This window comes from Hippocampus comes, unplaced genomic scaffold (genome assembly GCF_001891065.2).
Source record: "Hippocampus comes isolate QL1 unplaced genomic scaffold, H_comes_QL1_v1.1 scaffold427, whole genome shotgun sequence".
Taxonomy (NCBI): domain Eukaryota; kingdom Metazoa; phylum Chordata; class Actinopteri; order Syngnathiformes; family Syngnathidae; genus Hippocampus; species Hippocampus comes.
In genome coordinates this window covers 346,806-417,717 of record NW_017805871.1, presented here as the reverse complement: position 1 = coordinate 417,717, position 70,912 = coordinate 346,806, and the positions used below count along the sequence as shown (strand labels likewise).

Below are 70,912 nucleotides of genomic sequence, written 5' to 3'. Positions count from 1 at the left end.
GAATTTATATTTAACCCTTTCAGGCACCTTGAACCTGATAAGCTGTCCACTGTAGTAAGCACTGTCCCTCGAAGGGTTAAATATAGGCCGTTCATCCACGTTCATTCGCACCCAGTCAAGCTCAAATTGAAAATTTTCTTTGGCTAATTCATTTTTGGATGTCTTGGATTTAAAGACAATGAAATGACAGAAAATATGAGCCGTTCGTGTGCAATCACTTTTAAAATGACAAGACTGAAATTATTTATGACTCGTGGTACTGTTGAGGTTAATCGTAAGAGCACAAACAGACATTTGAAGGAATCTCAAAGCAATGCGTTTTATTTAATCTCTAAAGCTGATCAACGAAGACAAGATTACAAAAAAAAAAACAAACAAACACTTGTTGGGTGCACTGGAGTCTGTTTTATTGTTGTTGTTTTTGCCTTCCTATACCGTCCCCACTCCTCAAATGTGGCAAGCGAGTCAAAACGAGTCACATTCACTCAACAAAGAGCAGTATTTTATTGAAAGGCAATTCTATGGAGGAAGGTCTTCCGCAAGAAGAGAGCAATGGGAGGAGGTCTTCGCCACCATGCAGGCGCACAAATGGGTAATAGAATGTGGAATTCAGACTTGATGATCTCACGCTGACCCTGTTAGATTTTTTTTTTTTTTGAGGAGAGGCAACGATGCGTTCGAGTGCACATATAAGCTCAGTCCAGCCGGCTGACGCTGCTTTAAATGAATAAAAAGCAGCCCAGCTTGAAAGCCCGAAAGAAGCTTTTACTGTGTTTTTTTTTTTCCTTGGAGACGGATATTAATTAGACCTGACGGGAAGTGATTTCATCTCCCATCCGTTTGTTGACTTTTTATTGAACTATCTATTAAGGGCGGATAGTTTAATGCATTCCAGTCAAATGCAAATCTTTTTTTTTTTTTTTGCTGCATTGCTCTGAAGTTGGATCTCGAAGTTCAGGCAAATGGCTTGACTGATTTCTTGGCCACTTGTCACACTTGACAGTGAAAACACTTCCCACGCGTCCCTCCTAATTTGCCAAGCGCTTCGTGGCTGGGAAGAAAACAAATGGTTGAATTGAACAGGCTTCTTTCGTATTCCGGGTGCCATATGGACGGATAATTTACAGTACGCGAATGTCAGACATTATCAACGCCTCAAATGTGTTTCTACTGTTCAACTTACAGCGATAGTTTTCGGAGCAGAAGAGCATTTAAATTCCACGCAGGCCCAATTTAAGTAAGATTGATCATAGAACTGCCCCATGCCAAATGTTTTTTTTGTTTTTTTTCGGTATTTAAAAAGAGACTGGTTTACTCTTTCATAAAGATATCCATGTACAGTATTTGTATTTCGGGTTTGGTTTCCGAAGAAGGACACAAGGACTTAAAGGAGCTGTGAAATATGTTAATTTTACACACACACACACACACACACACACACACACACACACACAACACACTCACTCGCACACAAGAAGAAAAAAAAAAATACTTCTATGGATGTTTTATACTCAGCCTGAGCTCTGGATATGTTGGTGTGTTTCTTTTTTAATTCATTTTAAAAAATGTATTTCTGATCTGCAATTATTTGGTTTTATTTTTGTTTTTTTTGGGGGGGGGGCGGGATTTAAATGCCGTGATATATGTTATAAGAGATTAAGAGCAGAGAAAGCTTGTTAAAGTATGCTACATAAAAGAAAGTTGTACATTTGCATGATTCTCTGTACTTTTGGGAGACAAAAAAAAAAAAAATTCTCGATGTTGTGTACAATGAGTGGACGTACAATGAAACAAAAACAACAAGGGGCTGTACGTATAAGATTTTTTTTTCCAGCTTTTTACATTTACAAAAAAAATCTCTGTAATTGTTGATATTTCCATTGCTACTATGTTTTTATCTTGCGCAAAAAAAAAAAATGTCTGAACCTGACGGCGGTTAAGAAATGAACCCTCGCAAAGTCAAATTTGCCACACTTGTTCTTTGGCTGCGGTTGATTGAAATTGCATTGCTTCAAAAGTCGTGTTTCAAAAGATAAATACATGAGCTGATTCGAATTTGTCCATCAAAGAATTTTTTTTTTTTTTCTGGATCAAACACGGATTGTTCCGAGAGTCTTAAAGGAATCCTGAAACCTTTTGCCGCGCATTGGCCTGCTCCTGTGTGCACCCACAAAAGTCTCCTTTCCTTCACAGCTACTCTTAAGTTGAAAGGCCACTTGATGGAAATCACCCACAGTATTATTCATTCTTGTTAATATTCTTATTGAACCCAGTCCAACATGTCGCCTTCAATCTATATACAAACAAACTCACAGACTAATAAAGCAAGAGATTTTTTGGGGGGGTTAGGGGGCCAATGCCCAACAACATGTGATGGTCAATGACATTAGCACGTTTGATGACAGGGGGTTAGCGACCTTTTTAAAATGAATGTGAAAGTCGACGCTTGCACATAAGTTGCTCAAATGATTTTGGGGGTGATGGGGGGGGCAGGCAAATCACCTCAGTGTTGTGTTGCCTGCTATCTTGTCGTCATGAGCGATATGTTTGAGTCATGTACTGACTCATATTGTAACCTCCACTGCTCTTATTGTTTATTTATCCCAATGCAAATATGATTTACAACAAAATAGGTTCTTTGTCTTTTAGAATAGCGGCGCACGAAAATAGAAACAACTCATCGGCGCCATTTTTAGAACAGGCCCGCAGGCTCTGTTGTCCTTTGGGGCGACCTGTTGCCTGCAGGCACCATGAGGGCGACCGCTGCCGCTTTATGACAATAGTTGACAAGACAGGAAAAACAAACTATTGCTGTAGAATTTTTTTTTCTCAACCTTTTTTGATACTTTATTTTTTTTTTAATACCTGTACAGATGGCGTTATAATCCGAGCTTTGCTCTTCCAGTCATGTTATCGTTTGAGTGAAGCTTTGCTATTCTGTCCTTAATCTCGCCTTTGAGACTCTCATGTTTTTGTTGTGAAGTACAAAGTGAATATTTATTTATGCGCAATGCATCAACGCAACAATGGCAAGTCTGCCTCGGTTGACATTAACCACGGAGCGTTTTGTGACAAATTCCATAGCCTTGACGTATTCATTATCGAATGGGCGGCTCCTTCAAATGCCACTGCCAGTTTTATCCAATACAATTGGCCTTTTTTTTTTTCTCCGCCCCCTCCCATTGTTTGAGACGCGGGATCTGCCACGCGCGGCTACTCAACTTGTCAATCCGGCCATTTGGCATCTGGCATACAGTTTAGAGAGTCATGTTTTAATTGGATGAGATTGCGCTGTAATCACGCGAGCCAGACGTTTATTAGTGCTGTGGGGCCCCATATTGGAAGTCAGAATTGACATTTCTTTCACCTCCAGGGAAGTGCAACTTATTAAAAGATCCCGCTGGACTGAGAACAGGCATCGCTATTCAACTATTCGGATTCATTCTGTTGGTTATGCTCCTTGGTTTCAGGGGACCGATCCTGAACTCACAATCCGAAGGTCGCCGACAATCACCATCATTCGCATACAGGCTTTAAAATGTCACTTGTCATTCAGCCATAAATGCCTTCTGAACTAGGGACAGGCTGTAATTTGGCTTCCTGCACACACATAGCAGCTGTTGAGCCCCCAACCCCCATAAATAAAGAAATAAATCAAGCATTGCGACTCCTAAAAGATTATATTTTAGCAAAATGCTCCTTGTTACGATCGAGACCTTTTGACTGAAGGTGAGGCTGTTTATCAGATGGAATTGGTTGCATCTATTGACGAGTAATAGTGAGTGTGTAGCGAGTGAAGTATTCTCACCATCCATGTGATCCGTCAAGTGGCCCGACTGATTTTGTAGCGTCCCGTTGGACAAGGCTCTCTCACCGATCTTTTCTGTTTATATTATTTTATTTTATTTTTTGCTCTAAGTGGCTACTACTCATGTAAAAATAAATATTTTTTACTTACCGGTAAATGTATTATGAATGAGGTTCACACACACAAAAGACAAAAAAAAAAAAAAAAAAATCCGCTTTTTGCTTAGACGTATTATTTGTTGCTGGTATTGACGTTCCCTTTGCAATTTATGTACAAAAGAAACAATTTCTATATTTGCAATAAATTTGTAATTAAAATCAGTCTTTGGAGTCTTTGCCTCTTCTTAATTGCCAAGCTTTGCTAAAAAGCGAGATGATACAAGCAGCTTCACGTTGGGCCTCATTCACGAATAAACGTCGATTGATATCTGGGGCCTTTATCAGAAGCTGTCAACGCCGCGCCACCTCAGGGTCACGCCGTGTCTCGGGTGAAGAAAAAGTCGTTTGATATGAAGGTGGATGCAAAGAAAAGGACAGCAGACTTCAAGTATGTTTTACTTTTTCTTCTCGTGTCCACCCGAGTGGCCGAAGAAGATCAATGCCTATAAAAGGGATTCAATTTATTGCAAAGCCATGATGAAACCTGAACGTCTTTGTCATTGCAGCTCAGCACTATGCGACAGACATCACGAAAAATAGAAGTGCAGAATTTTTTTTTTTTTTTTTTTTTTAAAAAAGCTGCATTTCTCGTCTTTTCATGAATGGATTTACCACTGGCGTGTACAGTAATCGTCCTCTGCAGGCTGCTATGGGTGAGTATTTATTGTTAAATGTTATCCATATTGTACTTACCTTTTTTTTTTTCCACGCTTATGTGACAGTTATGATGGATGATGACTCGCCTTCCACGGTTCCCTGCATTTCCCTACTCAACGCACCATCAAAGGATAAGTACACAATTTATTGGTTGGCGGTTCGCGTACTGTTTGGCTTTTATGAGCATGTCAAAATGTTACCTTGCTTCAGCAATTTATATGCGGAAAGGTTTTGTTTAGTCAATAGTTTGCCCCTTGGAACGGATTAAAACAATTGGCATTGTTTTCAGTGGGCTCATGTGTTCCAGTGTCTGAACCAAAAAACAAAGTTGCCAAATTGATTTTGAGACTCGAAACTAAATAACAGTTTGCATTGATTGAAAGAGTGCAGGCTTCTGGCGTATTGAGAGATTCATGGAAAAATATCCCTTTCAAACAAAATCCGACTAAATTCTTGTGAGAGCAGGCTTCCCGATGCTATGAAATTCAATTATTCATGCGCCAAGAGCTTCAGCTACTTGTAAAGTGACAGATTGGTGGTGATTTGCTTCACCAACACACACTCGCGCATACACACACAGCCGGCTATTTTGGCTCTCGCTAAAAACTTTTCCATGTTCTCGACACCATTTCTCCAGCACATTTGGGTATTCAAGGACTAAATATGACGAGTGGTTAAAGCGACAGGTCCACCTCGGTAACCGTTCCGTCGAGAGTCGGTGGTTTGAGTTTGACGCTGGAAAACGCTTTGCTCAACGTGCAATTTTAATGAGTAAATTGACAGAACAAGCGGACGCGTGAGGCGATGACAGCCGGCAACTCGCTTTGTGACCTTTTATGTACTGCTCGGACATAGACTCATAAAAGATGGCGTAAAGGGTGAGGACCTGCGATGATGGGCCGTCGGTGCATGTTAAAGATACTGTATAACGCACCTGAAGGGATCTCTCATGTTTTCATGAGGCATTTAATATCCAGCTGCGCTGCGTTTAGTCACTGCATTCAAATGATTGATTATCAAGGCTGCCGTATTAGTGGGAGGCCAGTGCACACACATACTGGAAATGTTTCGAAGGAATACCGAATTATGAATGATTAAAAGTGATGTTTTGCATATCTTGTATGTAATTCACAACTGTGCTACTACTACGACGTCCTAAGTACATATTTATGAAAACATTTTGGAGTACCCCATATGGTAAAGAGCGATGTATTCAAATGGCCCATCTTGGTCGCTCACGCTGTCTTTTCCGTGAGTGTCCACTGGAAATTACGGATCTGGGAATTGAAATGCCAGGATGTGGCAGCCATTTTGCAAAATAAATGTTAGAATGTTATCTCGGAGATATGTTTGAATTTGAGGCGTCTGAATTATTGCATGTGTTTAGTACGAGAAAAATATGACTTATATATATACAGTAGTACAAACACACACACACACACACACACACACACACACCCTCAAATTTAATACAGATATTTTTTTTGTTTCCATTGTTGCTCCACCTTTCGCAAATGATGGATGGTATCTCATTCTATGAGCTCATAGGATGTTCATCTTGCAAAAAAAAACCAAAAAAACAAAAAACAAAAAAAAAAAACCCATCATTTTCAGAAGCAAGTGCTGTTTCTTTAATGCCTTCCAGGGCCAGAAGGGTGATGCTGTCTGCATGCCCCACTTTCGCAACCTGACAGAGTAGGAGTGATTAAAGATGAATGCATCATCATGACAGCAGGTTCCCAACATTGCCGTCCAATTACAGCGAGCCGTGCGCGTCGCTGATCCAAATGTTATCCCGTCAGTTTGCATGCGACTCTTTAAATGCAACTTTGACCTCTTATCGGCATTCTCCCTCTTTCTTTTTCACACCATCTCTCCTCATCCGTCACTCACCGCCCCACCATTTTTCTGACCCCCCCCCCCGGCCCCCTTTTCACTGTCTCAAACTCCCTGTTGAGAGTTATATAAGCCAAAGCACTGCAGAAATAACCCATATTTCGAAAAATATTCATAACAGTGCAGCATCCACGTTAAGATCTTTATCGCTTGAGGATTAGTGGGGCGGATTAACCCTTCGCTGTCCCTTATTCATTTAAACTAACGGTTAATCCCGACTTCTATCGCTTTGAATCCTTCCAGGCCGGCGTGTCTTTTTGTATCACTCACAATAGGGGAAGCCAACACCAAAATGTTCTTTCCAATAAGATGTTTTATGTCACCTCATTAGTCTCAACACTGCATTCTGATTAATATTGGGAATATAAGTGATGTAGCAAAGTCCGCCTGTTTTGAGCCATCTCAGCGGGCGTCCATTTTGCCACTTTCCGTCAAGTGAAAATGGCACCACAGTTGCTCAGGTAACAACCAATCACGGCTCACCTGATTTCTGAAGCTCATATTCCATTCCTCCATTTATCTATTTTCTAATTCGCTTGTCCTCGCAAGGGCACGCTGGAGCCTATCCCAGCCGTCCTCAGGTGGTAGGCGGGGTACACCCTGAACTGGTTGCCAGCCAATTGCGGGACACACATGGACGAACAACCATTCACGCTCACAATCACTCCTCGGGACAATTTAGAGTGTTGCATTGACCTGCCATGCATGTTTTTGGAATGTGGAAGGAACCCCCCCCGAGTACCCGCAGAAAACCCACACAGGCACGGAGGAGAGCATGCAAACTCCACACAGGAAGGCCAGAGTCGGAATCGTACCCTGCACCTCTGCACTGTGAGCTAACCAGTCGGCCACCCCGGGGAAGCAACCATATGTTGCGGTAATAGTTTTCCTCTTGCTCACAAAAAAGAACAATGGACTGAATGAAAAGGCAACCACGCTGGTATGAGGATTTAAAAGCTTTCCGCGGCACGTGCAATTACTCTGAATATTATGCGTCATCTTTGCTCCGGCATTAAAAGCATGTCACCCGGTGCGGCTTTAAAACGATTAACTCTCATTTGGATGTCCTTTTATGCTTCCACCCCACCCTCCCCTCAGCGTTGCAACGTCCCTTATGCCTTAATCCTCATGTTAGTGCATCACACCTTCCATGAGCCCGTCCCGCTACTCGGTTGTCAAAGGTGGAGATTGTCAGATTGTCCGCTTTCTTAATCCATACAAAACGGTATCAGCAAGCCCGCGTTTGTGATTTCATTTCTATTCGCCAGATGCGAGACCTTGAGTCAGAAAGTGGCCCCGTGATGACGAATTGCCTTTATTCCCTTTTCAATGCGACATTACAATGATACACAGGCTTGTAATGCAGGGGCATGCTTTCTTTGCTGTTGCCAAGGAAACCCCAAATCACCTCTTGTAGGGTTAGCGTTAGCATCAGTAGGCCAAACTGCTGCCACGTATATCATTATGCGACACTTCAGCCTATTATGTGAGACGTCAGCTGAGGGGGGATTTAAAGCAGCAGTGATTTACCCTTTTTTGTGCCGCGCAGCGGCTTCACGTGACGCTAACGTTTGACGGACAAAGAAATGAAATTCCACGGTCTTGAGCCAACTTGCAGACTTCAGCTGCGATGAAACACTTCTGAGTCTTACCTGAAGTTGACAATGTGACACGTGACACAAATCACTTTCTTTTTTTTTTTCCTGCAACCTTTCAGGCTCATTAAAACCTATTGGAAGCATGTTCTTCATTTTTAATGTCGATTGAGCATTCAGGATTCTGTCAGATGTTTTATTCATCGCTCGATGATGAATTTTGAATGTGTTTTTAGACACGTTTGTTTCATAGCCTCACTCACTGCAGTCAGAACGTGTCTCTCGCTTACTGCTGCTTAGGTGTGTGTGTGTGTGTGTGTGTGTGTTTTATTGCATCATCTTTCCAGTAAAATTGGCTTCATCTAATTTGTGACCTTACTGGCAGCACTACACACCCAGCCTCACACTGCTGCGGGAAATAACCACAGTGATCTTGTGACGGTGCCAATGCAGTCAGTGTATTCGAGAAACATCCGGCACATTTCGAAGCATGTGTCTGGGATGAAAGGGCGGTTCACTCAAGCGTAGTGATGTCAAAGCCTTCAAACAAGCCCCATGCATATATGAGCATGAGCATCGTCCAGGAGCTTTGCTCAAAGCTCTCCGCATGTTTAGCCAGTAGCAAGTGTTCTTGTCACCACCGCGGCGGAATCTTAACATTGATCGTCGGAGACCAATCAAGCCGCTGATCCATACGTAACACATCTATCGACGGTAAAATACCAACCAGGCTCAAGCCTAATTCTCTCGACGCAAATCACAGGCGTCATTTGCGCAAATATTCACCGGGTTGCTTTTCAGATCAGCCCCCTGGAAACCTGTCCGTCATAATAACCACACATCACAACTCATTTCAGCCGTGAGACTCAAGCAATTATATGTTCATTAGTCACTTTGCCGGCGGTGGATCAGCGAGCGATTAAAAATAGTCATCGGCAAACCTTGAAATTTGAGACCGCAAAGGATGGGTTGCTTCAATTGCCTCGGACTGGTTTTTGGTTTTGTTTAGAAATGCTAAACGTTGTTTTTTTTTTTTTTTTTTTTTTAAACGTAGGTTAGACATTAAAACTCATTCAGTACCAACCAATTCTGGACCAAGTCTGAAAAGACGTTTAAAAACGTCTTTGGGAGTGAATGAGTTAACTTAAAAAAATGTATCTGGATACAGATGATTCTATTTTGTTATTTTGTGCAATCACTTCACAAAATAAAATGGAGTAGATTCCACCATTTTTTTTCCAGTGTAACTTGAATGAAAAAGTGTATCCGGTCACATAATTTGGACTCACACACGTATCCACACATATACCGATCGTCAGTATGTAACGTAGACCCTCATACTGTCAAGAAACACTCTGATACTGAAACTGAAAGTGCGTAGTTAGCCGGTTATAGGCAAGAAACAAGACGGAACTGCACAATTGTGAGCAAATTACAAAGTAGTGACTAACTGTCACACACGGATCATCAATCCCTTACTCTGTGTACCATAAAAATGCCACCCCGGCATTCTAATCAGGAGAGTATGTTTTAAAGCCTCAGGTATGACATTTTCAAATCGTAAATAACAAGGCAAGCCGTATCATCAAGGAGAAAGCCGAATGCCCCAATAGCTGTAGCTGCATTTTTCCGCCGTGCGGAGAATTCAAAGAGGAACTGTGGATAAAGCCCTTCATATGCATTCACGTTGGTCAGGGAGCATTTTTCAATGTTGTCACCAAGTTTTCGAGACGATGTTCACGCATCGTTGGCATCTTTCTCCATTTTCTTCCATTTTCATTTTCTTGGGTGCATCCTGGAAGCGGCAGAACGACTCTCCACAACACTATTTTACCTTTGATCATATAGTCAAGTATAGACAAACGTCTATACTTGACTAGTGCCTACGCTTCTGCAGTTCAAATTTCGTAAAACCTGTTGCCGAGCGTCGGCCACGAATGAAAACTAGTTACGGAACCTCTCGTAATGCGCCACACTTGAGTCGCATTCCAGTGGCGGAATGCCTTTTATCTCGACCTAATCGCATCCTAGCTTTGCAGTACCAAGTGTGGTTGTGTGCTGTGTATTGTATACGACGCACTATGGAACCCAATTCCCTCCAGAGCGAGCGCTCTGATAATTCAAGTGTGACAAGCATTGAGAATGGGGGCTGCGGGCCGTTGATTTCACTTCTCTGAGCTTTAGCGATGCATCCAGGGAATATGAATGCACAACACAAAGCATTGTGATGCGGTCGCGCGGTGCACGACTTGCGATGAATGTTTCATTTTGTTTTGGATGGTATTTGCTTGCGTGTGTGGATGAATAATTTTATTTCGCAACAGCCAATTTATTACATTCCTTCCCTGCAGCGTGCTATCTCGCCATCCCAATCATCTCTTGTGCCCGCGTGGCTGAGTCACGCTGCCCGAGCGGGCGCTAGGCGACAATAGCATAGTATCTGGGAAATCATTACCCGAAACCGACGCCTCTCACATTTACGTTTTTTGCACAAGATTCGGTGCAAAAAACGAATGAACCAAGAAACGAATTTTGCTGTGCATTTGCACGTGTATATTCTCATGATAAGCTTCTCACCCCCATCTTCAGGAAGGTACCGAGTCCCCAGTTGCTCCTGTTGCTGTGTCAGCAATGTGCAAATAAGTCATTCACTTTGCCTCCATGGCAACAATTTTCGCACAATCATCAATCCGGATGTACTTTTTGAGGGCTAAAAAGGAAAACGGAAATCATTTATGACCTCCATCTGCACTGTTAAATTCATTGACAGAAAGGCAAGCGAACTTGAATTTCACCCCATGTTGTCGATCAAACAATGCCATCTTTTGTCTGTTTTAAATAAAATTAGATGGTCACGTCAGGTGTCAGGCCGTCATTTTCAAACAGGCCGTGATGGAGGAAGGGATGTTTACAAAGTGGATAAATTGCTACAGATAATGGCAACGTCATACAGACTTTCACTGAGATGATTGTTTGTCATTCGGCTGCTGATACTCTGCTTCGTTTAATCAACTTTGTGGAGGGGAAAAAAAACAAATTGTATCTGTTAGTCACATTTTTTTTTTTTCACCGTGAATGCACTGTCGTTCTCTAAACAATCATTTTACGCTTGATGTTTCTTATAATTGAGTTCTCAGATGATAGCTCAAATAATGACTCACTCAATTATATTGTGATGTGGGACCCGGATAGTTCCCGGGGGGAAATGACTCGAACCTTTTCTCTTCTTCTTATTTTCCCAAGGAAAGATCGGATTTCATATTGTTTTGCTTTCACGCTGTCTTCTCGCTAACTGGAAAGGCACCGTTATTTGGAGCACGTCAACAGGGACTAACGGGTTCAAAGAACAATTGATTCGCTCAAGTGAAGTCAGCAGCAAGATTTTGACAGCATGGGGGTAGAAAACGCCCTCCCCCGCCATAGTTGGCACTTTTGGAGGTGAAATCAGCCAACCTTTTATTCCCACTATTTTCACCCTCATCCGATATGCAATTTCTAACATAGACTGAAGTGAATAAGACCGAGGGCTCTCTTTTTTTGTTCCCAGTGGAAGTCAAGTGCGATGTACATCCGCGCAGAGGCGGGTTAGACTTTGTTTTGGTATTTTCCCCAGACACACGCAAGCTGTTTAAAATGGGTGCTTTGCGCCATGGTGGGAATGAACAAAGCCAACTTGATCCGCCACTCTTAGAAGCGGTCTAACCATAATACTTGCAATCCACGGCGAAAACAAACAAATTGGTCTCACCGCTCACATAGGGGGGTGAGTGCATGTTATGTGTGTCATTTGCTCATTCATCAAAACAGAGCAAAAACCTCATTGAAATCCATCCTTTACGTTCAACCAACTTCAAATCCCAACTTTATTGCACACTTTGCGTTTGAATCACATCACCTAGAATCATTTTGCAGAAAATCGTTTGCTGCATGTTCCATCGTGACTAACCTTTACCTCCCCCCCGCCCCGAGCCCAGAGATACGACCTCCCCAGGAGGCCTGTCCAACGCTAGGCATGTCATGCTCCACTCGGAGCTCATCACGCTATGAACCCCCAGCTGACAGCTTCGCCACAGCCCGTGACCTTGTTGACTACTTTAGTGCAGCATGAAGGTATTTGGACAAACAACTGCTAAAATGCCCCCCCCCCCGCCCCGCCCCTTATACTGCTGTTGTCTGAGACCTTTTTGCAAACACACGACATATCAACTATTCACAGTGAGTGTCACCCTACTTTAAAACCCATTATGTTGCTAAATCGTACATGATGTATGTCCATAGGTTATCGCAGCAAAGATACGGAACATAAACATTTCAGGGAGGTCTAACCTCTCTGAATACCCCGATAAATTTGTGATGCTCCAGTCCTCCATGAGGGCCTCTCGTGTGTGTGTGTGTGTGTGTGTGTGTGTGTGTGTGTGTGTGTGTGTGTGTGTGTGTGTGTGTGTGAGTGTAAGCGTACGATAATTAACTCACTTGTGCAAAAACACCAAATGGGAAGAAAGGGGGCGAGAAAGCAAGGAAAAAAAAAAGTGAGGTGACTCAGAAAAACCTGATTATGATCATTCATCCTATTGAAAGGGTGTTGTCGTTTTCTGCTCCTTTGCACACTGATTAAAAGGAAGCATGTAAAGCGAGTGAACACGCGCACTCCCCTCGTATTATTAAGTGGATGCGCTTCCTATCGTAAAGTCTGACATTCCATTTTTTTTTTTTTTGTTGTTACACAAAAGCTCACACTGGGTAAACAAATGGATTTTTTTTTTTCCTAACTCAGCGCTAAATAAAATGGCCACCACCAGGATGGACGTCTGCGGAGCAATGAATGACGGGATGAATGAAGAATGGATTGTGGATGGAGGAATGAATGGTTGATTGTGGAAGAGAGGGATGATGGAGGACTAGATTGAGAGATGGAAAAAATGGTTGATCGAGGAATGGTTTGAAGTGCTTGGATTGAGGGTTGAATGCGGGAATGGCGCATTTGGCATCAGATGGGTGCTGGCGGTTGATAGATGGATGAATCAATGAAGGAATGGACGGATGGCTGAAGCTTTGATGAGGGAGGGATTGAAGAACATATGGCTCGGGTATGGATGACCACTTTTTCCATTGACATGGCCCACTAAATCTGCCCACTTGGATCAATAATGTGCTGTAAAGGGACACGAGCAAGGTATGCAATGGAAGGAAAGGAGACATGAATGGAACACGCTGCTTCTGGAGGAATATGAACTCCTTTGCAAAAATCTCCCTCTGCATCTTGAACATTTCTTGAGAGGCAATTTGGTGCATGAGTGGTTCACAATAAGAGGCGGTCAAAGGCTGGTGAGAATTTGAGAGCTTCACAGCCGTATTTGGTTGGGGTAAAATGTTCCAAGATGGAAAGCATATCTATCCATAGTTTTTGATTCATTAAGATCAAAATGTATTTGCAAAACATCCGATTTTTTTTTGATACAGCGTCTAGTTTTATGGCATTCATAGACTCAGCCAGCCTAGCAGAACAGAAACGCACACTCACACATGCACACTGGGCACAGAGGTTCCGCTCTAGACTCCCTGGAGCATGTCTGTATTGTAACAAATGCATTGCGACAGAAAACCTGATTCACAACAGCACCCGCGGGTGCTTGGCATCTGCATTGAGCGCATACGGACGACTTTTCAGAATGGGGGGGGGGACGGCACCCGAGCGCAGTCATGCTGTCGCTGTCAGCGTTTGACTTGGTTCAAATCATCTTTACGCTTCGATTCATCGTCACCGTGGGTTACGCTCTGAGAGGTCCGAGCGCAAGTGCTCCACGATCGGATATAATATTCGGCCAGTGGTTCTTGGAGAACACTGAACGGTCCAAGTCCTGAAGTAACATTACTTCCATGTTATGTCTGTGTTGGAGTGTCCCCTCGGGAGTGTCAGATTACACTATTAGTTGTTGTAGTAGTCGTTGAGCCAATCCTATTAGTGATGTGTGTCACTCATGTCAAACGTAATAGGATCAACTCCACAGATGCTCTCCTTGTCCTACTTCTGACCCATGGCAGTTTTTTTTTCTTTTTTCATACAACTGGGATGCCATATTTCAAAATCTTTGTTACGGTGTGTGACACGGACTCACACCTTGTCCACCCGAGACAAATATTGTCTTGCAAAAGCATCCCAGGGGCAGTTCTTCGTTATGCTCCACTTCGAAAAGCGCGCAAGAGTCCATTTGTGGTGAAAGCCACATCAATCCGTTTAAGCACAATCAGGCGGGCCACTGACATGAAATCGAGGTCTTCAAAATAAAACGCCCTGCAGACTCCTGATCATATAACGCATTGCTACATTACAGTGACAAGCGCAGACGCCAGGCCAAAAATCAATGAATGAATGTGAGGATTTTCATCAGACTGCGGCAGGCCACATTTATTGACTACACTTAGCGCGACTATCAGGCCAAAAAAGTCACATCAAATCTTCACCTCGAAAATGCCTTCATGTTATTACAGTTAAAAAAAAAAAAATGATATATGCGGACGTGAATTTGCTCTGAGCGCTGCAGAGTACATGAATTTGCATCAGAGCGCAGCTAGTTGGATTATTTGGAGATGTGTGCACCTCTGGGCAATGTATGCTAGTGTGCTTGACTGCTGCTTCAAGTTCAAGTCTCGGCTTTGATTTCCCCGCAGTAAATAGATCTGGAGAATGTGGAAATACGCTTTAGTATTGCGCTACAACAACTGAACTATTTATTCCGTTTCAGGCCCACCTCATACGATTGAACTGAACAGTTGCGAATCAGTTACAGTCTGCTACTCTGCCGTACGCCTGCTGATACACTGCAACTGAAAAACTGTGACCCCATTCTGAAGCAGTGTTTGAGGCTCCGCACTAACAGTGCTGTTCTTTTTTTTTTTTTTTTTTTTTTTTGGAAAAGAAGAAGCAGATTGCGCTGGCAGGTGTAGCGACAGTAAATATGTGTGTAGAAAGTTGACACCCCATTCTTTGACTGGATCACAAAAACAGAGACTCTCCACGCTTGGCTTTTTAGCCACATGCACATACATAATCAGAAATATAGTTCAGTATTGCTTTAAACAGCAGAAATGTGATTTCAAAACACATTTCCCGACGGGAAATAATGTACATTAAAATATTATCTCTAACATCCCCTAACTCACATACAAATCTAAAGCGAATTTAAGCACGTAAATAAAACTGAAAGTAAAACTACTCGCCTTGAACTCCGGGTTTTGTTTGACTCATTTATGAGGCATATTTTTTTTCTCAGAATATGTTTAACTGTAGTCACTAACCCGTATGACTTGACAAATTCCACGGGATATATTTACGGGATCAGCTTTACGAGCTCCAAAGGAAAACGGGCGCGCAACGAATGCTTTATCATCATTAAACCTTTACAAAGGAATGCGCAGAGCTTTACGGAATTCTTCTTCTGCTATGCTTGTAAGATAACATCATTTACTCCTCCAACAGTGTTACTTTTTCACCTTTAGTCATGATGATATTTTCCCATGGCTTCATTTGCATATCCCCATTTTGTGGCGGCGGACTTGGAGACAATTTCACAAAGGTGAACGTGGTAGCAGCATGACATAATTGTGCACGCTGTTTGAGGTGAGGAAAAAGCACCGCAAGCTATTTCCCCCGACATACACATACGCAGTATTATAATTTGGCAAACAGATTCTGCGGGGTGGAATAATATTAATGCGCATGCTGGTTTTTTAAAATGTGATTTTAATGCTGGTCTTTCTGAATGAGTTGTATTCTATTTCAATCTGGCAGCGGAGTCGGAAATTCATTTTTTCAAACAGTCATTCCAAAAAAAAAAAAGAAGAGGCATATGACAATAAAAAACGGAAACATATTGCTCACTTTTGCCTGAATGTGCCGACACACCTTTATTTGAATACTGAAACCAATCACACGTGATCTATATGCAAACCATTTCATGGGAACCACATTAAAATAATGCTCTGGGCATGAATTGTGGCATATTTCATATTGTTATCTTGCTGCTTCAGCACTTCTAATAAAAGTAAAGCTAGCTGGTAAAAGTCAGCTTTAAATTTTATTACGCTGAGTGTTCACCTCTCCTTGGTCTCACGGTGAAAATGGATAAATCATGAACAGTGTGTGCGTGCGTGTGCGTGTGTATAATGGAGGGCATTAATCTAGTGCAGAGTCAACGTCGGGATTTACCTCCTTGCCACTGCGGATTATTAAACTACATGCTGAAGAAGGTTTATATTTTTCAAAAATTTTTTTTTTCAACAGGACTGAATCTGTGGATTGGCTGTTTTCCTTCATTTGCTAAGGTACAGTCTGCTGCAAGCACAATTAAACATTAATGTTCTGATTTTTTTTTTTTTTTTTTTGACAGACACGCAAAAAAAAAAAAATGTTCTTATACTTGCTGATTCCGCTTTTAAATAGTAATGATCAAAGGTGAGTACGTCCTGGCTTTTAAGGAGAATGGAAGATGATGACAGATGAAACCTAAAACACGCTTGTGATCACTCCAAGGCAAATTTGGGATTTTATTTGCATTCAACTGATGTACTAGTACGACGATTCATTTTGCGTTCTGGACCTCGGTCATGGCGGCTCACGTGATCAAAAGCTCCTCTACTGCACATTTGAGAGTCCTCTCGCCAAATTGCTTGCACCAGCAATGAAACTGTTCCTCCGCTTCCAGAATTCGACTTGGGCTGCCCTTCTCTGCATGCAATTCACATTCGAGGTGTGTAGCGGGAGCCACTGGAGCATCGTCTTGGCCGGCTGCTTATCAAAAGCAGAGCGAGCAAGGTGAGCAGATAGAATGGTGAAAACATAAACGGAAGTGCAAGAGCGCTGAGGCAGTGAAGACCTCCACCAAGGCGAAAACATTTTTCCCCGTTAAAGTTAACAGCGTCCATTTTGGGTCATAAGAACTCCATTTCCAGATTTGAAATCAGGGAATTTTGACGTGTATGTGACATTTTGTCCCCACTGACAGGTGTCATGGTCATTTATTTATTTGTCTATTTTAGATGATAAATTTGATTAACTGGCAAACGTCAAAGAAATGTGCTGATTTGGCCCCTCTTCGACACGAGCGGTCAAGTCACATGTGCTCAGCGAATGACGCATATGGCCTATACGTAATACGCGCGCGCATGAACCGAAGAAGAAGAAGAATTCTCACGGGAACCTTATTTATAAAATGCATGGATGCACAGAGAATCACTGATGTTGTATGCAGAGCCACAAATTAGAACTCAAAATGTTCCGGTCTGGCCTTTTGCTGGAGAAAAATGGTATTTTTGTGTAAGACATTACGATGTAGATCTGCGGTTGTACATGCATGACTGCATATGAGCACAGAAGCACCGCTTCTCTTGATTGCAAGGATGTGCGGCACGCCGTTATTTATTCAAATATAGAGTTTCAATATTTGATTTCTCATGCTGAGGCTTTGTGGAAAAGTGGGGTGAAGGGAAGTGCCTTAAATATTTGATCAAATGCAGGTAACTCATACGAGCTTGAAGATCGCGTCGGGTGACGGATCGCTGCCCAAATATTTCATCGGGAGATCAAACTTCAAACCCTATTTTTCAGCATTCCGCGCTGAAGGCTTGGATCTTCAAGTTAAAAGGAATTCAGCCAAACAAATATCGTTTCGGAATTCATCTCAGGCAAGCTGAATGTGACAAATGCATACAACGGATGTAAAGCAGGGACATGCTAATTTTCACTGCTAGCAAGATTAGAAATTAGCCTCTTTTCATTAATCATACCACAACCCTCAAGTCTCGGCCCAAAGCCACGCCCCTCACGTATGTGAACGACCGCAATTCTCATACATGGCCATTTACAACCACGTGCGATTATGAAAGTACGTAGTGGTGATAAATAATGACTGAGAGCGCAAATAGAGCTTGACCAAAATGGCAGCGCGAGCAATACTAAGCTAACGGTAACGCGGTAAATATTGGTAACACGGCTTCTTCATAATGGAGGAGTGTCACTATTTGAAATGTTATTGCTTTGAAGTTTCAATTTTTTGGGAATGCAGAATCATTTTAAAATCGATAAGAGGTGAAACCTGTTCCCGTTGAGCTGAATTGTTGCTAATTAAATGTCAGTTCTGGATCCTCTCAGATGCAAGAAGTGCCTTCACGCAGCTAGTTTTGTGTCCAGTTGTTCGAAAACAAGGGATATTCCTCCATAGTTTTAGCAAAGCTCCTGAAGCCCAAGGTGAACAGATCAGCGCAAGGCTACCAAAGATATCGCTTATCAAAGTTCAGGTACAGGTTCTAAAAAAAGCACTTTTAATTATTTAGCATCGTCACCTTCACATTACAGTCCTGTTATTGAGTGATAATTAATTTTCGATTGAATTGTTTGTACGTCCATTATTGCCTTTGGATGGAATCCAACATTTTAAAAACTACTGGTCCTGAAACGGATTTTATTCAACTTTTCACCTTTAGAGATTCAATTGAGTATTTTTTTTAATTTTTTTAGCGGGGTTAATTATTATTTAATTATTGAAGACACTGTCGCCTTTTATGTCAGATAAACATGAGACGTGTTTATTCAGAGCAGATTTTAATGAAGCTGCGGAGGCAACGTTGAGGGCAGTTTTTGCATTCAAATCGCACCCCAAATACTTCATTTAATTTAGTTCATTTTGTGAAAATGTTTTTCGTTTCTGTAGCCAGGATTTGCCAGCTGCGGCTCTCTGGTTTATGGAACATGTCCGTAATTTCCTTCTGATCTTTACGCCCGAGGGGAATTCATCGAGGGTCGATCTGGAAGGCTTTTCTCAAGGTTATGAACCTTGCTAGTTTCCATGTAGTCATACCCACTCAACCATATCAGAGAACACTCTGGAGTCTCAACACCCCCCCCAACAACACACGAGGCCCGGCTGCATTTATCAGCTGAGAGAGTGTTGACAGAAGGTGCACTGCAGTGTCTCTATCAGTGCCACACCACTGATTAAGACTTCTTCCTCCTGATTCTTATCTGTGGAGCAGACATAAGATCTCCATCTGGCTTTCCAAGTCGCTTCTGACTTCAAGTGGGGCATACACTTCAAACTTATAATTCACTCATATGGCTGGGGTGAGTTTAGACTTAAGTGGATGGTGCTTAGGAGTCCCAAATACAAGGCAAACCCCCCAAAAAAAACATTTTAACCAAACCCCATGGACCGTGGAACGTTTCAGATTCATGGCAATTTGCGCTTCAGTCTGGCTCTGGCTGTGAATCTTACACCAAACGAGAAGATTGAGTTATGTCAGCTTTGTTGCCTCCTTTGCACAAACACCCATTTAGTAATCTAACCTGAATTGAATTTCATTCCCTCGGTCTCATTTTCATAATCGGCATGCTCTTTATCCATTATGTCCTCATCACTACCTCGCTTTGCAAACAGGTACAAATGACAACACAGGACGTATTTGCTACAAATAAATATGTGGAGTAAGGACAGGCTTACCCTTTTATCCTTTTAGCTTGCAATCAGTTATAGATACAGGTATGACCCCCCACGCCGCAAAGACACATACATCATGTTCGCGACTCCACTCTATTTATTTTTTTCCCCCGGAGGGCTTTATTGTCCCCTCAGCCCTTTGCGTCCTTTCTTTGACGCTGTATATGAAGACTAATGAGTTGGACGATGACAATCTACCATGGCCACCAGCTAAATCCTCTCAGTAGATGAATGCAATGTAGCGCGACCACCTTTGCTAAAAACACCTCCTGTTAGGTCATTATCATCACGAGGTCCAAGCATTGCCAGCGCAGTACAAAAATTAGGCGAGGCTAGGAGTGATGAGAAAAAAAAAAAAAAACCCTTATGCCTTCCTCCAGTTAGCACCGACCTAAAGGCAAATTTACATTCCAGTAAACTAATGTCCACCTCGTATAGAGCACAAGGCCATCGACGTGCAGCTATGCAGCAGGTAATTATGAAGTTAGGCAGAACTAACTCGACTTTAATTGGAGCAGACAAACTGCTCGTATGAAGTGCTGGATGACATCAGTGCGTGGATACGGAATGAAAGGCGACTCGTGTGGCTGATTGAGACAGTAGCGCTCAACAATTCCTCCAAGGAGACGATTGAAGGAAGCGCATAAAACCCATCAAGTCAAGAGTCATCATCCCAGGTAAGCATCATTCACAGTGTGCATATAAACACCGTGAGGTGGATTACAATGAACCATCTCACGGAATAATAAGTGTACAACAACAGTGTGTGAAAAGAGAATTGTAGCTTTTTATCCCTCCTTTTTTGCCGCGTGCACCATCGCACCGTCTTTGCACTCTGTCCTACTTCTACTGCCAGATGCACGATTGACTGACCGGTGAATGACCTACCGAATATTGAAATGTGTGTGTGTGTGTGTGTGTGTGTGTGTGTGTGTGTGTGTGTGTGTGTGTGTGTGTGTGTACTATTTGATGATGTCCAACATTATTTTTAGATTTTTCGAGAATAATCCAAAACATACAACAGCAAAAAAAAAAAAAAAAGACAAATGTCAGTGTCGACCACATCGCTCCGGGGTTTAAAGTGCTTACACACGGAGTCACATTAATACAAGACAGGAGGAAGGAGGTTTGGGGGATTTATGTTTTTTATTTTTTTATTTTTTTTAAACAGCATTCATTCATCTCTGTCTTTCACTTTGACAACTCACAAGTGAAGTTGTCACATTGATTCTCTATATGTCACTTCCCCTCCGCCAATTACCTTCCCACTAAATTATTCTGTTCAGTCTTTGTGAAAATTGCAAGATGACAACGTCAACCTTTTGAGAGTGTCCCCCAAGTATGCCAACCATGAATCGTGTTGCAGTTACATACCATTAACATGCATGCCCAATTTTGTCAAACACAGTGCAGATAAGCCTGGAAATCAGGTTGGGGGGATAGAGAGAGCGAAAGAGAGGAATGCAAAGAACGTCTTCTCTCCCCACTGCCATTTTCAAAGTCTTCTTTGAGTGCTGCCCTTTATCTTCAACTCCCCTCAGCACAGGAGAGCTCCACTGAGACCAGAGCAACATCTGCGTGAAAGCCGTATGATCCAACCCAGGAGAGCGAGCCCGGCTTGGCCTATCTTGACTTTCTAACCATAAAAGATGCAAGCGATGGAGATGGAAGAGCGGGCATCATTGAGGTTACATGAACCTGTGTGTTTCCCGCTTACGTGCATCTGTAATATGACAGGACACGTGTGATGCGATGGATTGGTCATTTTGATGTAAATGAGGCCTTCGCTTGATCCAATTAGGCGCTAAATATGGACACGAGATTCATTGCTTATGCTGGTTTCTATGCGCACGCATGAATATACAGAGGCTAATTTATGCTTGCGAGTATCAACTGATTCATATGGGTACAGAACCTCCTGGTGTAACACAACAGCACTATCTTCTGTCTCCCCCCCAAAACTGCACGAGTGAAGCACATTGAATCCCAATGACTGAATGTTTCCCTTCTTAACTGATGACAACTTGCTGTTTCACGGCGATCCATAATCATTTGTTTCCTCCAATAAATGTGCGTATAGAACTCCAAATGCGGTCTCTCTGCTTTGCTCTTTCATTTGTTCATCACTACAACAAATGAAAGAGCCTCACGAGCAAATAATGGTCTTGCTCATCCCCTTATCTTTTTCCTTCACGCTCCTCTTATCTCAGGATGTTTTCTCTCCATTACCTCGTCTGCCGTCTCCGACTGCCTCCCTTCTCAATTCTATTCCTCCTCTCTTTTGCTTGTCTCTGACATCATAGCAACCGCAGTGTATGAGCCATTTTTTTTTCTCCCCCTCCATCAGTCTACGTCACCGTATCAAAAATGACAGAGGCAGTCAGACAGATGAGGATTGCAGAGGCACACCCACACCATATGACACGGAGGGTGCATGCAGGGGTTCTGCAGGCCGTGGGCAAGGTCGGCTTTGGGCTGCAGCATTTTTATTGATGTGACTCACAGTGGCATGGTGCAGCGAGATGAGTGTTTCCAGCAAAGCGAGGGGGTTAAAATAGCAGAAGCGCCATTGTGAAAGAATCAAGAGTGCTGAGGTGGGAGGAGGAGAGGGAGAGAGGTATTTAAGAAATACACTCACCAGTTTGTACATTATTATTCATACAATGGGTTCATTTGCTCGATCCCCACTAATGAGAGTCGATACATGAGCTGCATAAACAAGTCTGCCTTCCCGACGACAGGAGCAGTCAACGTGTTTCTTAAACAAAGCTTATTATTATAGTTGTTTGCAGAGGGGTTGAACTTCAATGCAACAAGAGTGTCGCACGTGCACAAAAAGGCAGAAAAAATAAGAGTGTCCGCTCATGACTTAATGGAAAAAATGTGTCGATGGAATTCTATTAATTCTATTTACTATTCTACTGCGAAAAAAGGCACTTCTGTATTTCACGTATGATGGTGGTGGACTGAAGATATGCGTAAGTATATGGTATCTTATGATGCTGAGTATTCTTTTTTTTTTTTATCTCAATGGCTCAACTGTAAACAACGAGTTCAGAGAGCGAACACACTAGAGACACCTTGTGGCACAATAGAGTATGGTTCAACATTAATCAGCAGTGAAGTTCATGAAAGTCATGATTTGAGTCATGGTTTGATCGATTTTTTTTTCACCGAACTCAAGTTGGTATTTTAGCATCACGATCGTCAAAAGTACCTCTTGTATTTATGGAATATTACTGTTAAAAATGACTCTTAGAAGTCCTGTTTTTAACTCCTTTAGTAAAGTACAAACGAAATGACTTTTAGCATTTTAAGGTGTTTTTTTTCTTCTCTGCCAACTTTATAAAATGCCCTTTTTGACAATTTTGATAGAAAAAAAACACGAAATAGTTTTCCCCCTTAATCAACTTAAATAGGCCTATCGCTAGTGAGAAGAAAAATAAAATAGCTCATGTCATGTAGGGGCAGGCTTTAATGTTATCAAAATGACGTGTCCCATTGCTTTGCACAACCTTGTGAAGTGACAAACAAAAAAAATGATGACGGCAGAAACTGAATACTCATTCTTGTTAATTATTCGTCGAGTCAATTTTTACTTGAGTAGTCGAAGTAACAGTGGGCCAATTTCACTATTTTTTTCCAGGAAACCTCTGGTTATGGTCACAATTTCAGTCGTTATATCGTTATTTTTTTCACTTGTGAGTAGACAACATTGTACGTTGAGATGGCATGAATGAGGGAGGAAATGAATGAACGAAAGATTTGTGCTACGTCACCTCTTGCTGCGCGGAAGGATACTCAGATGACGATTTCACCGGGACGTTTAGTTCCGGGATGTGGGACTATTTCTCCCGAATGGCCGCTCGGGAGCAAGCGTTGAAAGGTGCAAGGATACATCGGAGCTCCACGTCGCTAGCAGGTGCACAGTCGTTTCGTGAATTTTCAAATCCCTTGAGACGCACGTCATGGCGCCGCTTTCGGCGTTTTCATCTTTCCCTTCACGGTGAACAACGCGTCTGCCGCTAGCCACACGCCTTTGTTAACACTTGACGAATGTCACGGTAAGTTTGGCTAGCTGGCAATAATGTGCATCCTGAAACGTAATTGCTAGCCATATGCTCATGCTAGCTAACAGCTGACACCTGCATGAACACATTGCAATGGTTTCTGACGCGCATGCGACCAACAGCACCGTTTAGTTGTCTTGTGGGTTCTACGGTCTTACGTACGGTCTAAATGTGACGTCCATGTGTTTGTGTAGGGTTTGGAAAACCGGATTGGCATGAATTAAAAAGTAACGCTATATTTAGAAAGAGTCGGACTGTTTTGACGTCATTCGGGGGACCTGGGGTCGTTTTACGTCATCTAATGATGCTCTTGGTCGTGACACGACTTGTAACTCATGTGGTGGTTTCTTCAAAACAAAGTGACGGTAGAAAAGCTTGTGAAGCAGCGTGTAACAATATTCCTGATCTGCATCCTGTTTCGACGTCACGGAGCAATCCTTTTGAAATTGCAGTGAGTGTCATTTCCACTATTTCCCCGTGCACCGTGATGAGGAAATGCCATACGCATTGAGAGTGCGCGTGTGTCTTTAAGAGGAGAGACAAAATAAAAAGAATCTGGCCCCATTATTGGCCATCCATCTCCAGATAAACATCTTGCTTTTGTCATTGTGTGGGTGGACGTATCCACTTGACGAGATGAAAGCATGAGTCACCAGTGTTAGGCTTACCCTGCTTGCGTGCTTAAATGGAGAAGCACAAAGTCACATCCAATGCACACGCGCTCGGCAGAACCTTCTTTCAATTCAGCACGTTGATTTTTTCCAGGGTCAACAAAGGCGAGCACAGTCACAATGATACATAGTTGGACAAGACTTTCCTCAAGTCAGCTCTCTATTCTACAGAACTTGACTTCTCTGAAGATAATTATTTTGCAGGTGACTCTTTTGGATGGACTGCTGTATTTGTGCCACGTGTGCAACCGTTGGTAGGAGAGGTTCCGTCACATTGGATTTCTTGGCACGTGATTAAAGTGTATGTCAGGGCCTGGCTCTCAAATCCCAATTCTCCTCTGAGTTACACATCCCCTGAAGCTGCTTGGCTCTGCTCCCATCCCCAAATTGATTTCTCATCTCTCTTAAGTCCTAAATCCTCCTTTGGATGCTGCTGAGTGAGTCATTTCTGCCGCTACGCTGGTTTGAGTGTGGTTGCATGTGTGAATGAGTCCACTTCTGACGGTCCTTTCCAATTCTTCTTGTACTTACACACACCTTTGTTGCCATGCATCATTCTCAAAAGTATTTGCGTCTAAAAGTGACTCCGGGTAAGGCAGGAGTAATTTTTTGTATTATTTTGTAATAGTTTCGCTTTATTCTTGTGATTATATTATTGTCCCATATAATTGTTTTCAGAGTGGCTCCAGAAATGAGCTTTTTTTTATTTTTTATTGTTTTTAAAAGTTCAAGACAGCTTTAGACATGTTTTTCCCCCTTTTACGGATTCACAAAATGAACATTCTAAATCTGGAGAGCCAGTGGGGAGAAATGTTGCCTAAGTCAATGTTACCGCCTGTCACAGATTCTTTGAGCGCTGAAGAGAACCACAACTTTGTCCTTTTGTTGGTGGAAGATCTGCTTGCTGATTCCGCCAAAGGGCGAATAATATGCAAGAAACCGACTGTGAAGAAAAATTGAGCTTATTAATGAGCCTCTTGTGAGCGCAGCAGTCATGTGGTCACGAGAGGCGGGGTCCTTCCTTTTTCTTCTCCCTGCCCTTTCATTCTTTTCATCAGTCCGCTTCTTTACTGTGCCGCGAGACCTTCATGTTCCGATGAGCAGCCAATAGAACCACCTTTTGTGCTGTTTTGTGTTCAGCAGATCCCGGAGCTCCTGCCGCACCTGACGTCAGAGTGACTGTAGTCTTGGAATAGAGAAGGCATCGCTCTAGAATCCAAGTACCATGTCAGGTATTGTTTAGTCCATCTTCAAAGCGCACCTGTCTGTTTAATTACGGTATTTAATATGAGTACACGGTTCTTCGGCAAGCTTGATTGCTTTGATGTCTTTATTTCAGGGACATACACTCCGGCTCCCGGCGGGCCCTTCTCGGCTCTCACCCCAAGCATGTGGCCCCAGGACATTTTGGCAAAGTACCATCAAGTAAGCGCGTGACTTCCCGTGCACATTTTTTTTTTTTTTTTTTTTTAAATCGGTGATGACCAAATACTGTGCTGTGGTCTTTGAGTGATCATCAGGTGTGCCGTGGAGAATTAGACAATTTCATTTAATTGGTCTGAAAAGATGACAGAAGGTACATCCTGTAATTAACCTTTTGCGGCCACTTTGTCTGACGTTTTGATTTGCTGTGGCGTGAGATTTTAATTTTTTTTCCCCTAAAGTACATGTGCCTTGGTTGCATAACTGTTTTGATCATGTCAGCATGCCGTCTCGTTTGTTTTCCTTCAAACTAAAGCAAACTGTTGTTTTGCCCTCTACAGAGAGAAAACTCGGAACAGACTGAAGTCAAGTATGATGAGTTTGGCTTCAGAGTGGACTTAGACGGTAAAGCTTAACCCGCATGGACATGCTCATTTCTTTGCGAGTGAAGTTCCTCTCATCCTCCCTGGGAAATATTTAATGGCAAATCAATTTGGCTTAGAATTAGTTGCATTGAAGTACATGTGATCTCGGCGTTATGACTGTAACTGGTCAGTATTTCTTTGTACTTTATCCTCACCCCATTGACCTTCTTTGGATGTTTTGATGTTAGTCATATTTTCCGACCCTCATCTGATTATCACGTGATCATTTCAGGAGGCTCAAAACATTTCCAAGCATCCTCTTCTTATTGTTCATGTCTTCTCATGCAGCGACTGATGATCCCGATCCTTGGCTGGGCACCGAAGGCTCACCGCAGTGTGAAAACCCTCAGCAGAGGTTGCGCTGGCAAGCCCATTTGGAGTTCACGCATAATCACACAGTGGGCGACCTCACCTGGGAGCTCATCGCGCCGGTCCTTCCACGCTCCGAACGCCTGCGCGCACTCGTACTCGGTGGCATTCCTCATAGCATGAGGCCACAGGTCAGCGCCTTGTGCTATATTGACCCAAAATGGGAAATTCGCGACTTTTTCAGAGAAACAAACGACAACGCATGTCTTTTCGCTCTGCCAGTTATGGATGCGTCTGTCTGGAGCGCTGCAGAAAAAGAGGACCTCTGAAATCACTTACAAAGAAATCATCAAAAACAGCTCCAACGATGACACCTCCACAGCGAAACAGGTGAGATCCCCGAGGAGAACGTTGCGGTATTGAATGATAGTCGTGACCTGAAAAATCCATCCCTTAGATAGAGAAGGACCTGTTGCGGACAATGCCCACCAACGTGTGCTTCAATAACCTAACAAGTGTCGGAGTCCCGAGGCTGCGACGGGTACTTCGGGGCCTGGCCTGGCTTTACCCTGACATTGGCTACTGTCAGGGAACTGGAATGGTGAACGTTGATCTCCAAATATCTGCTTATCTCTTCGAGCTTTGTTTCAGCATCGATGCATTTTTTTTTTTTTTTTTTTTTTTTTTTTTAAGGTGGTTTCCTGTCTGTTGCTCTTCATGGAGGAGGAGGATGTGCTGTGGATGATGTGTGCTCTGATTGAAGACCTCCTCCCTCCGTCGTACTTCTCCTCCACCCTGCTGGGCGTCCAAACAGACCAGAGGGTGCTTCGTCAGCTCATTGTTCAATACCTACCGGCCCTTGACCGCCTTTTGCAGGAGCATGACATTGGTATGGCTCGTTTAGCTCAATATGAAGGAACTTAAAAAAAAAAACCTAACTGTATTCTAAATGCAACCTTTTCCTCCCTAGAGCTGTCTCTGATCACGCTGCACTGGTTCCTGACATCCTTTGCCAGTGTGGTGGACATCCGTTTACTCCTCCGGATCTGGGACCTCCTGTTCTACCAGGGCTCCTTAGTGCTCTTTCAAATCACGCTGGGCATGCTTAAGATCAAGGTCTTTAGTGAGATCAGATGTCGTAACGTCTTTTATTTCTTTCCTCAAATGTTATCAAACGGCAAGATGAAATCTCAAAGGTGTTTTTTTATCATCGAACGTTGCCGACTAATCCTCACAAATCCGTCTCCGTTGCCTCAGGAGGAGGAGCTCATATCGTCGGAAAACTCAGCGTCCATTTTTAACACGCTCTCCGACCTACCGAGCCAGTTGAGGGACGGGCCTGCGGTTCTCGGGGAAGCTTTGAGGCTGGCGGGCAATCTGTCGCAGGACACGCTGGACGCCCACCGACACAAGCACCTCGCCTACATCCTCAACGAACAGGCCCAGCTCGACAGTGGAAACGTGCCGCTCAATTCGAATCTCAACAAGGTCCGTCATTCAAGACCGGGCTTCAGTCGCTGAATTTGTTTTTAATGGCGACATCACCCGCTTTGCGTCCCTGTGCGTGAGCAGGTGGTGAGGAGACAGTCCCTGCGGAGAAAGTCCACTCTCAGCTCTCTGCTCTTTGGGGAGGATGAGGCCGAAGCGCTCAAGTCCAAGAACATTAAGCAGACCGAGTTGGTGGCGGCCCTTCGAGAGGCCATCACGCGCACTTCTGAGCATTTCCACTGTCTGGACCCACGCCACTCCAGCACTGTGAGTTCACAACACCGCAGCACCGAATCACGACGACGCTTGCAGAATATCCGATCCCTAAAACAAGACTTGTTGTCAAAAGATTAGCTAGCTCACTAGATACTTTCACCGTCTCACAAGGGGAAATGAAACGTCATGTTTTGAATGTGAAGTGTTTTGGCCATTTGTTTTCCACTGTAGGAGCTCACCCCTGACTACTCCATGGAGAGCCACCAGCGGGACCATGAAAACTTCCTGGTCGTGTCCCGAAACCGACGGAGACGAGCGAAGGCTTTGCTGGATTTTGAGCGCCATGACGACGATGAGTTGGGCTTCAGGAAGAATGATATCATCACTGTGAGATATGGCGCACAAGCACAGAATATAGCGAACCCTGATGACTGAGAGGAGCTGTGAATTTTTTTTATTTTATTTTTTTTAACTGGCAGATCATCTCACAAAAGGACGAACACTGTTGGGTCGGAGAGCTCAATGGTCTTCGAGGTGCGTATGCATTTCCTGTTGCAGTGCGCATACGCTAATTTTCCATAACTGCGTTGCTCTCAACAAACAGGCTGGTTCCCCGCAAAGTTTGTGGAGATCCTCGATGAAAGGAGCAAAGAGGTAAACAATTCACAAGTCAGCGGTGTCTTGATAGATGGGAGATTCTTTGCTTGTTGCTACAAAAATTGCTGCCGCCTTCTGTGTCTGCAGTACTCGTTAGCAGGAGATGACTCGGTAACAGAAGCTGTGACCGATCTCGCCAGAGGGACTCTGTGTCCGGCCCTGAAGGCCATCTTTCTGCACGGCCTTAAGAAACCTTCCATTTTGGGCGGGCCCTGTCACCCGTGGTTATTCATAGAAGAGGTACCGTAAATTCTATCCCGCCAAATTTCATGGTCCCACACCACCAACATCGTTCTCCCCCGCATCCTGTCAGGCGGCCAGCAGAGAGGTCGAGAGGGACTTCAACTCTGTCTACTCAAGATTGGTGTTGTGTAAAACCTTCAGGTAAACGCACACGCGCTTATTTGGTAGCAGTGGTGTAGATGTCCAGTATCTTGAATTCAAGGTCCTGGTTTTTATTACAGGTTAGATGAAGATGGGAAGGTTCTAACACCAGAGGAGCTCCTATACCGGGTGAGTAGTTTCTTAATGTAGAGTCCAGTTTAAAGTATGGATTTGGGTGATTCGTTGGCATTAAAATTAGCTTTCCCAAGAACCTTTAGAATTTTTTTTTTTTTTTTTTTTTTTTTTTTGTCTGAGGGCCATCTGTCTGCTCTCTTTAGGCGGTGCAGTCAGTCAACATGAGCCATGACGTGGCTCATGTTCAGATGGATGTCAAGTTCAGGTCTCTGGTCTGCGTCGGCCTCAAGTGAGTTCACGCACGCGCATGTGAGAATTAATTGTTTCGAAAGAAAGTAAAAGTTGAAAAAACGAGTTGAATCGAAACATGCGCGTGCATCTTTTCCCCAACAGTGAGCAGGTGTTGCACTTATGGCTGGAGGTGCTGTGTTCCAGCATGGCGGCTGTCGAGAAATGGTATCATCCGTGGTCGTTCCTGCGCAGTCCCGGATGGGTTCAGATCAAATGTGAACTCAGGTCAGAATTTGAAGAAGTAGAACTTCTGGATATTTTCCTTAGATTTGTGAGGTTTCATGGATTGATGTTTGCTATCGATACAATATAGTTTACATACAGGAGTAAAGTAAAAGTAACTTCTCTTTCTACAGGGTCCTTTCAAAGTTTGCCTTCAGTCTTTCGCAAGATTGCGAATTACCGGAGCGGAAGGAGGTAAGCCAAGAGAGTGGTTGCAGCGTACAGGAGCAGAAGACTCGTGTGAAATGTAGAGGGGAGCACATGATGTTTACTGGTTATGGATTTTTAAGGATCTACCATTCAGCAGGGACTTCTTTGTTAATTCCGCTCGTGATTGTCTCGTTTCCTCTGTTCAGCCACTCAGCTCTCCATTTTATCTTTGAATTACTCTTTTAAAGTGTTCCAGCGTTTAGTCTGATGTTGTTGCTTTGGTCCATTCTGTTCTAGGAGAAGGAGCAGAGGCCACTGAAAGAGGGCGTGCAGGATATGTTGGTGAAGCATCATCTCTTCAGCTGGGACATTGATGGCTAGATAAAAAATTGGGAAAAAACTGTATCCTCACATGAGTGTGTGTGTGTGTGTGTGTGTGTGACTTATGTCTTTTGAAACATCTTTTTGTCTGATCCTTGGACTCAACGTGGACTTTGTTGGACAATGGTCACACATTTCAATGACTATAAGCCTCCTGGTTGCCATTAAGGGTCACTGGTTTGTGTGAACTCAAGCGTGCGTGCATCAAGATGCATCCAATTGTATTTATTTTTTGTGTTCAGGGTGGTTTTGGAGGATGTTTTGTAAACGTTTTATTATAGAGGTCAAACAAGGTGAAAAAGAAGTACAGAATCATCTGTATTCACTGGACTGCAGCCCTTTCAGCCAATTTTTTGTTTTTTTTTTTTTGCTCCCCAACTAGTTGATTGGTGCACGAGGGAGGCTTGAGGGACATCCTCTTGTGAAGTGCAGCCACTGTTCTCTCACACCAAAACACTGGACTTTTCCATATCACTGACCAATACATTGAAAGACCAAAACTGAATATTCCTTAAAGCTTGTAAATTTTGAAATTATTTTTCACAGAAGTTATCTCATATTACGCTAAATGTAAAGTGCCAAGTACAGCCTTTAGACTGTGTATATTATCATATATATGTGTGTGAATGTGTGCTACCTGAACTTTGGTAGTGAATAATGCACGTTGAAGAAAAATGTTCTGCAATCCAAATAAAATTATCTGACGAGATACTTTTAACATCATACACAAGACTGGAGCCTAATAGTATATTAGTCACTCTTGATAAACAATTTTTACATCGAAAACAGACAATTAAAAAAAACAAGTATTGTGCAGCTCAGTAAAACCAGTTTATTGAGTTCTTAGTGGAGTAAATGTCACATTACCAGTAGCAAGCTGTAACACAATAGGTACGAGAGTCCACAATTAGCACTGCAAACACTGCATGTCTTACAATCATGAGCCACTGCTGGGGTGACAAGAACGAGTTTGCGATTTAGTTTGTGTTGGGTGGAGGCATGATGCAGTAGTACTGGTGGGTAGAAGAGCGCAAGTAATACAAGGTGGAAAATTAGGAACATCAAATATCCAAGGGTAAAATTTTGCATATGTGCCAAATAATTGACAGTTATAAAATGTAACATCTATTAGTTTCCATATATTTAGGATTGACAGGATATGTGCTTCTGTGCTACATTCAGTTGTATACTTAAACTTTGAATCCGGGTACGGCCAACAACTCCTTTACATATGAAGTATAAATAGTTCACAAAATGTTCTTTTAATTGCAATTTCACAGGGAATGAATGCATGGGCGAGTGTCACATTTTTTTTTTTTAGCTGCACTTATTTGTTTGGACCCTTGATGGGGGGGGTTACTTCCCTCCCTCTCATGAAGCCACTTTGAAAAACGATGAAAAATGATTGTGACAAGCTAATCTCCACTCCCTCGTGTAAAACGATTCTCAACAGTTATGGCAGATCTGACAACAAAATCCAAGCTGCACACTTTTTGCGGGTGTAGCTCTGAACATTCCCTTTACAATAAAACCCTGGTATAAAAGGCAATGAGGAGTAAGACTGAGGAGTGTTTTGCACTGAAGTAGCTGGAATGGAGTTATGGAGAGGGAGGCAAGCAAAGAGTTCAGCATCCTCCTGTTCCTGACGTGGAGGCTGCTGCTGCTGCAGAGATGTTCTGGCCTTTCCCTTTATGTCGCTGACCGCCTCTTCTTCTTCCACCTCCTCCTGTCTTTGGCTATACAAAAGAGAAATCAAAATGAAAAACAAAAAATGCACTTACTGCATGCGCACAAGTGTAGCAGAAAACCAAACTTGTGGAAAACTCCAGCAAGTGCCCATCTTACTGAATTCCCCCCCACTCAGGATCACTGTCACTCATGACCCACTTTACCTTGTTGTCTTTGTTGCCCTCCTTTAACTGAGGGTCCTCCTCCCCCTCCCCCTTCCGGGAGCCAGCCACGCAAGCAAAGGAGAGGGGAGAGCATGATACATGATGTACGACACAGTGTGAATGGATGAATGAGACATTCCAAGAATAGAATTAAAAAGACACAGAAGAGTTAAAAAGTTAGAGAAGCAGTTAGCAGGGTGAGTTCACAACATAAAGAATGAGCAGAACCCCTCCTGTTATGCCCCCCCACCCCCAGCCCTCCCCCCCAAAAACCATGCATCTCACCTGTTGTGTCGTGCTCGGGCCCGCTGACTGTGCTATCGTCAACCCCTCGTCTCCTGTCGCCGTGGTGCCGTCGTCTTTTCGAGCCGGTGCCTTTTTCGTGGACTGCATTTTAATCTGTGGAGGTTTGGAGTTTGACGGCAAATTATTGGTGGACTGCAGGAGCTGAAAAGAATGCGATAGGGAATGGTTTTGATGGCTGGCGTAAGCAAATCTCCTGCCCTGAAGGTAAGGACATTTGATTTTCCGGAAGCATTTTGACAAAACGCTTGACCATGCCTTTTGTGTTACCTTTGTGATGGTCCCTACAGCTTTAGTGCGTCCCTCCCTGAAAACCAGCCTCTGGTCACAGTGAAGGTACTCGGGGGTCTTAATGAAGCGGAAGTGGACGGATGCCTTGTCCCCGGTCCGTAAGCAGTCTCTGTTCATGGACAAGATGGTGGCGGTCTGCCGTATGCTGCCACAGTGGACTGTGAAGAGCGTGAAAGACTGGTTATGACAAGGTAAGCAACCGTTTCAACACAGTAGATAAACCGACATGCTGAAGAACAGAAACACAGCAAAACAGTAAAGCGCTGACATTTCTCAAACTGTCAGTGACCCACCCATAGCCTGGTATCGGGGTGATATCGTAGTCGGGTGATGTAGCACAAGAATCTCTGCCTCAAACTCCCAAGTGGCCTGCGGGTTCAACCTCGGGGACACCATCACCATGCCTTTCCTTATGGTGGAACGCTTGATCTGTATCAAACAGGATTATGCTGGAGGATCACGGAAATAATTGATCAACTACGGTATGTATTATTGGACTTTGGCTCAGTGGGCATTGAGGAATTTATCTGGAGACAAAGGTGGCCACTAGGGGGCGGTGTTTTCCCACTTACCTTTTTGAGCGCAAAAGAGGCAGTCTGTCCTCCCCGAACTTCCTTTACCGGCATTCTCTTGCGGTGGATTGATTTGACAGCGATGGAAATGAAGCTGCCCAAAGGGTCTGGCCCAAGTAGCATGGTGTCGTTCAGACGTATCAGTCCACGTAAAGTAGTTCCTGACACTACTGTTCCAACTCCCTAAGACAGGCAATACGGTTGGAGTTAAGTTTTAGCGCTTACCACAGTGCTGTGGCGTGCTCTGGAAAATCATAAAATTTAGGAGACTGTCCCAAAATAATTGAGGAAAAATCTATATTTTTTTCATGTGTGACACAAATGAAATGTATTATTATTATTAGTATGTCATCACAGGCTAAACTGACGTGTATCCACCTGTGGCCATTCATACAACAGGACAATAGCTTTGTATTCCAGACTTAACACTGAGTTAAGACTATTATTATTTCAGTGTATTTACTTTTTGGGACATTTTTGTGAACTTCCCTTTAATTATTCAGACGTAACGATGGTTGTAAAACACTGCTGTATAAATTACTGCACTGTTGAAACCACAGCCAGCAGACAATAAAATGGAAGTTTGCTGTTTGCAAGCGACACTCACGGGTACAGAGTAGGTGTCGTCAATCTGAAACTCAGCCGGCTGGTCGTCTCTGTAGCATGTGCGAGATGAGAGCAGGTTGAGAAACATCTTGAGCAGGTCCATGTTCTCTCCAGTCACGTTTGAGATTTGAAAAATGGGGCACATCCTACAGGAAGGCACACAAACGGAAGTTACTGAAGAGAGCTTCACTCTCGCAGTCTCAATCGGAAACTGCCTCCGGGCAGATTTTGTACCTCTCTGAGCTGAAGTTGGATGCCGTGACTATGACGTCGTCCTTGTTCTGCACCAGGACGGGGATTTTCCTGCAACCGGGGGACTTCAGTAACCTTTGAAGCAGCTTTAATGTCTCTGTTAGGAGCAGAGCACACAAAAAATGACGGCTTCTCTTCACATTTATTTTTAATTGCTCGACTTCAAGTCGAGGAATAATGTCCTGGTTATTTGGCCCCATGAGCAGTTAATTATGAATGTCTAAAGTAGTTTCGAATAAAATGTCCTCTGAAAAAATATTTTCCCTTTTCCTAAAATGTGTTGCACAATGATAATATGACAAACGAAATAAAGTGGCTACCACTGCACTCTGAAAAGAAGCAGCCAGCTAAAGCTGTGACTCATAATTTCATACTTTTCGAGCAAGCGTGCTTTCAACAACAGCAAATGGAGTATTCACATCTCAAGCAGGGAAACTGTTGAGAAAGTGAGCAAAAACGGGCACGTCAGACGACTTACCTTGAAGGATGTTGGCTGGACACATGTCAATTTTTGTCACCACCACAAACACGGGCACGTTGAGGGCCAACGCCAGCCCCAAGTGCTCTTTGGTCATGCCCACAATCCCTGCATTACTGCCGACCTGATAAGGGCGATGATGAATCTTAGATTAATCTTTTACTATTAAAGACCACTCTCAGATGCCACTTCTTACCATGAGCATGCAAAAGTCTGGTAAGTGTCCGGTCATTCCAAACACGGTGGTCTTCAGGTATTTCTCGTGGCCAGCCAGATCGATGAAGGTGATCACTTTCGAGGACTTCTCGCAGATTTTGGTCCAATCCAGACTTCCGCCGTGGCTATCCGGTTTGTTCACGACCTAAACAAAGAGATCAAGTGGACAAGTTGACTCAAAAGCTTTTCTCAGGATGATGTAGCTCACTTGTACTGTACATCGCAACTGACAATATGGCCAAATTGAAATTGCTTTGTATTGTGCATCCAAAACTCTCGGCAACAGCAGATGATGAATCCAGTGCACCCTTTGTGTTCCTCTAGTTCCTGGATATCAGCATTTATAGTCCAAAGCTGTCGCTGTCACCTGTCCTTCTTGGTCAAATCCGAGGATATCATTGCCCACGCTGCTGGTCCTGCCGCTTTCCATCTCGTGCTTGTGTCTGAAGAGTTTCTGGCGAGCGAAGCCTCTGCCGTTATCCAGTTCTCCATGTGTTAACACTCCTAGAAGAGTGCTCTTACCAGCATCCACGTTCCCAACCACTGCCACTCTAGGAGGAGGGAAAAAAAAAAAAAAATCATGCAGAAAATCTGTTGAAGCCCTTTAACGCAACAGATAAGTCTTTGACCACTCACCTGACCTCCAGGAAGTCCAGCTCCCCCACACGTCGACGTATCAAATAGTCCCGTACCAAACCCTCCGCCTCAGTGCGTTCCCTGAGCGGGATCAGATCAGAATCCAGTTGTGCACACATGGATCGCACTGTGGCCTCTGAAGCCTCCATGTCCTTTTCGTTGAGACCCCAGTCGCCACCATCTCAGAGGGAAAAAAAACAATTCAACAACAAGATCCAACGTATTATTTATATACAATTTTGGAATAGGATATCATGTTCAACAGCATGTGCGTCAAGTGAGTCACTCACCTGAACCCATCCCAACCACATAGATGGTCTCCCCAGACCCCTCCTCCATCCTGTCCCTTAGCTGGCTCAGTAAAGAATCATACTGCTCTCCATTTGGACTGACAAGGGCCAGCTTTATTGCATGCGGTAAAAAAGGCAACAACAAAAAAAACATTGTTACAGTAATGTTGGGGTGATAAAACAAGCTGCTGTTGAAAAAAAATCTAAAGTACTACGAGGCAAAATTTAAGGGGAAGGTGAATTTAAGAAAAAAAAAACATTTCACAACTACAGCTGCCCCCCTTCCCATGCTGTCATTTTTTTAATCATTGATAAGAGAGCATTACTACCATTGCTAGTAAAACTACTCTAAAACTTTAAACACCTTATTTTACCTCAAATGCATTATGTGCGCCGTTTAGGAATTTAAAATTAAAATGATTAATTGACATGAGAGGATGCCCAAGAAAGTGATGCAACCATGTGCAATGTAATGTGGCTGCTTCGTCAGTCTTTTGTGATGAGTAATTTGACCTCTGCAGCCAATTGAATATTATTACAACCACTATCCTCAGTTTACATCATACCAGCCGCTGAACCTGTATGACAGGAAACCTAAACAACAACGGACATTTGAGTGGGGGGCTCCGTTTGGAAAAGCAGCTCGAGCTGAAAATAACGCGCACATTTTGACAGTTGTCTTCAGGGCATAAAAAAAACTGGTTTGAATTTTTTGAGAATTGCATCAAATGTAACTCTCAAAAGATACACCCCATTTTTTGTAACTAAATGCGAGAAAATGAGACCACAAACGGCAGTTTGCCTCGATGAACTTCCATATGTTCCTTTTTGTTTAACCAGCTTGTTCGTGAACTCACCTTAACCTACGGTCACGTGTTGTTATTATTATTATTATTATTATGTATCCCTGTCATTCTCTACCACAAATGTGGGTGTGGGCAGTTTAAACCACGTAAAACAAACTGCCGTTATTACAACATTGTACTTTAATTGACATGTAACTTCATGTTTATTACTGCGGCTAGTAAAGCAGTCCGTTCCAGCTACGCTGGCTACTGTGGCTAGCCTTCGCGACAGCCGGCTACCTATCTCTACGAAAGCGAAAGAACCCTTGCTGTACCGTGTTTGATATCGTTCGTGATAAAATACACTCGGTTCCTAACATTAAACGCAACGTTGGCAAAACGAACACAACATTAAACGAAAATCTCATTCATTCGTTTTCACAAACAGCCAGCTAGCAGTAGCCGAGTGCCATCTCGGGCCTAGCTTCACCTTGCTCGTAAAGTCAATCCTTCGGTCCTTGGGCTCGCCGTTGACCATGTCGCCGTCCTCGTAGAGCTCATCCCCGGGATCGTCCACGCATCCTCCCCGGTCGGGTGCGAAAATACTCGCTGGGAGTAAGGCGTCAGCGAGCGCAGAGCTCGACTCGTGCGCCGACGCTGCTATCGATGCCATTTCTGTATGCGAGAAGTGCTCTCTGGTAGATTTGTGTCGGGCTGTCGGGACTGTTTGGGATGATGGCTTGCTGAGAACGTCGGATAGCGACGAGCTACACGACGGACGCTCTTAATTTTGTAAACATTGCAAATGCAAAAGAACGGGCTTTTGGTGAGCTGTCAGTTTGCTTTTCAAAATAACACGTTACCGCCCTGTTGATAATAATGAGGGGGGTGTTGATGAATATGTTACATGCTCGCCAATGGTCTCTCTGATTCTCTTGAATATGCGAGCAGAGAACCAATGCCATGGAGGGGGGGTCGACCATGTTTCTGTAGCCTCCTCCTCTCATGGTTCCGAATGGTGTGTGTGTGTGCAACTCTTGGGCGTCATACGTGGCCAAACCTGCCAGTCAAAGTCTATTACAGTTTGATAAACACAAGGGCTAACCGGGAAATGGCAATCATCAACGTCAGTCACTTTAAAACCATCCTGTGCTCTGTCACAGAGGACGTCAGTTAACTGTGACGTATGACTCGGTCGGGGTCTCGGCCACCTGATTCTATCTATCGATCGATCGATATATCTATCTGTCTGTCTGTCGTAGTGTAGTTTTATAACACTGAACTACAAAATGATAATGAAGATGTATGTCAATCCAAAATGAGAAAAGACCATGACAACATGTCTGTAGGGTAGGTTTGAATTGTGCCGTACTGAATGTGCACACTATCATCATGAAATATAGATCTGTGCTGTGTAACTTGTGTTACAAAGGTCTTTTGGTCACCAAAACTCCTGACTGCACTTCCTGATGGCGAGGAAGCGCTTGGTCCCTTTAGGGTCACCGGTGATTTAGGTATCATGAAGACTCTTCAATTAATTTTTGCAATGTGGGTGAATGTCCTTTTTGAAAACCCACGAAAGTATGGATAGCGTATGCAAACTCCATTCTGGGAGGCCAAAGACCAGAGCCGAGCCCAAAACCTGTTCAGTAATACAGTAATAGTCTTAAAAATGAAAATATTGGGAATTTTGGGAAATACCAGTAAAATAAAGAAATGCCTTATATTTTTTATTGACGTACAATTGCCATGTCTGTCCTCAGATGACAAGCAAACAATGCTTGCCATTGTGATTGAAATGCCTTCATCTCAACTTGCCCCGCAGTGGCGTCCCAACCCACTCCAAGCTGGGCTGACTGTCATATGATTCTCTAACAGGCTAAATCCAGTAGGTGGGCATTTCCACATTTCAGCTGAGCTAAATATTTAGTTGTCTCCTTGGTGACAAATTCATTTCCATCCCCGGCCCCTCAGCCTGAAGACTTAAAAGTTACAATGTGACAGGATAATGTAATGTCAGGCAGTAATTAGTCTCCCTTTCTGAGGGTCCACAGTTGCTTGTTAAAACCGTTTATCAGTGGTTTCAAGTCTCAACGTGATCTCATTGGTCAGAGTCGTCCGAAGGATGGAAGTTCTGTGGCTGCCCGGACTATCGATGAAATGGCGTCGCCTCCCCCTCCGCATAAAGCCTCCCGAGGCCAGTGAGGCGAGGCCCTGCACTCACCACTTCTTTTCAGCCGCTCATCACCGTTGACCACATCCAAAATCACAATGGCCGTAAGTAAAAGTTTCATTTGCGTTTCCGAGCATCTGTTTTTATACCTCGTGAACATTTAGTGCTGGGCTTTTTTTTTCTTTTCTTTTTAAATATCGCATGACACAGCAGCAAGAAGCACATGACCAAATGTCATTATACTTAAATTACAGTTCACGGATGGATATTTGTAACCTGCTGTGATTTCTTTTGAGACATCTGGATGTGTTCTGCTGCCTTTTATGGTCAAAGTATTCACTGCAGTGCTCCCATGAACATTTGCCAACTAACGGCTGAATTCTCAGCTGCTTCTAAGTCGGCACTTAAACTTTCTGCGTTCCTCATTTAATAGACTCTCTCTACAAGCTCACTGCTTGTTTGGCCACTCTAGACGTTTTTATACAAAATATCAGCAAGTTCCATCCCAAATCAGGCAACATTTTTTTATGGTCTCTTTGGACTCATAAAATGAGTTCATTCTAAAAATGTCTTGTCTGCTTTTGTTGGCTACTAGTACTGAACTATGAATGTGTCTGCTGATCATCATCATAAAACAAAAAGATGCCTTCTGCGAAGCTCCAGCGTCAATCCAAAATGAGCATGCTGAACTTTGGAAAGGCCGAATTTGTGATCCGCCTTGTATGTTGGATTCCCCTCGCAGACTTTAGGGCCCCGCACCATTTGTCGCGCGCGCCCACATATGTTGGATTCCCCTCGCAGACTTTAGGGCCCCGCGCCCACTTTGCAGTTGGACTCTTCTATGGAAAGAATGTTGCAGCTATACGATTCCCACAAGCCTGCTTTTCCTATCATGGCTTGGCTGGTCTTCAACCTCTAATTTTCGCTTAACGTGTCCAACGTGTCTTCTAAAGTGTGGCGGGATTGAACTCTGTCTCCTTGCCTATCACAGATTTTTTTTCAAAACCTTTTTTTTTTAAAAGTGGTGAACTTCTGTGCAGTACAATCTTCAAGAGGTTGCTGGTTGATAATCTTGAATGCAAAATGCAGATGGCAATAACTGAGATGAAAATTCTCAAATCATTGCTATATTTGTATGTGTTACATCGACTGTTTCCATGATCACATCCTCATGTAACACAAAAAGAAATGCCCCAATCCTGGGACGGCCCATTGACCGCTAATATACCATTACTGCCACGTGCACAGAAGCATTTTTGCTGCACTCAGCCTTTTTTTAACCCCCCCGAAGGATTTTTGAGGCAATTGTTACATCATATAGTCGCATATCATAACGAGTTCCTCAAAGTTTGCCAAGATGCGGTGCTGCAGAGAACCGGGACCTGGAATCCTTGAGGCTTCCATGAGTTGAATGAAAGATCTCGAAAGTTACCAAATGACAAGCGGAAGTCTACTCTTATGGATGTCACCGTTTATTTTCGTGATCTTTTCAACAGTATGCTTATGTCTGTGTTTGTTCTACACAGGGCATGGTTGTAAAGAACATGTCCTTCAAAGTAGGGCAGACGCTGACAATTGTCGGAAAGGCTCAGACTGACGCTACTAAGTAAGTCCCCCATCGCTCATTTCAAAGGTCTTCGCAATATTTAGCAGTAATAGTATCCGTGGTGTCTGTGTCTGTGTGCTGCAGCTTTGCACTCAACGTTGGCCCAAACGAGAAGGACATCACCATGCACATCAACCCACGTTTCAACGCGCATGGCGACACCAACGCGGTGGTTTGCAACTCTTACCAGGATGGCAAATGGTGCGAGGAGCACCGTGAGGGAGGTTTCCCATTCCACCAGGGGGAGGAGTTCAAAGTCAGACATCACTTTTTTTTTTTCTGATGTAATGTCAAGATCCAGAATTTCCTCTTGATTTTCTCCTTTTGCTTCTTCGTAGATCAACATTTTGTTCACTCCCGCGGAATTCCAAGTCTCTCTATCGGATGGCTCCGTAATCCATTTTCCCAACCGCATGGGCGCCGAAAAATACTCTTTCATCAGCTTCACCGGAGATGCTCGTGTCACCAGCATCGAGATTAAATAAAGCACAATGACTGTAGGATAGTTCTTTCAAATTGGTGCTTTGCAGCAGAGCTCACTGGACCCCATTTATTTGCTTACATACACATCATTTACTTACAAAAGTTGGAACCTTTCAAGAAATTAACTTTTTTTACAAATGGAAATAATACGGCCAGAGAGATGAAGGGATGTTTTAGAGAAGACTCACAATTTAGAAATGTTGACTAAATTCTATAATTGACTGTTAAAATAACCTAACTTTTTTTTTCATTAACTAAACTGAATTTCTCAAACATTCCAGACGTGAACCAATGCTTGCATTTAATACGTATTAAAGCAGGATCGAACGTGGACGGACTTTTGTGATTGTGGTTCATTGTGATTTCTTGTGAAATGTGTCCTGCGTGATAATCCAATTTAGCCGCTAGATGGCGCCATTGTAGTAATATTGAATACGGCAAGTCACTTGCCGAGAATTATGAAAAAAAAATAATGAAAAGCGAGTTACTGTAATCATAAGGTGCTGTCTAATTCTAATTGGATGCTGATGGCCTCATTTTTACTTGTTACTTCACCCGTGTAATGCAAAAATATATATTTTGTCACAGAACAAATGGAAAGTCACGGACTGGAATGTTATCTGGATCCATTCCAACGAAACCTGATTTTGAATGCTGGGCTGCATGCGATAGACGTGCAAGTGTTCATTTAATTTCATCTGATGTAACAAAAGGCAACGAGACAGATCTTAAGAGTTAGGAACCAGCTCTCTACGTCAACAGGTGGCTTTGCTTTGAGCTAGAATAACCCAAAGATGGACGCGTCCACTTTTGCAGTTTTAAAGCAAACTTTCTTGTCGGTGTCATATCTAATCAGTAGGCTTAATGACCGTTTCTTTATCTACATCAAATGGGAATCAAATACAACAGTGGTTCTTAACCTTTTTAGAGGTATCGAACCCAACCAGTTAATATGCGCATTCACCGAACCCTTCATGAGTTTAAAATATATATTTTTTTACAAATTCAAGATATTAAAAAAAACGCATTTATTAAAAACAGGAAAAAAGAGTTAATTAACATTTCAAGCGATCAGTACTTTTTTTTTTTCTACGACGTACTAGCACGACAGTCACACGTTGACTGCTAAGCGAACTAAATTTCCCACAGCACTGATTGGACGAGCAATGTCATGTGATCATCTGTAGCCAGTGATGGCCAAGCGGACGTGTCGTCACTAATTGACATGTTGAGTGGCGTGTGTCTTACCCATGCAAAACATGTATGATTTTTGTTTGTTGTGAGTGTAGAATATAGTACAAGCAAGTCCCAACATGACTGACAGAATGCGCAGGGGGACCATTGTGGCCATCATCAAATTGTTGTGATGTTTGTCCAATCTTCAGAGGTTGACACCACCCGGTTGCACAAACAAAGGGACGTCAACACAATACAAGTGAGAGGCCAAGATCGGCGCTGCAGAAAGACGAGAGCGCACACACCCACACCCTCTGAAAACATTTACCTGCACAGTGTCACCTCACTGGCTTGTGTGTAAACGTGAACTGTGCGGACTAAAAATGAATCTCCTCAGCTTACATAAAAACTATATTTAGCTCCCGCATGACTCCAGATTTCTGCACCAAAGCGATCAGCCTCACATCGAGATGCGCGTGGGCCCACTGCGGTGCTTGCCGCGTGTACATCCCTGCCTCTCCTGCAGGGTTACTTTTGGAACACGTTTTTGCATCATGTATCCTGTTGGTTTGTGGCATCAAGAATTTGGAGAATGATTCAAAATTTGTTAAGAGTGAACGTGCACGCATAGCACGGCGCTCGAGCGGCCTCCACAGTTGTGGGGTTCACCCGGAAGTTGCCATCTTGTAAATTCCTTTGACAATCCAAATGTGCTCTGCAAAGAGTATTACTGAGCACCACAAGGTCATAAATTTAATGACAAAAGATAAGCGCAAGAGTGTTTACAGTCAAATGTTAAAAACATTCATTTTTAACTTGCACAATTTCAGGGGCGCTCACCTTAAGAGAGTCCGTTGTACCGGAAACGCAGTAACCCAAAAGTGGTTTGAAGTTGTATCTCATGCCTGCTTGCATTTGGTTCAGAAGGGGGGGAAAAAAAGGACATTTTCGTCATCATCCATCTTGCCCTCCCTCGCCATGTGATTGCAGTGAAGTCTTGTTCCAGCTCACTAAGTGCATGTTTAGTCAGGATCTGTCTCTGCGTTCTACTCTGCACAATTGAGAGACAAATCACAGTGACACTTTGCTGGAATGTGTGTGTTGCCTTTGAATGTCCATGTTTTTCTGTTTTTTTTTGGGGGGGGGGGTGAGGTGGTGCATGCCTGATCTGTAACAAGTTTGGACCGACCAATCAGAGAACGGAAAAATGCTGCTGCCATCAAGGGTCAACGTGCTGGCTTTGAAATCCGATTGGTTAACAAAACATACCCATTTCTAATGTAGTTTATGTTACATCCATCGGCACTACGCGGCACCAGAGACGGACATCTGATTGGATAAAAAAACAAAAACAAAACAAAAAAAAAAAACCCTTCCAGCATCCACATCCACTTCTGGAAGCTGCGAAAGAAAGATCATCACGTATGATCTGAAGAAAGTACACCAAATATAAACTAAATAATACAGTTTCATGAATCAAAGCTTGTAAATGTAGGTCAGTGCTTGTGATAGTACCTTGCTGTCCCTGACCGCTCACCACCACATTGTATAAACCCATAAACGTCACTCTATCCAAACAAAACCACACTGCTGTCAACTTGACTCCACTTCCTACTTTTCCTGCACGTCTATCTCAATGTTTGGATCGATACAAGCCCACTGCGTAATAGAATTAGACTCTAATGGGAAATACAAAACTTGCTTTATATTTACTAAATCCCTCTTGGGGACTTTTCTGGCTAGGTAAGAAAGGACCAGACTGTGAAATGAGACGATAGTCAGAGATGAATGTACACAATTTGTGTGTGCGTGTGTGGAAGGAATGGAGGCATTCAGCAAATAGACTTGACAGTGAGTCAAATGGGTTTAAATTCTTCCCTTGCTGCTTCACTGTCAAGTTGATGGATGTGTGTTGAGCTTGCAGAGGGGGCGCAAGAGTGGAAAAACAGGACTTGGATTTTGAAAAAATGTTTGACTGTAGAGAGTACAAAATGGTTCTTATTGTGCTTGTTGTTATTGTAAGAGTGATGATTCATTCATTTTCTACCATTTTTCATTTTCATGGTAAAGAGAAAACTGGACCATATTCCAAATGACTTTGGGTGAAAAGTGGGGGGGACACACTGTACTGGGTGCTAAACGATTGCACTCCGCCTATCACCCATTTTCATAATTGTGACTGATATCACCTCACGAGGCTGATCCACTCAAAGCTGAACACATCTATAAAACTGCTGAATGTTTCATCGGAACGCAGAGAGGCCCGAGTTCAAGTTTTCAAGAAAAAGTAGGTGTCTACTTCAGGGGTGGGCCACTGATGGTCTGTGGGCCGCATGCCCCTTAAAAAAAAAAAAAAAAAATGGGTACAGTAACAGTATGTACCGCATTTGCATTTCAGCAACAGAGACTCTCCACACATCGCTTCTTGAGCCTTGGGTACAAATCCAATTAGAGCTAAAATTACATTTGATTGCGAAACACAATGGATAGAATTGATTCGTACGTCTTGGTGCTGCTGCTGCCATCCTGGCATGTGCATTAAACCAGGAAATGGATATCTTCGTTGGGGAAACTAATTTGATCCAGACATGAAATTTTTTGAGTCGCTGTGACATTTGTGACATTGCGTTGCCGTTTACTGACAACTCCAATTTTGAATCATACATCGCAAAACCAGTGTGTCATAAAACTTTGCAGTAAAACGCATTTGTATTTTATGTTCAGGGGTCCTGCGTTCCTCTTTTTGCAACGCAGCTGTTCGTAATCTTGTCGATTTGCCCATATCCAAAAAGGTCACGCCCTTGTTGAGAAAACAATAGGAAGTCGAACCAAGGGAAACAAAGTGGGGAAATGATAAAAGGTGACACCCAAGGATGGGGTTTGGGAGAGGAAAAGAAAGAAGTAATGGAAAGCACTGAAGGCCACATGGTGCTGCCTGAGGAATCAAAAGTTAACTTTTGAGGAAGTCGACAAGTCTGGAGAGAACAAGTATGCAGGTACAAAACATTTGTTGCTGAGATGGCTGTAACCCGCATTGGTGAAAATCATTCAATAGAAAAGCTAAGCGCCTATAGTTCCTTCTTAAAAATCTCTCCAGGCTTCCCATCAGCAAACTAAGACGACTAACTAACTACTATCATGTTTCAACATGGAAGTTTCCTGCTGAGCAGCCATCTTGTACTGTTTTTTTTTCTCTTTTTTACCCCCACTTTGTGTGGCTAACATCAATGGGCAACACGATGCGACAGTACAACCCACATGTGTTTAATTAATGTTTCTAAAGAAAAGCTGTTATGGCAAATCAGGGCGCTATCAATTGTTAATAGTCATGAGATATGGTCGCTTCATTGTCATCATTAAAAGACGCAAGTTGCCGGAATTTGCCCTTCCGGTATGTTGCGCCAGCTAATTGCCTGACCCAAGCATCGTGTTCTTCCTAAGTGCCAAGCAAGACAAAGCACACAGTCAGCAAACCCCTCGTCCCCCCCCCCCCCCCGCCTCCCACCCTTCCAGCTGTGCTCCCGAAACTTCAATTATTCACAACTTATGAATAACGCACTTCACCTCAAACTGGCAAGTGGGGGTATTTTTGCACACGACGGCGTGAATTAGTCATCACCTCACAATGGCAAAACATACCATTTTTCATTCCTCCGCCCTTCTCCCCACTGACTGGAAAAAGTGCCACGTTTGTTGTCAATATATGTGAAGAATGACTGCCGCCAACGTATACAGTGTGCTTCAAGCCTGGGGGGGGGGGGCGGCTCTTCGTGGGAACTGACTTAGCATGTGAAGTCAGGTAGTCATGTTTAATTGATCTCAAATCCTTGCAGTCTCACTCTCTTTCATGTCCTTTACGTTCAGTAAGGAACAGTCATTTTTAGTGAGCATAATATGAATACTGTATTGTGTTTGGCAATATGTTGTGGTGTCTTTTTATTCATTTTTTTTTTTTGAAAGTCTTCATTTCAAGAATTCTTGATCCCATTATAACGCCGATCTTGCGGCCCTCACGATTCGTCTCAAGCGAATTTAAGTCTGACTCTTGTTGTTGCAGGACACGCAGTGGAAAGAGAGGACGCCTGATGTGCGTCGCGATTGGGCAGACGTGACTGGAGTCAAATCAGCGCGTGGGTGGGAAAGTTGCATGATATGAACGATTGTGCGGCAAAATAAAAAAAGGTCGTTCAGAGGACACCAGACTATGAAAAGGCCTATTCAGCGGATTAGATTGAGGACGTTTGAAAGCAAACGTGACATTAATATGAATGTTAACATTGGCATGAACTTCACGAAGACAACTGGTTACGTTTGTAAGACAATTAGGGAGCTTGATTATGTGGGATAGCAAAAAAACATTAAAAGGCAATATCCCAAATGAAGTCATAACATACATCAAACATTCTCAAAATGTGGTACGATTTTTGAAAGTGGCACTCGTGGCTCTGTCTAGGGGAAGGTGAAAGAATCACTGAATTACCACACTGCAGAAAATGCAACTTGTATTTTAAAGTTGGAAGACTTGTAAAAACAATAATGACTGACATTTATGGCATTGACATTGTAGAAACAGCAATTGACTCGCTGGGGTAAGTGCATGAAAGTGCATTGACACCGATAAACTGCAAGATCTCCTCTTGCGGATGATGTCGCTGTGACATGGGCAATTGGAGATATAAAAATGCATTTCAAAAATGATTTATTAATTTTCGAAGAGCTGTCCGCCCCCCCCCCCTCCACCACCCCCACAGTCTGTCACTGACCTTTAGTGACTGTCGTGTGCCTTGTGCTCATTTAATCCCTCTCCAAAGTATGTTCTTGTCATGTGTCAAAACATCTTCGCACTCGCCAAAGATGACCAAGCAGCATCTCTTTCTTTGCAACCCCCCCCCCCCCCCGGTCCCCACCCCCCCCCCCCCCTCGGTCCCCACCACCTTTCGGTGGCTTCAAGCCGTGCGCGTTCACGCTGCGACGGTGCGCGCCACGCTTGTCCGATCGCATGAACACATTCAACACTCAACCCGATTACTTTTATGCACCGCTCCGTGCGTTTGCTTGCCTGCAATTACAACGCCGGTGTGAGCTGCTTGGTACTGTTAAAGGCTCTAAACACGACTCGTTAAATATGCAATCCGGAGTGGAACGATTTCCCGATCGAGTTTAAGAACGCTGGTTGGTGAGGTCCGAAAACATAACGCGAAAGCAAAGGACAAAGCGAAATGCTTTTTTTTTTGTTGTTGTCATTTTAACACCGTTGAAGGAGTGAATCGCTCTCTATTTTAATCCATCAGGTGCATCGACATTCATTTTCTCTCTCTCTCTCTCTCTCTCGCTCTCCCTCTCCTTCTCTCTCTCTCGCACACTCAGATGTCTTCAGTGAGAAGAGGTTATGTTGTGGCGCGCTGCGGGAGAAAACTACAAACAAATGCGGGGGGGGGGGGCAGTTTTTTTTCCCCCATTTTCGTCTTCGCCTGTTCCACGAGGATGAGAAACTAAAACGTGATGAAGTGAAGTCGTATCGGATTTTCTTCCTTTTTTCTTCTTTCTAACAAGTTGCAGTTTTGTGAGGAAACACTTTTTGGAACATTTGCGAGTAGGGCTCCTAAATTGGTGTTTTTACACGTTCCGTGGACGAAAGGAGTTTTATTTTTCTCCACCGAACACACGCTGGGTCGAAATTATTTTTTTTCCCTCCTGTCGCAGCGTGCTCGATCAACGTGACTGAGGGTGGAAAATAAAAGTGTCCCCCCCAACCCCGAAAATTTCAGCGCACGCACGCAGCTTCAAGTGAACTCTCGAATCTTGATTGACTTTTGACGATTTCTTTCTCCGAACAGAGCTCAAAGAGACCCCCCCCCCAGCCCCTGCAACCAACCTGGTCAGGTGGGAGACGTTATTGGAAATGTGAGTCCAAAAAGGAGGACCGGTGCGCACCAGACGGAGCCACAGAGGGCTGCAACGCGCATAAAAAAGGAAAGAAGGGGAAAAAAAATCCTCCAGCCGGGCTTGGGAGCGTGTTCACGGCAACACATGGGTGACATTTTTGGAGAAAAATGACTTTACATGGACTGATGGTGGCCAGAGGATATTGATTCTTGATGATGCGCACCGAGCTGGACCCCCGAGGCTGGATTGTTCAGTAATTCCTGGACATCCTCTTCGCTTTTATGACAGTCAAGGTAAGTTTGACCCATTTTCTCCCCCCATGTTGACTGTTTATCATTGTTCATAGGTTTGTTGTTCGGGGAACATCCGAATGGAAATGCATTGCAAGTGTGGGAGGTGTCGCTTGTGCATGAGACCTATTCTTATGTTCACGTTGAAAAAAAATGGAATCAAAAGGCATTTATTTCTCTTTATCTTGCAATTATGAGTTGGTTCGAACGTGTTGCCGGAGCCCAATTGTGCTGCTACGTTGCTGTCCGTGGTGCTGGATAATCGTTTGTCTCTCTCATACTGACGCACACAAGTTGAAAAGGGGAAGGGGGGGGGGGAATCTCTTGTTTTTAACTTGTCTTATTGAACGTATGAGGTGTAACCGGGAGTCCTTTCGCATCAATGTCAATCGATCGGCGTTTCTATGTATGTCCTGCATATGTTAAAGCGGTGCAATCTTCAGCTTGGTCCACTTCATTGGTACACCACAAGATCATGAGAAGCAATGTGAGCCCGTCATCAATTTCTATCCACCCCTCCTTGATAACTCAATCATTTTACGACATGTGTTTTTGTTCTTATCGTTCCAGTTGGCAGGGGAGTAAAAATTGGATTGCATGGCACTGTAACGTTTTCCTTTGAGTAGTTTTCTGACTTCATCAAACGGGCTTACCGTGCATGTATTGAATCCCGTTGCAATGTGTAGTTGTACATCATAATGTGGCCGGGAGTGAATAAGCTGCCGTAACAGCCACTTCAGGGTGACGTGACGTGATGAAATATAGTCTGACTCTTGCACTGTACCAGCGGGTTCATTCCTCCGCATAAGGCTGCCATCGTTTGAATCTCCAAGTAACATGATTGGATTGCACACATAAACAAGACTAATGCTGAAGAGGGACAGCTTTCCACTCTGCCATCCTTCCCCCTTGGATGAATTTAATGCTTCATGCTGCGGAATTACCGCAAGTCCCGAGCTCACTCCTTAAAGGCCTTCTAATAATGAAATGCCCTGGAGTGCCATAACAAAGCAAGGGGCAATTATTTCCAATGAACTTTGACCCCCTCGGGACAACATAACACTGAGCCCGATCGCACGTTATTTGTCAGCTTTCGCTAAGGCGCCTCACCTCAGGGAGCGTGACATCAGCGCGTGTTTCATTTGGATGGTCAACTGTATTCAAAGCGATGCCATGTTAAATTTGAGCCATTTGACGGAGAAGCCGCATGGAGACTCGGCTAATGACAAGCAAAGGAGCGATCGACGCACTGTACCTAACATGGGTGGTACAATTGTGATATCAATCTTTGTATAGTTGGTAAGAATCAGGAAAAATGACTTTCTTGTGCATTGGTCACTCGCTACGCTGTAAACAAATACAGTGCAGCTCAGCCTTTGGCAAACGAACATCATAGCTGGCATAATATGCTTTTGGTGGGATGTCAGAGTAATTTGAGACTGTGTTTAAAAATGTCATAGTCCAGATATGCAATTTCAGAGGCTATTTTCCATCCCGAAAAAAATCCTTTATTGTTCTTATCTTTTATAAAAATGAGTTGAGACTTTGCAACATGAGGACGACAGTTGAAAACCTTTGCTTGACATTACTTCTCGGGTTGAACGCAATCAGTCCGATTCCTTTGGATTTCGACACCGTTTCACTGCGGGAAATAATGCATAAAGAAATAAAGTCTGAAAAAGAGTCCGTAATCTCGGGAGTTTCGCTGCGGTCTCGTCATGTGCTGAGGGTTGTAAAACAGCCACAAAAAGCCAAAGAAAAAGCCTGTTGTAGGATGATGTCTTGTGTCGTGACGTATGTGACGATGGCTCAAAGCTTTGAGTTTATTTTACGTGAAAATTGAATTCAAATGCTTGATTTGATCACTTGAAGGGGTTCGAGTGTACATTTGAAGTTCTCGGTATTGTGTGCATTTACACAGAAGCACCCAAGTAAGGGCACATGGATGCCATGTCTGGTTCGCCATGGGGGGGAGACAGCAGCAGCAGCCGCTCTCAGTAACTTGAAAGTAACGGGAGATGGTGTCAATAGGGAGAAATGAGCTCGAGTCAGACGTGAAAATGAGAGACATTCCTGCAGAGATAAGAAGAAATGCATAATGACCAGAGGAAAGACGGACAAGAGAGGCTGGGAGTCAAAAGGAAGGGGGGGGTGGGGGGTAGTCGAGTGCATCAGAGCAACACGGGGGTGAGGATGAGAGAGGGATCAAGTGAGGAGTCAGGGGAGATGGAGGCTAAGTGTCCAGTTGGAGGGGATAAAAACTAAACCAAAAAAAAAAAAGGAGAAGAAAGGGCCCGTGAGGTGGATGCGGGTGGAGGCTATTGTGAATGCTGCCATGAGCCAGTGGAGTAAAACAATGGCTGTATAACGGTGTGCTGAGGGCAGCCACATCCTCCGCCTGGAAGGCTTCCCACAAAGGCCCGACAAGGCGAGAGAGAGTCAGACAGCCTGAGTGAAGGAGAGCGAGCGGGGAAGAGGTTCGATTGCTGCCGCTGTTGATATTCTCCAGTATAGAACAAAAAAAAAAGTGGAAATGTGGCAGGTGGAGGCAGGGACACCAACAGTGTAAAAATGACACACAGAGGACAAAAAAACAACAAAAAAAACAATATAGAGCTACAGTATGTAGCAAAACTGAATTTGATTCCTATCACATCCCCCCGTCGAATTTAATGCTAATTGCCCTGCAAAACCTCCAGATAATGATCTCGGAGCGGCCCTCGTCTTTATAAAGATTTATGGGAAGACAGACTCCACATACAGAGTAGTTCAATGTGCTTTGTATATACTGTCGAGTTAGGCCAAAAATTATTCATAGCTTGGCTACAAATTTTTTAAGTGCCGTTAAAGTGAAAATAAATGTCTTCTAAATTCAACACGACACTAAAAAGAGCGTTGTTAACAACCCTGCAAAATTTCAATCCTTAAAAATGAGACTCCAGGTATGCTATTTTCTCTGTTCTCAAATGCTGTGGCCGTGTCCCTTGAGGATGGTCAGGTATCAAGCAAATACTGCGACTTCTACTTGGAAAATGGAGACTTCTTCGTCCAGCGTCCGTATGTCTAAATATAGTGACTTGTTGAGCGGCGTAATTGTATCCACTTAGAGCCACTGGTGGCTAGCTGACGAGGGGACAACAATGAGGCACTTTAAAGCAGTCAAGCCAGTGTGAAGGCGTTGTCTACACGCTGGTTGTCATATCAGATTTACAAATAATCTGAAGCCTATCCCAGATAACTTCGGGCGAAAGGCGGACTACACCCTGAACCGGTCGCCAGTCATTCGCGTGTCACATTTAGAGACAAACAACCATTTACATCCACATCCACACCGGCACTGAGTGGGAACTGATCCCACACCGCCTGTTTAAAATCAGCGACTTACTTACAAATGAGAAAATTTAAAAAATGTATCTTTTGGTCAGATCTTTTTTTTTTTCTTTCTTGGCACATCCTGCAATCGTGAGTCACATATGCCTCCCAGCGGACCGGGCTGTGGACTCATGCACAGTCACCCACTGGCCGCGCCGTAGTGTCATAGCGAATATGACCACAAGTGCGTGTGACCAACGGGATGGTGGGGCAAGCATGCGCGCTTGACATAAATCGTATCCGGGGGATTATTAATGTGGGAGCTCAAAGAAAAAGATACAGCAGTTGGCGAATGAGGACCAACAGTTTGGGGGAAATAAAGCAACTTAACTGCCGTCAAACAAAATTTCAAGTCCGCGAAATCCTGCAGAAATGACGTCCTATCATGGACATGGTGAATCGAATGGCAAATGAGAAAAAATAAAATTCCCTCCGACAAACGTGGGAAAAAACAAAATCACCAGCATAATAATTTGTCTGTTTGTGAGTTAGCTTGACTCCTCAGGGGTTGACATAGAAAGATGGAAGACATCACTAACAATCATTCCTCTCCTTGAAACTGGATATGGCTTGAGAGAATTTTTTTTTTTCCCGATGCGATAAATGATTTTTTTTTTTCCCCCATTGTTTATGCACTACCAATTAGAATTCTCCGTCTCAGTCCTAATTGGACTTGCTGAACAGACAAGCAGCTGCTCTTGTCGTGAGCAACATGAGAAGGTTGGTTTCATCACAAGACTTGTCTTGCGCTTCCCGCTTGCAGCTCGCTTGTTTCCCACCAGTCTGCACCGGCAGTTTTAATATAATCATTATATCATGCTTACTTCACTCTGGAGAGGGCTCGTGATGTTCCAGATGAAGGCCTCGCATTTCTTCCTGGTAAATCTTCCGACTATTGGTATTGATGTCGCATCTATTCCTCTACTGGCCTCACATAAGAGACGAGGAAGAGTAGAAATAGATCTTCCACCCTCAGCCAGAAGGGAACGGTGTTTAAAGGTTGTGTAACCTGTTTACACACAAGCAACGGTGCGCTTGTGTTGTCGTGTTCGAACAGTTTGCAGTTAATCCAGGTGCTTCCGCCGGGGTGCAACAATGGCTACAAAACCGCTTGCAGCCGCACGTCTCCGACTAATCTCCGAAGACAAGCCGCAATGTGTGGGCCATCACGCTTCATCTCCATGACAGATAATTGTATGCCGCGCAGCGTGCGAGTGTTGGGATTTGTTGTAGGTCATGTCAAGGATTAGCACGAGACTCGTAGTGGCTGCTTGGATGTGGCTGACTTTGCGAATCGACGCACTCTTGGATTCGTGTGTAAATTGGTGATCGGTGTGATGCCGGTGCGGGATTTCATGTCGAATGTGGGAACTGCAAAACTAGCGACTAGCAACCCGCTGTGACATCAAATCCACGCAGGGCTGGTGTGGATGTGAGTGGAAATGTTTATCTGTTTTGATACGTAGGAGACTGAACTGGTTCCGAATTGTCTATGTTGATGTTTAAAAAAATAAATCCTTTGTCGTGTGTTCACAAACACCCCTAGAGAATTTATTTTGTGATTTCCTTGCTGGATTTTCAATTTTGGCGCATTATTTTCGATTTTTCTTTGTGCCATTAAAGGTATCATTAATTTACGTTTTTCTGAGGCGGTCTTTGAACGTCTCTCGAGCCGGAAGAGAAGGCATGTTGTTGCGAGACGTGGGTGGTATTCGTTTGGAAGTTTTAAAGAATGACTAAAGTGTCCGTTTAAACGACAACACTGCAGCTCTTTTTGTGTCGGAGCAGCAACATTTTGTCATGCGGAATAGGTTCCAGATTCATATTGTAGGAGACTGTTTATGTTATTCACTTGATTTTCTGTTTTGTTGCATTATTTTTGCTTTCCTGAGTGTCTTTGAAGTAATCGTTAATTGACGTTTTTTCTGAGGCGGTCTTCGAACGCCTCTCGAGTCGAACGGCAGTTGAGAAGGCCCGCGTCGCGTCGTCCAACATCGAAGTGTCTGTATTCGCTTCAGTGTGAAACGAATTCATAAAGTGAATGTTCTGAAAACCACCACGACAGTTCTGTTTGCTTCGGAGCTGCAACAATATGACCCTCAACTGGATAAGGGTGGAGAAAATGGATGGATGGATGAAGGTGGAAGGAAGTGAATCTCAGGTGTAAACGTCATCCATCTAACCGCGCTCTCTCTGTCATGCCTCTGCGACAAAAGGCGACGACCGGTTCAATTCCTGGTTTTCCTCCATATTAATCAACGTGCCCTTGAGGAAAACACCCAGCTCCCAGTTTCATTAGTGTTGATTTCCCCATTCATCTTTCTTAATTGTCGACCTATTCGATCATATTTTGGTTCAGGGAGAGACTGCAGCAGTGGAAGTATTCAATTCAGTTCAGATCACAATGCCCCTAGGGGGATATCACGCTAAGACAATAATCAACTTCCACCTTGGAGCCATTGTAAAGGTACCGTGGTAACTTATGGAAGGTTTCAAAAATCGACCCGGCATAACCCTTTATAGAGCAGCGGTAGGATTCACTATATCATCGTCGGATTATAATCACCAGAGTGTCTGCAGTGTGTGTGCCCCAAGCCTGAAGAACAGGGAAAGTGTCAAAATACTGCACAGGTAAAACGTGACTGAAGAAGACCAAATGAGAGGGGGCTTGTTGCGCAATCATGTCAATTCATTCCCTTGGGTGGAAATTCATTTTATGCTGTACCATATTCTATATGCATCCATGCACAAGCCAATGACGGGAAGTCGGGAGTTCTTTTAGCATCGTGCTCAAGGGCACCTCAGACGTGCTTCAGAGACAACCTGGCAAATTGTGCCAATTACCCAATCTTGGATCAGTCGCAGGTTTTCATTTTTTTTTCTGTTTTTTTTATTAGTTGAAGCAATCTTCAGGCCCCGAGGCAGCCCCTGAAGGCAAGTCCTTACCAACCCAGATAGATTGTGAGCAATTCCAATCCAGCCAGCAGCGAGAGCAGGTTTTGCCTTGTGGGTGGTTACCTTGGTAAACACAAGGCAGCGAAATGGTCAGAGATTGGTCTCGACTAGTTTCAATTTGAAACGAAACATTTGGACCTCCAACAAGGTTGTTCATGAAAACTAACAAAATGATCAAAACTCAAATTTGAAGAAACATTTTCACGAGTGACCACGAGTTAGTTTTCTGTGTTCATTCGATCCAGTTGAAAGGGTCGCGGAGGCCCCAAACAGGCAGGAACTATCGAATGGAATCCCAGTTCCATCCGATTCCCCTTCACTTCTCGTTGCGACACACACGGAGACCGCGTGTGGGCTCCGGGCACGCCTTTCCCGTAGCAGTTTTGTTACCTGTCACCGCAGCCACCAGCGAGGAAGGCAGACTCACGCCCGCTCTACCATCACTAAGTCATTTTGACGGACAGCACATCCCATCGTTCAAGCCCGATCTGCTCACAGCTTCGTGATGGGAGCAAATAGCCTCCCCTCGACGACAAATTGTGACCTTTTCCAAGGCAGAATGATGCGAGTCCATGAACACGTCGTTTAGCATTTGCGTGGGATGTATAAATCAACATCGAATTGATGTTTTGTGATTCCCACCCCCCCAATGTCTCTCGCAGAACATAGATATTATTATCAACGTCAAATTTTGCCTCGTTGTAGAGAATGTGTTTTTCTTGCTTCTCCAACTACACTGATGTGGAGGAAGGCAGCCAAATATAGCCATCCGGTCTTTTTATTGAAGTATTACCCGACCCCGTTTTCCCCTCCTCTGTTTTGTATGTGGTCTGATTTAGAAAAAAAAAATCTACAAACAAAATCACTGCAATGTTTGAAAGGGCCAATCTAGTTGCAAATAGCTACTTGTTATAACAACGTGTTCCAAAACTTTTTCATTGGTCCTTTTACTGTCTGTTCACTACAGAAAACTGGTAGAATCTGCAGCAATTTTGTTGAAAAGTCCAAATCAGCATTCAAGTCGATATTTTTCTTTTCTTTCTTTCTTTTTTTTTTTTTTTTTTATATCTGAGAGCGGCATTCATGAGAGGAAATTGAACAAATTGAAGTTTGAGCAGTCCAGAACATCAGATACGTTTGTTTAGCCATTCGGTGCCAGAAGGAGTCCGTGGGGCTCAATCATAACAGTCCCATTGGCTATTAAAAAAAACAACAACAAAAAAAAAAACCCACTAAGGTTTTTGAAGAACAAACTAGAGGCTGGGTAGTGCTGCGTCCCTGGACAGAGAGCTGTCAGAAACAGGATACCAGACACACACAAAACTCAAAACAGTTACTCCCAAAACAACACTAATTATCACGTGCATCAAAGTAAGATGAGTTGTTAAAATAACTATGATTTAATACACTGTTCCGTATTGAATATAAAATGCATATTAGAAAAAAGAATTTAAAAAAATGTGCTTATTGCTGGATTTGAGATAAGATCTGCCGTGCTTTCTATTCTGCCGTGGTGACAGAAGGAGAAACCGTCCCCGCTTTCTCAACATGTCCTCACTTTGACAGTACAGGACACGCACGCCTGAATATATTCCATTCACACACACCAAGTTGCTTGGCGTGTTTGCCGATGACAAAGTCTATTTTTCTTTTCTGCCCCCCACCCCATTCGTAACGAAGATGATGCTCGGTGCTCATCACTCCCCGTGAAGTTTTCCCGGCATGATTTATATCTCATTCATTCACTTTGTCGCCACTGCTGCTCCGTGAATGCAGAAATAAAAGTTGATCTGTTTGTGACGGCCAGAAAGACCGAATTGCTTTCTTTTTTTTTTTTTTTTTGGTGGAAAAGGTTGCCTGTGTCACGTGACACTGCATCATCAATGCTTGTCATGTCATTCAAACGCCTCATTCGCCCTCATGGCAAATTCAGCCTCTTTTTGGGGCCACCTTCCTTTCATGCTGGAAAGGTAATAAACACACACACACACACACACACACACACACACACGTATTAATATGAGTCCACAGTTCACACAAAGCCGAGAGCTGCAGGGGTGTAAATGTCAGCCCTCACTCTATTTGTTGATAGATTTGATTGATCGCGGTATGCTCTGTGTGTGTGTGTGTGTGTGTGTGTGTGTGTGTGTACTTGTATGCATGGCTTTGTGAGGACACGGTGTTTATCCAATGCAGGGAGCCCCTTTTGCTAAGTTGGGAAGATTTGCTTGAAAATGTACAAAAATTACATATGGGGATCATCAGGATTATAAAGCCAGTATTTATTCTGTTGAAAATTATCGTTTTAAATTTGGCTGCCGGTTATTCATTTCAAATGTCCTCGCGCTACTCCAGTCAAAGTGGCTTTGCAAGGATTTAGTGAGGAACAACTTGTCAGATGCCACGCTCTGGCAAGTTTGAGATGAAGCCATATCCTCTTTCTGGTGACACTCGGAACCTTCTTCCAAAGTGTTACAATACATTCGTCACGGATCTTAATGAGGCGTCGTTGAAGTTAGGCAAAACGAGTAATTGCTTGAGTCACCCGACATGACATCTAGCATCGGCTGAAGGAGACGTTGATGGCATTTTGGGGATGAAGAAAAAAAAATAAGCCAGAGGGGTTGAATTATATACAGCGAATGCTGTCGATGTGTTGACATTTTAAAACGACGGGGAAAAAAAACGGGATGCATTGGTCGAGCGCCAGTGCAAACCTTTGGACACACTGAGTCATTGTTAAATGTTAAGTAATAAAATGTCATTTTTTTTTCAGTGTGTGCGTGCATGTGTGTGTCTTTGCAAGAGAGTTTGTGGAACTTATTATTTTCTGTCTGGTGGTCATAAATAGCTCACCACGGTGGGGATTTTATGCAGTTCAGCGGCTTCTGGAAGTCTGAAATTACAGATCAGCGTTTGCACGTTATATTATCGAAAACAAGCCTGGTGTCAAATGTCGCCTTTAAAGGCCCTTTATAAAGCTATCCATGTCTCGTGGTTGTCGTGTTCAGTGGAGTGAGGCGAGTGGAACAAAATGAGGGCCGTTCCTCATCGTCTGCAAGTGGTCACAATGTTGCGACTGATTCAAGAAGGATTTATACCATGTCAATTAATTCAATATTTCAGCTTAAAAGCCTCTGATGGCCGGAATGTATCCCGCCGGGTCGTCACGGGGCTTTCCCTGCTACGACTGGAGGAGCTAGCCACCGGCTAACTCTTGAGCGAACAGACTGTGGCCAAGTCATAATAATTAAGGAACTCTTAATTAGCCCCTGATGCAAATGACGGCACTCGTGCCTGACGCCAGAGACCATCGCTGGCCTGTCCCGTGTTTTATCTGCGGCCAAAAAAGTGTGGGGGAAAAAAAAATTGTTCATACTTGGCACGTTTTCAACAATGATGGTACTTTGTCTAATTTGTCAAATCTATTTCGAAAAACGATCCCTTGATTCTAGTGGCGGGCAGTGAGTTTTGGATCTGGGCCGATCATAAATCATTTTTTTTTTTCATGAAAAGACAAAAAAAAAAAAAATTAAATATCATACATTGTGCATGGGTATAATCAAAACGAGTACGTTGATGCATCTCTGGAAGTGGCAAATAAATCCTTCACCGTTTTGCTTTGGTAATTACTGTGCTTTTAGTTTAGGGCAGTCGTGCTGTAAACCTTCAAATGGGAGTTGGTCTAATACGTAAAGCATGATATACAACATACGCTAAGCAATAAATGTCCTCTTGCCGTGGAAGGACTCGTGTAATTCGATTCTTTCAGGTCACGTTTCACAATTTTCAAGTATTTAATTGGAAGAGGCGTGTTCGCATACTCAAAGCTCCACTAGTCTGTGCTTGTTGATCACCAGCCAGGGCTAATAATTAATTTCTATATACCGACTGCCCCCACCCCCCACCACCACCCTTTCACTCTCACACGCTTCATTTACCAAACAATCCCTTCTTTGTCTTATGAATTCTATTAGGCTAGCCCCTTTGCTCTGTCAAAATGAGCCGAAGAAAAAGTCGACAGGCGAGAGTCTTTGGGATGCCTTGCATGGAAGAGTTGAGCTGCATATTAAGTGCGTTTGGATGGCTGGGCCACATGGAGCGGGGAACATGTCGATATGTCTGTACACACACAGGTATGGGGCCAGCAGTGGGGGGGGGGGGGCTTGGCGGGGGCTATCACAGTGAAATCCAGAAAAGCAAGACGATGATTGACAGTGACATCTCATCCTTAGTCTCTCATGAGGGTTCAAAGTTTGCATTCAGATCCATGTGGAGAAATCCGCCCGCGGACGGGTTGATCCAAGCAAATGTTAGATGTTGTCTTTTTATTTATTCTGTATCGTGTTAACTTTGTGAAAATGTGTTTTGTGACTGGCCGTCGTCCTTTTGCCTCCCAGTCCGCGCTGCTTGTTAGGGAAGCAGAGGAAGTGAAGAGCTTAGGCGAGGGGGGGAGATGAGAGTCAACCCGAAAATACTGAAATACATTGTTGCTGTGCAGAGAGATTTCGATGTGTGGGTCTTACCTCAGTTTTTTTTTTTTTTTGGGAGCAAAAGCAGAAAATAATGCTTGGCACTTGAGGTGTTTTATACGCAACAGCTTATGTAATTCGCTTCAGCACTGTATTGAAATGGAGCCAACGCTCAATTTGCTTTGTTGCGTGCTTGGTACAAGGTTGCAAACAATCAGACAAAACGGGCTGCTCCTCTCCAATCCAGTCAAGTCAACAGATTTTGGATTTGGAGATTTTGAATTTGGTACATGAGGACATCGTTTTAGTTATATATGGCAAATTTATATCTATTGTGAAATAACAAGCCATATTGACTGAGCCATATCGAATCGAACCTTAATGGAATCGTTCCACTTTAAAACGAACCATCCTTGAATCCTATCACACTCCGCGTATTGAATCGTCTTTTCTCAGAGAGATGCACAACCCTCATTCTGGCATTTTTGTTTGCTGTTAGGTTTTTTTGTAATGGATTTTTCTAATCCAAAATAGACCTTAGCCAGTAAACAAATTTTTGGGGGATGGGGGTGTTTTATATAGTGCAGTGCTGTTCTTGTTTTTTTTCCATGACCCGTATTTTCCGCACTATACGGTGCTTCGGAGTATAAGGCATACCTTCAATGAATGGCCTATTTTAAAACTGTTTTCATATATATAGGGTGCATCGCATTATAAGGCGCATTGAAAAGCTACAATAGTGGCTGCAGTTGCGCTATGCATCCACTAGATAGAGCTATGCTCAATGGAATACAATACAATGCTATTACAGCTTTATTTATATGGAGCTTTCACCACCGCTGCATCTGTTACAAAGCGCTTCACAGAACATTTAAAATACGTCCAAGAAATCAGAATATTGATCCATATTGATATATAAGGCGCATCGGATGATAAGGCGCACCTTCGACTTTTGAGAAAATTGAATGCTTTTAGGTGCGCCTTATAGCGCGGAAAATACGGTACTTAACATTTGTTTTGTTGGACAGAGCTCACTTGGGCAAGGACCGACGCTAACCCACAGTACCACTGTACATGTAAATCGAGCTCAGATAAAGGCACTTTATCGGCATCGGGCACTTAGACATGTGGTGTAAATCCAGCCCGAGTCACACAGACAGACGAGACCAAACTGATGTCCTCTTCATTCAGTAGCGAACGTCAAGTGAGCAAGCAAACAACTGCCGGCTGCATTCATCAACTCTGTCTTTCGGAAGCTGATGGAAAAAGCACACCTACCAAGACCCAAATAGCAAATCACTCTATAAGCAAAGAGACAAAGCAGACAGAATAGATGGGCTGGGTTGTGCGGTCGAGGCAAACGGCTGATTTGAGCGTGAGACGGCGAGAGGAAGAGAACGGAGACGTATAGCGCTCTTTGAAAATCAGCGGGTGAATCATCCCTTTGATAATTGGGTCTGCTTTTCATTTTGGCACTCAGCAATGGTGTTTGTGTACTCTTAAAACACTCCTTCACCCTTTGCTGTCTGTGACAGCGCAAATGTGCGTTTTGGGGTGAAATGAGTCTCCAATGGCGGGCGGGAACACACCAATTACAAACACAAGTCTGAATTGTCATGGCATCGAGGCGCATGTCATTGAGTACAACTTTGAGAACGACGTATCGTCGGGCCTGACGTGTGTGCGTGTGTCACGGCCACATTGATGCCTCATATGCCAAAGAGCAGCGTGACATATAGGAGGCTAATATGCGCCTTTGGGGAAATTCAAGGGCTTATCTCAAGGCAAATAGAGCTTGTTTTTCACTTGCTGCAGACAAAAGCGAAGGCAGCAAGAGCCACAAATGAGCAATCAGTCATTGACATTGAAGTCAATTGTGTCTGTTGTTGCTTTTACTTTTTACCAATTGCTTTCGTTAAGACTATTTTCAACTTGGATGACTAAAGAATTCAGCAAATTTGTTTTGAAAAACAGGCACAGAAATTGGAGCGTGTGACCTTAAAAGGTCCCATTGGATTATTTTCATACATAACAGTTTCTTGTGTTGCATTAAGTTGTGACCGTATTTTCTGCACTAGAAGGCGCTTCGGAGTATAAGGCGCACCTTCAATGAATGGCCTAGTTTAAAACAGTTTTCATATATAGGGCGCGTCGCATTATAAGGCATAGAATAGAAACTATAATAGTGGCTGCAGTTGCGCTATGCATCCACTAGATAGAGCTATGCTCAATGGAATACAATACAATGCTATTACAGCTTTATTTATATGGAGCTTTCACCACCGCTGCATCTGTTACAAAGCGCTTCACAGAACATTTAAAATACGTCCAAGAAATCAGAATATTGATCCATATTGATATATAAGGCGCATCGGATGATAAGGCGCACCTTCGACTTTTGAGAAAATTGAATGCTTTTAGGTGCGCCTTATAGCGCGGAAAATACGGTACTTAACATTTGTTTTGTTGGACAGAGCTCACTTGGGCAAGGACCGACGCTAACCCACAGTACCACTGTACATGTAAATCGAGCTCAGATAAAGGCACTTTATCGGCATCGGGCACTTAGACATGTGGTGTAAATCCAGCCCGAGTCACACAGACAGACGAGACCAAACTGATGTCCTCTTCATTCAGTAGCGAACGTCAAGTGAGCAAGCAAACAACTGCCGGCTGCATTCATCAACTCTGTCTTTCGGAAGCTGATGGAAAAAGCACACCTACCAAGACCCAAATAGCAAATCACTCTATAAGCAAAGAGACAAAGCAGACAGAATAGATGGGCTGGGTTGTGCGGTCGAGGCAAACGGCTGATTTGAGCGTGAGACGGCGAGAGGAAGAGAACGGAGACGTATAGCGCTCTTTGAAAATCAGCGGGTGAATCATCCCTTTGATAATTGGGTCTGCTTTTCATTTTGGCACTCAGCAATGGTGTTTGTGTACTCTTAAAACACTCCTTCACCCTTTGCTGTCTGTGACAGCGCAAATGTGCGTTTTGGGGTGAAATGAGTCTCCAATGGCGGGCGGGAACACACCAATTACAAACACAAGTCGGAGTTGTCATGGCATCGAGGCGCATGTCATTGAGTACAACTTTGAGAACGACGTATCGTCGGGCCTGACGTGTGTGCGTGTGTCACGGCCACATTGATGCCTCATATGCCAAAGAGCAGCGTGACATATAGGAGGCTAATATGCGCCTTTGGGGAAATTCAAGGGCTTTTTTTTTTTTTTTTCCAGCCTTGCTCTTTGTGGATGAGTCGCGCTGAATTATGGGCAAGTTTGTGCATTTTGAGGATTCAAGAAGTTCTCGTTCTCACTTTTTTTGTTTTTCTTCCGAATGGTTCTCCAATAGCAGATGTTAATAGTGGCAGATGGAGCTGTGTGAATATGGCTCTGTAATATCGCAAATCCATCTTGCCAAGTTTCACGCTGACTGCGGCCGGGTAAACAAAGAAAAGACCAATTAGCGGCTAAAGGAAATCCTCAAGGTGCAACGGCAGACGGCAAAATGATGGTCGCTGCTGTAGCTGCAGTTTAGCCGTAATGGGGCAACACTTTTAGACGAGAGCAATTGATTTTCATGTTACACAAGATGCCCTCTGCAACCCGAGCCGTTTGAATAACTTGCGGTTGGACCTGAAATCGAAAGACGAAATTGCTCCAAAATGGCGCGAGACATAACTGGACTCAAAAAAATTGCATCGCTTCAACGGTCAGGTACAATTATTTCCAATATTTCCCCTCAAATTGATTGATTGATTTATTTTGAAAGCACCTGTACATTTTCCAAAACGGTTTCTATTGGCGCTTTTTCAATTCGTGTGAGGTCAGTCAGAGGTGGAGTGTTTTCGTTGACCAAACACAAGTTGTGTTTTGCCAGTAATCTACTTTAAATGTCGAGAGCGTGGCATTCGGGCATTCTATGTTTTATTGAACAGGAGCGCCAAGTGCGTGCACAACTAGGTAATTGTTCAATTAATATTTAATATATTCAAGCCGGCTTTCTCGTGGCAACTGCGGGCCTCTCCTGCGTCTTGTTGTGGTCGCTTAAAAAAAAAGAAAAAAAAAAAGAATAACGTGATTAGAGATCGTCAAGTTCAACGTGGGCATTTTGTCCACTTCGCTGCCACGCGGCTCTTTGACAAAAGGGTGCTATGATGAATTTGGTCTTCTGGGAAATTTCAATATTATGTAAAATAAAACTGCATAAATTTACTGTGACATTTATGTAAGGTCATTGCTCAACAGTTTCCGCTGCCAAGTTTGAGGTAATTGAATTTAGGAGGCCGTTTTGCCCTGAAGTCATCCATGGATCACTTACAAGCTATGCGGAGCACACACTGTTCGTGCGGCAGATGGACACCAGCCTTGAATGTTCGCCGAGACGACGTGGGGATGATAAATAAGTCACAAAAAGATCATCCGCTTTTGATAGTGTCCCAAAGTTCATGGCCAAAAACTCGGGATATTTTCCGCATTTTTGTCTACTGAATTCCAAAGCAATCGTTTTTTTTTCCTTTTTTTTTTTTTTTTTGCAGTCATTCCAACTGACTTATTTTTTGAAGGCGATGTGCAAAACTCTGTGCATGTTCGGGTGGTAAACCCTCCGTTGCAAGCAATCCTGCCTATTTTTGTCTTGAAGCAAAAGTACAGCTAATGACTTCGGTGCTTCCCAGTGGACAGTCGTAATGCATTTAAGCACCCCTGAGGGGGCCCACGCCTGACAGTAAAGAACTGCCTCTCAGTCGGCTGTCACAATATCTTTGCATTCCTTACTACGTCGCTTCCATTCTGCCATTCGCTTTCCTTTCTGTTCCCCTTTTGTCTTCTACTTTGAGTACTTTATAGTATACTGTGTGTTTTGTCAATACGCCTCGGTTGTTTGAAAATAGGCGTTTGTTGTCACTTCCCATCGTGTTCGTTTGCTTGTTGCTTGACAGCGAGCCGGACATTTATAAATAAATGTTTTTTGTCTCCGTCACTTATGTAAGATCATGTCAAATTATTGATTATTTTCATTTTATGTTTGAGCATTATATTCCTTTATGTTATAGTTACCTAAATTATATTCTGTTTAATAATTGTTGAAACATTCTTATGTTGCTCGCGTCTGATTGGCTGAAGAGAAGCAGGAAGTGTTTTCGGAGCCGGAGGGAGGTGTTCTCGTTCACTCGGAGATGCAGATGATGAAAAATAAAACCTGCGTTCAAACGAAGTCCATTTCTCCTTTTTGCCCATTCATAATGTAGAGCCATCCACTCAAAACTTACGAACCCCTTAACTTACACTTACATTGATTAAGTGAACTTTGTTTTACCACGACAGCCTTTGTTTTTTTTTTTGTTTTTTTTTGAAGTTACATAAACGCAGCAAGTGGGACAAGGCTGATTCATCCGAGTGGCTGCCTGCTTGTGTAAAAAGCATTGACTTAAAGCGAGGCTTTCGGCTTTGTCAGCTTCGAAGCTGTAGCAGGTGGAGCCCACGTCATCGCAACTCGAAGGTCTGAGGTAGAACAACAACAACACCCCCCCCCCCCACCAAAAAAAAAAAAAGAATTGACAACAAAACAATCCTGGAGAAGAGTATCATGATCAAGGGTGCGGTGTAGTGCAGGGAAATAAAAGCAAAGCAAAGAAAATCAGTCATCTTCTAAATAATGAAGAGCTGAGGAAGGGAAGGGAAACTCTAAATAATTCAGTTACGTGCAAGTTGGTGGGGTTATTTGGGTGCAAATAGGAGCATTAAAGTCAATTTTGTCGCTGGCAGGATTATCTCCATCCCACCTGCGTGCTACATTAACACAAACCAATCTTCAATTAAAGACCAGCCATGCAAAGCGAGGACGTTTTTCTCCTGGCAAGGATTTTTTTTTTAATGGGTTGGGTGCGTGTTGCAAAGAACTATAATGGTTTCTGTTTTATCTTTTAAAAAAAGTCCATGTTCTATATTTTTAAGTCGACTAAATAACAGAGGTTGAAGAGCCAGCTCCTCTTTTGTTTGAACGAAAATATCCGGAAACCAAATGGAAGAAATTCCAATGTAAATCCGCTGTTTGGAAAAAAATTTTGAGTTGTCTTATCTTTCCTTGTTTTTGACATTTAAATCGGAGACCATCAGTTGACAGTCGATAGGCATTTTCGACCCAACTCGGTGCAACTCCCTTCACGGTGTGTCTCGCTCCCACCGGGGAAATCGCAAAAAAAGAAAAGGAGCGTGAATTTCAAGTAAAGCCTCTCCTTTCAGTCCATGTTTTGTTCCACTTGATCACCCATCTGTGTTTCATTTCCTTCCATTTCTCCGTTTTTCCTCTCGCCGTAATCCTTGACCCCCCCGTCTCTCTCTCCTTCCCTTGATATGCGAGTATGCTACCAAGCGGCGTCACAATCTTTTATATTTACGAGTAGCCGTCCCTTTTATGTGTGTTTGCGCACGTGTGTTTAGTGTGCCGCGTGTTTTGAGGAGTGGGCGCGGGCGAGCCTCAAGTGCTCCGAGAGCCGTTTTCAAATCTCATTTTGCACGGCTGAGGGTAAAAAGACCTGACACAGCACTCTGTGAGGGAGGCAAGGAGAGGAGAGGAAGGGAGGATGAAAACGGGAGGATGGCAGGAGATGGGGGGTGGAAACGATGGTGAAGACAAAGCTGAACGTGGGGGTGGAGGGCGAGGGAGGAAATGAGAGTGGGGGGGGGGATGGGGTGGCTTGCATCGTTCTACCTGGAGGCTGGCGAAAGGGAGCAGGGAGGAGAAACCGAGCAAATAATTGTTTGAAGTTGGTCAATTTTGAAAGGGAAAATGGGATAGACAAAGGACGGGTAATTTGCATCTGCCAATTTCGATACGCTTGTCACATGGATGGTTTGGCTATTTTCACATGCTTATCATGTTACAGGGGGCACAAGGGTGGCAAAGTCCGTCCATCCATTTTCTACTCCGCTTTATCTTCACGATGGTCACGGGGGTGCTGGAGCCTATCCCAGCTGTCTTCGAGCGATAGGTGAACCGGTTGCCTGTCAATTGCAGTGCACACGGAGACGAATACTGTAACCATCCGCGCTCACACTCATATCGAGGGGCTGAGCGTTCAGTCAGCCTGCCATGCATGTTTTTGGAATGTGGGAGGAAATCGGAGTACCCGGAGAAAACCCACGCGGGCACGGGGAGAACATACAAACTCCACACAGGAAGGCCGGAGCCGGGATCGAACCCGCGACCTCTGCACTGTGAGGTCGACGCACTAACTACTGGATGACTGAGCCGCCCTTGGAGGTGATTGATTAATGCTAACGTGCTAATTAATGCTACTACTTTCTCACAATAGTAGTAAACTTTTTTTTTTTTTATAAACAATGGAAAAAGTTTGAGAAAAGCTGACATAATAAACCATAGGCAGCACTTGAAAGTGATGTGGGGCTTGTGCAATGTAGCCCCGACTCTCCATTGACACTGTTTTTGCAAACGCCATCATGATTTTCTTTTTTCTTGATGCTTGTAAATGCGAAAAATCACCAAATATAATCCAGATTGCAATCAAACCATATTGTGTTGCTCTCCCTATCCATGCAGAAGTAACCAGTGGATTCTCGTCAGACTCTTTTCCCCGTTCATTTCCTCCCCTAATGTGCAGGTGAGGCACTGACCCCTTCCTTCTCTTCTCTCTGTTGCGCAATGAGCGTGTTTGTGCAAATGAGGTAATTAGGGAGGATTCCTTTGAGCTTTAAGGTTTTGAGAAGAGATGTGAGGAGAGGGAAGAGAATGTAGCGGATCAGGACTCAGCCTACATGTGTCTGACACTTCATTAGGTACACCTGCAGTAATGAGATCCAATAATACGGTAATAATTACAAAAAAAAAATGAAATGCGGCACGGCAATGAAGATGATAGCATTCGGTTTTGATTGGCACTGGTATACAAGTAGACTTGCATTATCCTGTTTGGAATGTTTGGCACTTGTGTAACGAGAGGAGCAGGCAAAAATATGACATCTCCATCTCGGTATGAGGCAGTTTTAAATCACTGCAAAGCGCAGCTGCAATAATAAACACATTTGTCATAGATTGCGTTTCATTGGATGATGCAGGATGTGGCCAGGGTGTATATTATCGTCACCATGATGACTCTTTTCATCTTGCCGCTATTTCTCTTCCAGATAACGTCTCTTTCTTCTGTCCCGAGCCACTTTCCCCTTTCCTGCATGACGCGGGTGTCCGTTGTCCTTCACTTTCATGTCGTCTTTTGTCTTTCTGTCATCCTCAATTGCAGCCTTTTCTCTGCCGGGTCTTCCTTTCGCTCTTTCCATCTTTTCACCTGATGAAATCTAGTTTTGTCCCTTTTGGTTCGTCTTCACCCGATTCGTTATGCATCCTATCATGTCTCTTGCGTCTTTTCCTCCCCTCAGATTTCCCATCTGGATGGCAACGGACAAATAATTGCAAACGCAAATGACTTGCAAAGCACAAATGCTCCACGTGTATGTGTAGAGTGGAATTCTTACACATCGATCCCCCACCCAAAAAAAGGTGGATGTCAAAAACACACATCACACTTCCTTTCCGAACTTTCTATAGCCTCCTGGAAAGTGACTTTTTAGTTGGTGACAGATGTGCTCCCCATTCAGCGGAAGAAAAAGAGCTCTGTTGTCACATCATCTCTAATTCCTTGTCCCATCTCCTTTCACACGTTTCACCACGCGGAGTGACGCTTACGTCGTCCCTGCGATCATATGGAACGGGAAGCTTTTAGGTAGTAGCAAATAGATTTGTAGCTTCGCAAAAACACACACTGAGGCCCGTTGGCAATAACAGGGGGGTGGGGGGGAGAAATGTCGATCTGAGTGAAACTAAATCATAATGCCTCCCAAAAGTGCTCCCCAGCACCGGTTGCCATGGTAACACTCTTTTATTTGCCTCGTATTCCTTATCTATCAGTGAGCCGAATTTGCTCCTCTTATTAGCTTCAACAGCCAGCATTGCTCGATAGCTCATATTGACTGACGATAATACGGCTGAAGAAGTTGCGTTCGCTTTTTGCGACTAACTTGAAAGCCGTAGCTGCACTTTTATGTCCACGCCAACAGCCGATTTGAGGGTGAAAAGAAACTGTAATTATTTCTGCCACAAAAAGTATGCTTTACATTTCAGAGGATATGTAGCATACATAGCCTTAGCTTGTATGCTACAAGTATATTGTTGTCTGTTAGCTTCAAGCTATTTATTGCCACTCCCATTTAAGTTGCCTTTTTCTTTTAACTGCCACTCCGAGTGTACTGTCAATGTAAACTAAACAAAGAGCATTACACCTTGTATATTTAAAAACAACAAAGTAGCTTTGCTTTTAGTCTAATTAGCTTCATGCTAACAAACAATGCAAAATGCCATTGATGGACTAACAAATAGCATCCGTGAGGTGGTGTCAATGGTTTAAGTCACAGATATTTGAACACCAACGGTGCATCAACACATGTAGAAAGTAGATATCAAAATACTCAGAGGCGGAGTTATGTTCTTTATCCTCTCTGAAAAAAAAAAACAAAGGTATCGTTGACTCAAGAAGCCACAGAGTGGATTACTGAGTTGCGAAACTCTTCTTCGCTTTTGAAGGTATTATACTGGACAGCAAAAGGGAGAAATAAGTATGAGCCTATTGGGAACTGAACAGGTCCATACATTGATTCATTTTTGTTTGTTTTTAGGAGCTCTGTAGCTGGCCCATCTCCAGTTTTACTTTCTAATGCGAACCAATCTTTGGTCAGAAAGTTTTGGACACTCTTGAGCCTCAACAACAGTCCTACTTGTCTGAGATTGTAGAGCATTGTGACCTCTGCTGCACGTTCAATTACATTCTTACTGCCAGCGTCGGGGCAACCTTAATATTTGATGCAGGGGGACTCAGGGACTGGAATTTTTATTTTCAACCAATCCTGTTCAAACTTTTTTTTTTTTTTTTTTACTGGACACAACATTTAAAGCATATTCAACAAAAAAAATCTTCCTGACAATTTGGGGTTAGCAACAGGACGGCTGCTCTTTTATCTTATTTGGGGCTGAAAACACCTACACATATTTTACACACTCCCATTAAGGTTGACAGACTGCACTAGGCCGTACTTGAATAACCCCGATTTGCTATGCCCACAATTATGACGGCTGTCGATCTCGCTGGGAAAGTGCGGGTGTCATTTATCAGGATGTAAGAGTGACAGCAAGAGATCTAGCAGTGAATCATCGGCAGCGTTATCGGACCACCCCTCTCTTGCCACTGCAGATTTGCGTCTAGGAGTTGAGGGACGCTGTTATAAATCGGTCAATGTTGTGCCGGCGTGACGCACTCTCGCTCTTCTCTGCATCACTTCGGCGCACACGTACACAAATAATACCAAACACTGCAACTGAAAAACGAACGCCCCTGTTGTTCTTAAACATTCATATGTGAACCCCACATCCACATGACTGTATTCTTTTTAATTTCCCTGGCCGTAAATGGCTATATTCGAAGTATACAAAGAGATTAATTGGGTGTGAGAGAGTCGATATTTTGAGAGGCTCCTGTCAATGATGATTGGCTGCACCCAGGCATTTTATTGACAGAGACTCTCCACGCTTCACTTTTTAGCCACAGGTACATATGAAAGGACAAGTATAGTCACTCAAAACTAGTTGTGGTGATTAACTCCAAAGTAGCATTTGTTTTTTGACTTGATAATGAACAACAACAAAAACATTCATCCCAATGAAAAGATATCACTTTCTTCCTTTAAAAACAGGAGCTAATTCCCAAACTCTTGTTACATCATCAGCCCTGGATTTGGACCACATGAGGCTGCGCAGACTGACACCCGCCCAAACAGTGAATGTAGATTCTTGGCGGCTTGTTTACAGCTAATAGCGCTAAAACAAATTAAGATGATGGGGCCACTGGCTCGGTGTAATCCACCGACAGTCACTTTCTAAAGATGTTATCTGACAAGAAATTCAGGCTCTCTGTTTAACACGGACGGAAGAGAGGCGCAACAACGAAGACGAGTGAAACGAGGTTGAAAGTAACGCGAATGTGGATTAGATCAAGTAGCAGAGCGGGAAATTGAGGCTGTAAATTAAAAAAATAATTTCTTCAGCAATAAACTGAATTTCAACGGAACACAACCATAGAGAATACATTTCGGAGTGTCCCAGCCCGAAACATGTTTATGTATACTTGCCATTAAGTTGCCAAGTGGGAATTACATTCTCCATTTGGCCGCAGTCGTATTAATCACATTTTGGAAAGATGTTTTATGATCCTGTCAAAAGGCCAGGAGTCTCATTTCGGGCTGGCTCCTTCGTCAGCGGCTAGTTTATAAATACATTATTATACTCTGCCATGGAATATATTGATAGTCTCACGAACAGAGTCATGTGTCATTTTGATCAGTCAGCAGTAGCGTCCCAACGGCTTTGTTTCAAGTCACCAGATTTAAAAAAAAAAAAAAAAAAAAAAATGCTTGATGTGGCTGACAAGACAGGGGCATGGTTGGTCACAATGTGTGATCTCAGTGTTTGCGGTGGTCCCCTGCTGTTTCTGCCGGCACGCACACGTGCACATGATACGATTTTTGGGGGAATGTGCCTTGGGCATGTGTGTGTTTCTGAAATACTTGATGGTTTTGCTCACTTTACACTCCAATTACACAAGGGTGTGTGTGTGTGTGTATGGGTGTGTGTGTGTTCTCAGGCGATTTGTATTGTATTTTGGGGAGGCGTCCAGAGAGGTTGTAGCCAGGTGTAGCAGTCAGAACCGTGGCAGCTCTGCTTGACTCAGCATTGTTCCAAATCACACT

General features: G+C 43.5%; 4 protein-coding genes across 9 annotated transcripts in view; 3 read left to right on the top strand and 1 right to left on the bottom strand.

Annotated features, from left to right (window-relative positions):
- Positions 1-23,415: 23,415 nt before the first annotated feature.
- Positions 23,416-31,073, top strand: sgsm3 (small G protein signaling modulator 3). Of its 4 annotated transcripts, none has more exons than XM_019888693.1 (21): positions 23,416-23,525; positions 25,488-25,576; positions 25,684-25,769; positions 26,108-26,171; positions 26,480-26,691; positions 26,783-26,890; positions 26,958-27,101; positions 27,194-27,389; positions 27,471-27,616; positions 27,758-27,988; positions 28,073-28,255; positions 28,436-28,591; positions 28,684-28,738; positions 28,809-28,858; positions 28,949-29,101; positions 29,175-29,245; positions 29,326-29,374; positions 29,524-29,609; positions 29,714-29,836; positions 29,968-30,028; positions 30,281-31,073. In XM_019888693.1, the coding sequence occupies exons 2-21, from the start codon at positions 25,570-25,572 to the stop codon at positions 30,362-30,364; spliced, it is 2,265 nt and encodes a 754-aa protein (XP_019744252.1). In that variant the 5' UTR covers positions 23,416-23,525; positions 25,488-25,569; the 3' UTR covers positions 30,365-31,073. The 4 variants fall into 4 exon arrangements, with proteins under 4 accessions (XP_019744252.1, XP_019744250.1, XP_019744251.1 ...); XM_019888691.1 differs by having other exon boundaries at positions 23,422-23,667; XM_019888692.1 differs by having other exon boundaries at positions 23,422-23,667; positions 25,485-25,576.
- A 103-nt stretch (positions 31,074-31,176) lies between these two features.
- On the bottom strand, positions 31,177-37,532 carry gtpbp1 (GTP binding protein 1). 3 transcript variants are annotated; one of them, XM_019888695.1, is made up of 14 exons: positions 37,176-37,532; positions 35,901-36,012; positions 35,611-35,791; positions 35,342-35,525; positions 34,955-35,119; positions 34,759-34,882; positions 34,263-34,377; positions 34,030-34,174; positions 33,423-33,605; positions 33,144-33,279; positions 32,830-33,008; positions 32,542-32,703; positions 32,257-32,307; positions 31,177-32,100 (listed from the first exon to the last, which is right to left on the bottom strand). In XM_019888695.1, the coding sequence occupies exons 1-14, from the start codon at positions 37,356-37,358 to the stop codon at positions 31,990-31,992; spliced, it is 2,031 nt and encodes a 676-aa protein (XP_019744254.1). In that variant the 5' UTR covers positions 37,359-37,532; the 3' UTR covers positions 31,177-31,989. The 3 variants fall into 3 exon arrangements, with proteins under 3 accessions (XP_019744254.1, XP_019744255.1, XP_019744256.1); XM_019888696.1 differs by having other exon boundaries at positions 32,542-32,655; XM_019888697.1 differs by lacking the exon at positions 32,257-32,307 and having other exon boundaries at positions 37,176-37,530.
- A 1,304-nt stretch (positions 37,533-38,836) lies between these two features.
- On the top strand, positions 38,837-41,280 carry lgals2a (lectin, galactoside-binding, soluble, 2a). Its single transcript, XM_019888577.1, has 4 exons — positions 38,837-38,962; positions 40,385-40,464; positions 40,549-40,720; positions 40,803-41,280. Exons 1-4 carry the CDS (start codon positions 38,957-38,959, stop codon positions 40,947-40,949), a joined length of 405 nt encoding a protein of 134 aa, XP_019744136.1. The 5' UTR covers positions 38,837-38,956; the 3' UTR covers positions 40,950-41,280.
- A 6,200-nt stretch (positions 41,281-47,480) lies between these two features.
- cacna1ia (calcium voltage-gated channel subunit alpha1 Ia) overlaps positions 47,481-70,912 on the top strand; it is a 99,014-nt gene continuing 75,582 nt past the window's right edge. Inside the window, exon 1 of the mRNA XM_019888704.1 lies at positions 47,481-48,302. The gene's annotated coding sequence lies outside the window, so the exon portion shown is untranslated. The remainder of the gene's footprint in view (positions 48,303-70,912) is intronic.

What these genes read in the sequence shown, in the direction of transcription:
- sgsm3 (XM_019888693.1), top strand. An exon ending in TCAATTCGAATCTCAACAAG is followed by an intron (nt 27,989 to 28,072) that starts GTCCGTCATTCA and finishes GTGCGTGAGCAG; the next exon opens with GTGGTGAGGAGACAGTCCCT. An exon ending in CAGATCAAATGTGAACTCAG is followed by an intron (nt 29,837 to 29,967) that starts GTCAGAATTTGA and finishes CTCTTTCTACAG; the next exon opens with GGTCCTTTCAAAGTTTGCCT.
- gtpbp1 (XM_019888695.1), bottom strand. Translation starts at nt 37,358, where the DNA reads ATGGCATCGATAGCAGCGTCGGCGCACGAGTCGAGCTCTGCGCTCGCT. An exon ending in CCTCTTTTGCGCTCAAAAAG is followed by an intron (nt 33,280 to 33,422) that starts GTAAGTGGGAAA and finishes TGTTTGATACAG; the next exon opens with ATCAAGCGTTCCACCATAAG. An exon ending in CTGTAGGGACCATCACAAAG is followed by an intron (nt 32,704 to 32,829) that starts GTAACACAAAAG and finishes CATTCTTTTCAG; the next exon opens with CTCCTGCAGTCCACCAATAA.
- lgals2a (XM_019888577.1), top strand. An exon ending in GCTCAGACTGACGCTACTAA is followed by an intron (nt 40,465 to 40,548) that starts GTAAGTCCCCCA and finishes TGTGTGCTGCAG; the next exon opens with CTTTGCACTCAACGTTGGCC. An exon ending in ACCAGGGGGAGGAGTTCAAA is followed by an intron (nt 40,721 to 40,802) that starts GTCAGACATCAC and finishes GCTTCTTCGTAG; the next exon opens with ATCAACATTTTGTTCACTCC.